The sequence below is a fragment of the Ambystoma mexicanum genome, chromosome 7p (assembly GCF_040938575.1).
Source record: "Ambystoma mexicanum isolate Mex_15411 chromosome 7p, UKY_AmexF1_1, whole genome shotgun sequence".
Taxonomy (NCBI): domain Eukaryota; kingdom Metazoa; phylum Chordata; class Amphibia; order Caudata; family Ambystomatidae; genus Ambystoma; species Ambystoma mexicanum.
The window spans coordinates 103,283,483-103,355,571 of record NC_090939.1 but is presented as its reverse complement, the minus strand read 5'-3'; positions in this window follow the sequence as shown (position 1 = coordinate 103,355,571).

Below are 72,089 nucleotides of genomic sequence, written 5' to 3'. Positions count from 1 at the left end.
TCCTCACCAAATTTAGGAGCATTTTTAATCCACAAAAGCATGTGGATGTGTGGTGCCCCTCTGGCTTGATATTCTTTTCTCCTATTTTCTCCAAAAGAAGTGTTCCACTTCTCCAAGGGGAGGAAGTGCGTTATTGCAAATGAAGTGCAGCAATGCAAGGAAGTGATGATGAAAGTAGTGTGAAACATTCACTGATCGATAGAGCACAGCTCTCCTGGTGTTTTCATGTCTACACTGGTTTTGTTTTTGTTTCCTATGCGTAGTAAAGTGTGCAAGTCTTCCCATGCATACTCAGCACAACTTAAAGTGACAAACCATGTGGGTGGCTCAAGGTTCCATAGTATACACCGTACATCTGTGTGCCGTCGGAACCAGTACACCTTCGTACCACGCATGTTTACCAAGAGATTTCTAATACTTGACTGTAAAATTTCATCCTTCTCTTGCACTTTTTGAAGTAGCTGTGTAGCACACAGGTTTTGAAAATGGGAACCTGGTTTTAATGTGTGGGCAACTCCATAACATAACATTGCCAGTTCACTTTCAAAAAGCTTGTGGAATATGTACTCCACGTTCTGTCTAAATCTAGGGTCTTCAGAATACATTTGTAAACAGCGGTATTCTGATGCTGTTATTTGTGCGCCTCTTTCCACCTTTTCCAGTCAGGAAGAGTAGAGGAAAGGCTTGTGTTGCCACACTTTCTTTCCCATATACTGATTGGCGCTCCTTTGGCTTGACGCAGCATTTGATATATTTCTAGTGCATCGTCTATGGTGTCTTTGGAGTGCAGTGGTCTAAAATATTGGAGGCTGCACTAGGATCTTGAGGTTCAAATTGGCCAGTTGCTGTGTAGTCCTTCATTATTTTGGTTGTTTCTCTCAGGTTTTCTTAAATGTTTATTTCCTTGTAGTATTCATTGTTTTCTTTAAGGTATTGCAACACTTCCCTAACTTTGGTTAAGTCCATTAGTTGCTGGCAATTTTTTTGTCTTTTGTAGGCACACCATTTACCAGGATAATAAAAAATTCTTGTTTTGTCCTTTGCACTCGTATAGTGTCTACATTTCTTTGAGATCTAATGGTAAATAAACGACTTTTCCATGAATGCCTCTCAGTAGTCCGGTGGGAGGCAATTTTGCAGTTTTCGGTTGAAGCCGTATTATTGCTTCAAATGGGTGCACTGTTTGGATTATAATGGTTTCATACAAATTAAGCTGCCGCAGTGCGTTTGGCAGTGGAAATAGTTCCAAATTATTACTAATTGCCCATGAAGGCCTTTGGTTATTGTCAAGTTTCGCAGTGCAGTATGGGCATAGTATGGAAGTGTTCATAATTTCATATTTGTTTTCAGCTATAAGGTACAGAGCTAATTGAAACCATTGGGATTCCTCATTGCCTTCTATTTTCAACATTATATCTATAGTTTTGGTGCTCTTTCTAATAGAAAGTTCTACGACAACACACACACACTTGGTTTGGCATTTCACAGGTTGTGCTTTTGAACATTTGTATTTCTTTTCTGTATGTGTGATATAAAAAGTTGATAGCTGCAATGTTGTCAGTACTGTTGTCTGAAAATGCTAGAGTTTGTAAGTGCTCTTCAGTTCCACAATATTTCTTTTGGATGCGCTCTATTTCATCTCGCACTTGTTTGGCTGTACCATGTAGGAGAATATCATTTAAATGTTGGAGTGCTAAAGCTGGACTTTTTGCATAGTACAGTTTGTAAACTAGATTTCTGACTGTTGAATGGTGGGTTGCTAACATTTTGATATGGAAGGTGCTTTTGCAAGCAAGTACAGAAATACAGGCTTGTAATGTCCTCGTATTCCAGTGTAGTTGCGCACTGTACAGGAGTTTGTAGTATTTTTATTTTGTCGTTGCTTTTGACATACTGATTGAGGAATTGCTGCAAAGATTTGATTAAGCATTGGCAAACGTTACACATTGATGTGCAAGGCCATTTGTAGGAGAGATGTGTTGCTTTGGTGGAATGGAGAGTGACATCCAAGTTTGATGGGGATATTTCTGAAAGCAGTGTTTCCTCTTCCATTATGGTATTGAGCAGCTTTTCATACCCTCGTCCACTCCAACGTAAGGCAATTTGGTTTGTTCTTGTTTGTATGCTTCTTCATTGAAGTATGGCTCTGTGTTGGTGGTGTGACTCCACTCACCTGTACAGATGTGGCCAAAGGTCTCTATGCCGACATTCCGTTTGTTTCGAATTAGTGCTTGCAATTTACCAATTAGTTTAATTCTGTTTAAAATTACTATAAACAATTTCTGTTTCATGCTCATTGCACTGTCCACAAGAGCTTGTAGGATGACTTTTCTGCGGTAGGTTTTGAGGGTTGAGCGTGATTTCTGCCCTCTATTTATAAGGTTCTGAAGGACTGTGCGGTGGAATTTTTTTTGTAACATTACATTTTTAGAATGCTTGCTTGTGCTTACATTACCATTTCTACATGCTCTCTTAGCAGTAATGTGCGTTGCACTGTACGTAGTGGTTTTCTTTCCATTCTCACACTTTGATAGATCAACTATGCTGTTTGTACTGGTAGATGCATCGTTTTCCTTAATGACTGAATAACCTCTTATCCTTCAATTTTCTGTTCACATTCAGCTTACAGTGGATGGCTACTTTATGTTTTTAGGTTGCGTTGCTTTCTAAGAAGTTGCAGTTTGGTAGGCATTGTGTAGTAGATGTTGGCGAAGAAAGGGAAGTGTGGGTGTGCAAAATTTGAAATGTATATGTGTGCAATGTGCATGATTGGGTTAATAGGAGGGTAGGTATTTACCTGGAAGTGTGTCACTGTGCAGTGTCTAACTTTCGGTTGGGGACAGTATCTTACTATGTGGGGATTAGTCTAATGGTGGCGACAAACACGGAGCATCTGTAGAGGTGTCATGAGTAACAATGAAGTACATACTGGTGGATGGCCGCAGATCTATATGCTACAATACAATAATAGTATTCTCTTCTAGTAAGACATACTACAGCATGATGGTATTGTACTTACTTTGTTGCTTGTTGAGAGTAGGCTTATTGCAGGCTGTATTTTAAAGCGCACACTACAGTGGTTTTCCGGAGACAGGTGGGTAATGCACCAGTAGAAGATGGTAACAAAATATGTTCGCTAATGGCATAGTGCGTACATTTCTGCAATACATTCTTGAAAACTATAGGGGGATGTCTTGGCAGGAAGAGGAAGTGTGTGTGTGTATAAATGGAAGGATTCCGATATGAATGCGCATTTGGGAGCATAAGCATGTTTGTTAAGGGGGTACGCGGGTTATTTGGGAGTGTATTGTATGACTTGTTATGAAACACGTGTGTTTATTAGTGTAGGCCTTATTACTTTCAAAATGCAGTACTTCGTATTGTGTAAGGATGAGAAAAAGGTGTGGAAAGATGTACAAAGTGCAAAGCAGAATGTTTGTGTGTGCATGTACTTCTCTGCATATGTATGCTTGCTATGTGAGTGCAGGCATTGCTTTTGGGCTTTACTTTCCTTATGCATATTTATGAATGTGACTGTTGTAAATGCACAAGTACTTTTTTATTGGTTGTTAACTACTGTTGCTATCTATCACATGGGCAGGAAACTGCAGTTATGCTTGCAATGTATGCACTTGGCTTAGTTTGGTGGGAAAGGCTGCATGATCATTTTGTGTGCGATTTTTTACAAATTTGATAGAGGTGCGTTAATCGGGGAAAGCCTTGTAAAATTGGCAGAACAAAATAACAGAGTAACCGTTTCCACGGACCAATGGCTGTTATGGGGAAATGGCAACTTTGCCACCACCTACCACTGTAGGAGCCATTTAATGGTAGATGATTGGAGAAACGGTACGAATTTGGAGTACGTTATGGAGATTCACTGCTAGGTACCCTGTTGGTAGGAAGTTATAACAGTTGTCACTGTACTGTACAAAGAATAGTAACACCTACTAGGCGTGGTGATGGGTAGTGGTGCTGATTTATGTGGGCGCTGCACTCGTAGGTCGTTTCACTGTACTTTCCCATGCAGGTGCTTGATTACAGGACATTTGACCTCTGCGTGTTTAACAGTTGGAATGGACTATTCAATAGATGCAATAGCATTACATGTACAATTCTTGGATGTAATTGGTGGATGCATATGTAACCGTTCAACAGTAGCCAATCAGGGAGTGCTGGTAAACGAGAACAGGAAAGGGAAGGAGGACTGACCCTACTTTCCTGGGGCGCGGCCCTCGCGGTAGTTGGCCAAACCACACGTGCTACATGCTGCCCTTCTTAATGTGCTTGTCATGGAAATGGGACTATGGATTATCGATTCCAGTGTGTGTATGCTTTTCTGTTCCATGCTTGGATGTTCTTCTGTGCCCATGAGAACATTAGTGCTTCTAGTGTGATGTTTGTCAGTGGCGTTGATATTTTTTTTCCCCCCTATTGAAATTAACCATATATTGCACTATGTACAATGAACGCTGCAAACACTTGTGTAGTAATGTAAGGAGGAAAAGCAGAGAGCAATCCGTAACAAGGTGTTCCTTTACACGTCGCTTTAGCAAAATTAGAAAAAAACACTTTCACAACTTCCACCAAGACGCGCAATTTCAATGACACTTCAAATGTGTTTGTGCAGCCCCCCAAAAAGGGCAATATGTTCGTGAAAGTCGCGACATTTGGCAGTGCGCACGTGCTACATCCAGGTATTTTCAGGGTGGCTGCAATGGAAATGGGACTGTGCAGGAGTTGGGATTGGTCAATATGATTTTCTGGGTGTGGTGTGTAGCAACAGATTGTGCCAGAACGTGTGTTTGCAAAAAGGAGTTGAGATCACTACGGGTATGGTTGTGCAATTCAATAGGCGGACTATATGGCTTTTGGGCGACTACTGGATACATTGGTTACAAGTTTACTGCACTGGCAGCACACATTGGGTTCCATAATGTCACTGTACACTGGTACGGAATACGTGGGATGAAGTGGCTCCATATGGGTCTTCTTTTTGCCAGTTTGGTGATGCTCCCTCATCCAGACATTATTATTGTTAATTGTGGAGGGAACAGTTTAGGGCATGTTAGCGGCATCTCACGGCAGTTTGCAATGAAGGAGACATTTCGGCAACTCATGGAAATGTTTCCAAATTCACACATCATTTTTTCTGGCATTGGCCAGATGTGGCTGCATTCTTCCTCGTGTGGGCCAGAAATGGAGACAGTGCAGCGCAATGTGAACAAGGTTGTTTGTGCTTTTTTGCTCGAAATTGGCATGTTCTCCTTCCACAATGAAAAAACATTACGTTTTGTAGTACCAGCATTTTTCTTTCAGATGGAGTTCATCTGACTGATGCTGGCAATGAGCTGTTTCTGCGTAATATCCAAAATGCAGTGCGGCGCTTCCTGCACGTGTAACACGCATTTTCCCTGTGGTTGTTCACCCCTTCCAGCGTTGCAAACACAAACAGCACAAAAAGGCTCTTTCAAGAGCCTCCACTTCGTTTTGCAAATGAGTACAATGCTTTTGCCAGAGTCCCTCCGCCGATTGTTGCCATCTCTGTACGCGGCGGTCATAGGCTGCGCCACCGCCTGCATCCTTTCTTTCAACTTCTATTTTTACACAGTGCAAGGTGGCTCTGATAAGAGCCTTTTTGCCCCCCCCAGCCCCTTCTGGTTCTGTAGCATTTTTCCTGTTATATGACACGCCACAAAAGCCAGCACTGGAACAGAGATTTAACAAAGGGTACCAATCACAGAGGTAAGAAATAGTACATGGAGAGTAGAAGATGTGGGGTGCACCTCACTTGGGTAGGGGGCACTCTTTGTCATGCTCCCGGACCAAAGCCTCAATATGTCATGATGCCTACCCCCGGAGCACCTGGCCAGGCCCAGCACCCCCGGGAGCAGGCATCATGCCCCCGGGTAAAAGCTCAGCGGCCCCTTATAGGGGCTCTTTGGACTCTGTCCTGGCGCCATTGGCGCCAGGCTCATAAAGGAAGGTGTTTTGTGCACTTACCTGATGCAGACCATGCTGCAAGATTCAGGCCTCCCTGAGACCTGAAAGGGACTATTTTTTCATTGGGACTATTTTGCCACTCAGGCGTGGCCAGGGAAGGATACTTACCTGGAACTAATTTGGGGGCTATTTAAGCCACGCCCAGACAGTAGCTCACGCTTCGCGTTGTTCTGCATCCAAGCAGCTGAACGCTCACCGTGTCTGCTCCTGCATCTGGTCTCCAGCCACGCCCGCCTCGATCCTGGAACACCTGTAAGGAAAGAAGAGAAAGGTGAAAACCAAGAATTTTATCAAACTTCTTACCTGCATCCGGAACCTTCACGCCAGCGTTCCTGAGAAAAGACTTTCATTTAAAAGCACTGCGTTGCTCGCTGCAGCGCCGCGCTTCACTCACCTGTCCTCGGGAGTTCTTCTGGCTCCACCGCGACTGTCTGCACCGGTCGCCACATCTCTGCGCCTAGGGGAGAGAAGAAGAGACAAAAGGTGAGCAGAAGGAACATATGAGCAAAGCCACATTTTCCGCCCTAACACTTACCGGTCTTCTGTTGGTGGACCATTCCTCATTTCAGGTCGGCGCCGCTTCCTTGGCAGGTACCGCACCCCGGCCCCTATGGGGAAAGGACAAAAGACATTACTGGAGGAATATAAACACATTAAGAGGGATCGCTCCCATCGCTAACTCACTTGAGTTTACCATCGGCAATTCAATCCCTCAACGCATCGCCTTCATTCTGCACCTGAAATAAAGGACAGATCACAGGTTAGGAAGGCAACAGAAAAGGAGGCTCTACACTTGAACTTTTGTAATCTTCATACTAACGGCGTTCCGCTCGGAAAAGTCAAGTGGATTTTGCCAGCGCCATTCTGAAAACCAGTGAAGTAACTGGACAAACATGCGCCCCTGCACCAGAAGCAGGATGGAGAGTTCATCCTTTCAAACCATAAGGTGAGCTTCAACCGGGGATTTCGGAGGAAGTTAGAGAAGAACGAAGGGGGGAAGGGGGGAGCAAGCACACTATTCTGCAGACTGTTAATCCCCTTTCCCATCTGCAGAAGGATATTCCTACGGGCCAGACAAGCAAGATTTGAGGGTCCTGTTCAGTCGGTGTTTCGAGTTCTGCGCATCACGCTCGAAGTGGCCACAGCAACCCAGACTAGACCAGCGCCTCCGTGGGAGTCAGGTGAGCGTTATAGAACGCAAAGCCTTCCTACAAATTCCCACCCAGGCGCTATGGAAACTTCTGAGACTGATCAGTTGGCCCAACTACTGGGGGAATTACGGGCCGAAGTACACGCCGCTCGTCAAGAGACTAATGCTCTCAGGAGGGAAGTGATTGTATCAAAGGAAAGAACTGATGACCTGGCTAGACAGTTTTTGCAAGGTCAAGCTGGACACACTCCTCTACCCGGTTCCGGGGGAACCCCGCTCCTGTGGTTCCCAGTAACCCTGTGCAGATTAATCTACCTGGAAACATGCCGCTGGCCCCACCCTACTGCTTTGCTGGGGACCCCAAACGATTCGCGGTATTCATGAATCAGTGTCGTTTGCACTTCCTATGCAGACCTGGGGCCTTCCCCAACGACCAGACCAAGGTAGCCTTTGTATTGTCATATCTCAGCGGCTGTGCTGCCGACTGGTCAGTTCCACTGGTTACTCAAGATGACCCGATTCTCCGTGATCTTCAAGGATTTAGAGCAAGCATGGAAAGGTTATTTGCTCGACACTCTCAGGGGCAGGCTCTGGATGACGAACTCCTATGCCTGCGACAGGGCAATCAGGACCTCCTATCCTACATTGCAACCTTTAATAGACTAATTGTGGGAACTGGGTGGCCAGAGGATAAAAGAATAATGTTATTTTATCGAGGTCTACGCGGAGAACTTAAAGATGTCCTGGCCCAAGTTGTAAATCCGCCCCAAGAACGCACAGAATATATAGACTTAGTGATCCAATTGGATCACAGACTTCAAAACAGAAAAGCAGATCGGTCCAAGTTTGAGACCCGGGTGTTGGTCAAGACCCACGCTAACCCCAAGGGTGCTGATGTCTGAGCCTATGCAAATCGGAGGGGTTAAAGGACCTTTCACTCAAAAAGAACATGAAAGAAGACGGCAGATGCAATTATGTCTTTATTGTGGGTCCTCTGTACACTTTCTACGAGATTGCCCGGCAAAACCGCCCAAGAAGGTGGTAGGAGCCGCTGATAAAAACCATGAAGACTGTTTCGGGAAACAACCACGCCCGACAAGCATAGGGGTCTGCTTGCCGAGCTTCAAAACAAACTCTCAGACCTCGCATTTTATTGTGCCAATGGTCCTCGTAGATCCGGAACAGCCTAAGCGGTTGCATGCAATAAAGGCATACATCGATAGTGGGGCTATAGGAAATTATGTGGATCGGGAATTGGTCTCTAGGATTAACCTCCCTCTGCGTCCTGAAACCAGCAAAGATGTCATCACCACAGTCGATGGAACCGAAATTGCCTCTGGACCGGTAACAGATTCCACTGCTGAGGTGACACTTATAGGTCCGGACGGCCATCGGGAGGCAGTTGTGTTTGATGTAATCAAGGCTCCAGTTTCAGGTTATTCTCGGAATCCCTTGGTTAGAGACACATAATCCTCGAATTGATTGGCGAGCGAAGAGAATAACCTTCCCAGATTGTGCACAAACCTGCTACCCAGAAAATCTGAAGATTAGTCTAGCGTCTGTAACCTCTGTCTCCATGCAACTACCTCCGGAATACCAAGACTTTCAGGACGTCTTCCAAAAGGAACAGGCCAACACGTTACCTCCCCACAGATCGTACGATTGCCAAATCGATCTGGTGCCCGGTGCACAACCCCCTTGTAGCAGGATTTATGCCCTTACTGAACCTGAGAATCTGCATTTGAGACAATATTTAGATCAATACCTAGCCAATGGTTTCATTCGCCCGTCAAAGTCTCCGGCATCCTCGGCTTTGTTCTTCGTGCCCAAAAAAAGAAGGCGACCTTAGAACTTGTATCGACTACCGCGCATTGAACCAGATAACTGTTAAAAACCGTTACCCTCTGCCTCTGATCCCTGAACTCCTTGACCAGGTGAAGGACGCTTGCGTATACACCAAGTTAGATCTCTGGGGGGGCTTATCATCTGGTGCAAGTAAAAGGCGGCGACGAATGGAAAACTGCCTTCCGTACAAAATATGGATTATTCGAATACCAGGTGATGCCTTTCGGGTTGTGCAACACGCCTGCTGCCTTCCAATTCTTCATGAACGATGTCCTTCGGGACCTCATCGATGTTTGTGTTGTCGTACATATCGATGACATTCTTGTGTACTCCTCTTCGGAATCTGATCACAGAAAGCATGTCAGGGCCGTCCTTGAGAAATTGCACCAGCACAAACTGTTTGCAAAGCTGGAAAAGTGCGTTTTCCATACCACCGAGGTTGAGTTTCTTGGATTCATCCTGACACCTAAAGGGGTCCGAATGGACTCACGAAAAGTGGATGCCATCCTCAAATGGCCATCACCTAGTTCGGTGAAAGGTGTCCAAAGCATGGTTGGTTTTGCTAATTTTTATCGCAGATTTATCCCGGAATTTTCACATGTGGTACAACCCATCACTGCACTCTTGCGAAAAAATAAATGCTTCGAATGGACCGAGGAAGCCGAACAGGCCTTTCAGGAATTGAAAGCTAAATTCACGTCTGCACCTATTTTGAAGCACCCGCGTCCCGATCTCCCATATATAGTCGAAACCGACGCGTCCAGCTTAGCCATGGGAGCTGTCCTGTCTCAGAGAGACCCTGAAACCAACCAACTGCACCCCGTAGCATTTTGGTCCAGAAAGTTCTCGCCGCCTGAGGTAAATTATGCAATCACCGACAAGGAATTATTAGCCATTAAGTCCGCCTTTAAGGCTTGGCGGCATTATCTTCTTGGCGCCAGGCATACCATCACCGTGATCACTGATCACCGAAACTTACAATATTTAAAAACTGCCAAGGCTCAATCGTCATGTCAGCTCCGATGGGCTTTGTTCTTTGCGGAGTTCGATTTTGTAATCACTTACCGCCCCGGCTGTAAGAATGGCAAAGCGGACGCGCTATCTCGAATAGGAATGGGAGAAATAGACACAAACTCAGAACCTGTGCCGATAATTCCCGAACAAAGAATTTTGGGGATAACCTCTTTACAAACCCTTGAAGACATTCAAGCACGGGTAAAACAACTCCTGGACTCTACTGCCTTGCAGGATTGGATCCAAAGGGGGTCTTACTATTCGGTCAACGATGGCCTACCTTACTTCCAAGGACGCTTATTTCTGCCAGAAAAGGAATTGCAAGAACTGGTTATTTCCCGTCATCATGATACCCTGATGGAAGGACATCCTGGCATTGCCAAAACTGAGGAAAAAATTAAACGAAAATTCTGGTGGCCTTCCTGGCGAAAGGATATTAAATCTTTCGTGATGTCCTGTGGAGTTTGCGCCCAAAACAAAGGCCAAAAGACAAAGCCCGCCGGTCTTCTTCAGCCTTTAGACATTCCACCAGCACCTTGGCACACCTTGTCACTAGATTTTATCACGGACCTGCCCCCTTGTAATGGATACAATACTATTCTGGTTGTGGTGGATTTATTTTCCAAGATGGCTCATTTTATTCCGTTGAAAGGATTACCTTCAGCTTCTATCCTAGCCAAGGAATTCCTCAAAAATATCATCCGTTTGCATGGATTCCCGTCCATACTAGTCTCTGACCGGGGAAGCCAGTTTATTTCTCATTTTTGGAGAAAGTGTTGTCAACTGGCACAAATCTACGTAAGACTCAACCAGCCACCACCCACAGACCGATGGTCAGACGGAGAGAACGAACCAGACCCTTGAACAATACCTACGATGTATGTTGCATCAATCGGAGGGTAATTGGAAGGATATTTTATGGGTGGCCGAATATGCATACAATAACTCGGTACACTCTGGAACTGGACAAAGCCCCTTTTATACCTTATATGGACATCACCCTCGTACTTCAGACCTGGACTCACCTCTGAGCCTTGAAATGCCCGCAGTGGACCATTTGCATTCCACGATAACTCAAGCCTTCAAGGATGCAACTGCACATTTGCAACAAGCGAAAGGGAAATACAAAAAGAATGCAGATCTGCATCGGAGTGAGGCGCCTCCATACCAAATAGGGGATCAAGTATGGTTGGCTACCAAACACTTATTGCTCAAGGGACCTCGAACTTTTAATCCAAGGTATTTGGGCCCTTACTCGATCAAAGCTATAATTAACCCAGTGGCAGTCAAGCTCGATCTACCAGCTAACATGCGGATTCACCCCGTTTTTCATGTGTCACTTTTGAAACCAGTGCAACCAGGAACCAGATTAATAAAGCCACCAGAACCAATCCAGATAGATGGGGAGCCTGAATTCGAGGTGAAGAACATTTTGGATTCTAAGATCTCAAAATCAAAACTTTTCTATCTAATTGATTGGAAAGGGTACGGGCCTCAGGAAAGGTCTTGGGAACCCAGCGACCACGTACATGCACCTCGGCTGGTAAAAAGGTTCCATCGGAATTTCCCAAACAAACCGAAACCTCCAGAGGGAACGACCTTGGGAGGGGCCGGGGGGGGGGGGAGTGATTGGGGGGGGTGCTGTCATGATGCCTACCCCTGGAGCGCCAGGCCAGGCCCAACACCCCCGGGAGCAGGCATCATGCCTCCGGGTAAAAGCCCAGCGGCCCCTTATAGGGGCTCTTTGGACTCTGTCCTGGCGCCATAGGCGCCAGGCTCATAAAGGAAGGTGTTTTGTGCACTTACCTGATGCAGACCATGCTGCAAGATTCAGGCCTCCCTGAGACCTGAAAGGGACTATTTTTTCATTGGGACTATTTTGCCACTCGGGCGTGGCCAGGGAAGGATACTTACCTGGAACTACTTTGGGGGCTATTTAAGCCACGCCCAGACAGTAGCTCACGCTTTGCGTTGTTCTGCATCCAAGCAGCTGAACGCTCACCATGTCTGCTCCTGCATCTGGTCTCCAGCCACGCCCGCCTCAATCCTGGAACACCTGTAAGGAAAGAAGAGAAGAAAAAGGTGAAAACCAAGAATTTTATCAAACTTCTTACCTGCATCCGGAACCTTGGAACCTTCACGCCAGCGTTCCTGAGAAAAGACTCATTTAAAAGCACCGCGTTGCTCGCTGCAGCGCCGCGCTTCACTCACCTGTCCTCGGCAGTTCTTCTGGCTCCACCGCGACTTTCTGCACACATCTTCGCCACATCTCTGCGCCTAGGGGAGAGAAGGAGAGACAAAAGGTGAGCAGAAGGAACATATGAGGAAAGCCTAATTTTCCTCCATAACACTTACCGGTCTTCTGTTGGTGGACCATTCCTCATTTCGGTTCGGCGCCGCTTCGTTGGCAGGTACCGCACCCCGGCCCCTATGGGGAAAGGACAAAAGACATTACTGGAGGAATATAAAGACATTAAGAGGGATCTCTCCCATCGCTAACTCACTTGAGTTTACCATCGGCAATTCAATCCCTCAACGCATCGCCTTCATTCTGCACCTGAAATAAAGGACAGATCACAGGTTAGGAAGGCAACAGAAAAGGAGGCTCTACACTTGAACTTTTGTAATCTTTATACTTACGGCGTTCCTCTCGGAAAAGTCAAGTGGATTTTGCCAGCGCCATTCTGAAAACCAGTGAAGTAACTGGACAAACACCGGCCCCTGCACCAGAAGCAGGATGGAGAGTTCATCCTTTCAAACCATAAGGTGAGCTTCAACCGGGGATTTCGGAGGAAGTTAGAGAAGAACGAAGGGGGAAAGGGGGGAGCAAGCACACTATTCTGCAGACTATTAATCCCCTTTCTCATCTGCAGAAGGATATTCCTACGGGCCAGACAAGCAAGATTTGAGGGTCCTGTTCAGTCGGTGTTCCGAGTTCTGCGCATCACGCTCGAAGAGGCCACAGCAACCCAGACTAGACCAGCGCCTCCGTGGGAGTCAGGCGAGCGTTATACAATAGCACTTTGACAATGTTCCCCACTACACAGTACTGCGTCGCAGTATATGCACAATACAGTGACCTTTGAAAGGTACGGTTCTGTTGCAGTGCATATGTCCTCCAAGGCTTCTTGTGGGACGCAGTGGCCTACTGGAATGTCCCTAGTGGTGGTAGGAGCAGATGCGGAGGATGCTGTAGAGGAAAATAACCTACTGCCTCCTTGGAAGGGGACAACCCTCCGAATAGCTGCCTGATGGGTCACATTCAAGTGCCGCCGCATGGAGGTGGTGCCGTAGATGTACAAGCCAGGTTTTCCGCGACTGAGTACTATGTTGCATTGTACCTGGTTTGCACAAGATTTTGGCACATCTCCAATGGTCCTAAATAGTTTCCACACCCATGACTCACGCTGGCTGCAGGAAATGGGGATTCCTTCCCCTTTATTCTCATTTACTTTTTGATGGCCCTCCACATTACGGCGCCTGTTACCTTGCTCAGGACCTTCAGCAGGCGGTGTTGGTGGTGAGGGTGCACCTCAGAAGTAGTAGCAGCAGCTCTGGTGGCCATTACTTGGAGAGGTACTTTGCAGCCACACAGTTGGTGACAAAGCAATTTCTGCACGAACCAATGTGGACCGCTGCGCTTCTCTAGAAAGCGAAACAGGGATTGCAGCGCACTTGTGGGTTCACCCTTTTATAGGAGTGTGGTGGAGCACATGCCACCGCAAAGTGGGCCTAAGTGTTCACCTACAGTTCCTACATGTAGAAGAAAGAGTGTAGGATCTCTGTAAGGGTGCACTGTCACTCTAACACTCCATACATTGCAGAAAATTGTCCTCTTTCGATGTGCACGGATCCGGCTTGTGTGTGCCAAATAAGGGACCATGCGCATTGTTGTTCTGTTACCATGGTGACGTCGCCATTGTTCTCCATTTGAACGCCTGTCTGCGGGACGTACATTGGCAGTGATACTTTGTGGCCACGTGCATAGCTCTCCTACGGATACTCTTGCCATCCCCGGACTACTTAAATGTACGGCACACGTGCATTGAACATTTGCACATAAGCTTGGTGTGAGCACGATACAGTAGGTGGAATGTTTACGTGCAAAGGTACTCGCAGGACGTGGATGCGCGCTTCCACCTACAACAACTACATCACACGTTTCTTTGCATATCATGACCAGGGACGGTGTTACCAGGCGTCACAGAACGAGATGTGCATGTGCGCAGTTGTGGGACCAAGAAACGTATGGTCCTGCAACTATTTACAGGTGGTTCTGTGCATGCAAACATGCAGCCCGTGCTGGCGTCCTACGGATGCATTCATTGTAATTGCACATATGCCAGCCAGGTGCAGCTGTCGTACGACTCCTCCATTTTCCTCACTTGCAATCATGCCCACTAGTGCTGTGCCCTTCACACTTACAATGGCCTTCTTAACACAAAGGACAATCCGCACACATTAAATTATCAATGTTTATTAGCAGACATTCATAGCCACTATTCAGAAAGGGAAGGTGGTACCAGAAACAGATACATATACATATACTGGGGATTTTGCCATTTCAACAAGCTACTGGCGAGGGGAAGATGGGGTTGAGGTCTCATCGAAGTGTCTATCATGACACGCATTTTGCGGGGATGGGGAGGCTGAGAAATGGGGAAGGCTGGCATGTGCAAGTCGGGCATAAGTGATATCTTATTTCCCCCATATGTTCTTTTACAAACATTTTCAAGGCAGCAAATTGGAGTTGCATTTCATCCATTTTGGCATCCAAACGGTGTACTTTTATATGTCCAGCGTTTACTTCAGTTTCGGTGGCTCTATGTTGCTGTGCAAAAGGTGCCGCTTCTGCTGTATTCCCGTAGGTTCTGTTAAAAGGCAACAAATGTGGTTAATTTACATGAAGCACTACATTGCAATTATCTTACTCTTGCCACCGCGTCCCCTACCTATGCTCACTCATTTCGTCATGCAGGAAATTCTCCTCCAGCCATTCTAGGGTGCTTGCCCTTGCAGTAACTCTTTCCCTTTTTACAGTTCGGCGGTAGCAATGGGGCTATTGTCCTCACTCATTTCTTCATGGGGAAAATTCTCCTCCAGTCATTATAGGGTGGTAGCCATTGCTGCGCACAGACAGAAATCATCAAGCTTTCCTACCATTGTACACTACCGGGACTGTGCAATTACAACAAACTTTCGTGTAGTCACCATGTTGCAGTGACGTTCTGATCTCGGTAGTGGATGTCTCAACCTCTGCCTCTTCGTCCTTTCTTCGATTGTGAATCAGGTGGGCGGTTATGCTGATGAAGGCAAACATCACTTCTGTTGTTGGTACTTTCCATTATGCTACATACTCTATGTCTTTGCGCTCTTTGTTGCGAAAGTAAAGACTTTGTACAGCTACTGCATTTTCCCTTCCCATTCACGCACTTCCTGCTGTTTGTATATGTTTTTGGTATTTGCTGCATGTTACCACTTTTTATGACCACCCCTCCCTTTCTCGGCACATTGGACTCCACCGGATGTCCGCAAACAGACACAGTGTTCCCAACCACTGTGGCTATTAGTATAGTGCCACCGGCTTCAGTATGCTGCACAGTACATCTATACAAACTAAGCTTATCTTGTTAAAAATTAATGGAATATAGTGAAAGAAACATTATTAAAGGGACGCCATTGTTCGGTTGCGCTATTAAAACCCCATCACCTTTCCTAAAAAAACTATGATAAAACGTTATGGTTAAAGCGCCCTAATAAAAACCTATCAAATTCACTAACCAGAACGTCCCTTTAACAATGCTTTTTGTTAGTGAATTTGATAGGTTTTTAGTAGGACGCTTTAACCATAACTAAATTGTTCCTCACATTCATTTATCATTGATAAGTCTTTCAGAAAGTCTTCCCTTTTGGGTGCTTCTGTGGATTTCCATCATTTCAGAATGCATTGTTTTGCCACTATACATGCAATGTTAAACAGTCGTCTGGTGGTTTCGGCCACCTTACCAATATCCTCAAACAGGTTTTTCAGTGGGGAGGTTGTAACCGGGATCATGGTAATTTCTTCTAGGATTTCCACCACCTCTCCCCAGAATTTAGCTACGGGGGGAGGGGGGGGCAAGCCCAGTACATATGATATGCATCTGCCTTGGGGCATCACACTTGAGGCATTTACCAGTGCAGCCGTCCACAAACTTAGCTAGTTTGGCGGGGGTGTAGTGGAGTTGGTTGAGCACCTTAAATTGAATTAGTCTCAAACCAGAATTCATAGAGACATTCTTAGCGAGTTTGCAACATTGCAACCAGCTAGTTTCACCCAGTTCTACTCCCAAGTCCCGCTCCCAGGCATCTTTGATGTTATTACGCGTTTTGGAGTGTGACTGGACCAAGTTGTGTAATAGGGAGACTCCTTTCCTTTGTCCACCCATTACCGTCATTGCACTTATACATTAGTGAGTGGGGGGATTCTGATGGCAATGTAGGCCATTTGGCGGCATTGGATTGTTTTTTTCGATCAGGTTTTGGGCCTACCATGCAAGTGTAATGTACTCTTGGGGGTCATCAAAACATGGGCCTCCCAGCCACTTCAATGTGCAAATGCGCAGAAGGAAGCAATGCAAAAGCAATATTTTTGGATCAGAGTGGTTTCTGGATGTCATTGAAAGTCTTTCACAGTTTTTGCATTTCTATGCCAAAGTCAGAGTAGAGCACGATCTTGTTCCCACTGTAGGTTATGGTGGCCTTCCTGCGAGCCTCTCCCACAATGATATTGTTGTAGCCTGATAATGATCATTTGTGTTAGGTATGTAGGTGACTGCCCTTGAGACAGCGTACAAAGTGCCCTGCCCACTTGTAGACCCCTACAGAGCACTGCTTTTTCTGAATAGTGTGGAGAGCAGTTTCTCCAGAAAGTACTCAATATCGCTCTCCTCAGTTGCTTACAGAAGGCCTAATCACAATCCTCCAAATCACACAGCTGATCAGCAAAGGCAGAAATGACCTCATGCAGTCGAGATATTGATTTCCTGTGGTCTTCGAGCAAATATACTCTTTTCGCTACTTCCGGTGTCCTTTCCTGTAGCTTCTCCATATTTTGATGGATTTGTGCCATGAGAGAGGCACAGCAGTACATCGACAAATTTAACGGAGTAATATTCTGGCATGCTATTTCAAGTGCGCATTAATCTGGGATCACAGCATATCCCATATATTGCATTTTAACATCTGCAGAAATGACATGCATTCATTTCTGTTGGGGCAACAGTGTTAATTTAACAGATCATGAAAAAAGGCAGAGAGGGTAAGTAGTATGGAAAGAGGAGAGAGTGGGACAGTGTTGTGACAAGATCTAAAGAAAATACTGACACACCATCAGTGGGAACGCCAGTGTTAGGAACCCTTAGGAATTCCCAGAGGGGGTGGGGGGCGCAGATAAACAAGGCTACGGCCTTTAGGCAGTCCCTGAGACATAATACATAGTAGGGGTTCCATGACAATAGTTCCAGATCGCTGTAGATAGGGGAATGAGGGAAGCCTGGGCTAGGGTGGATGGAGCCCACGTTGACGTTAAAGGAGATATATAAATCAGGGACCCCCTTAGTCTGTCCATCCTAAGCATTCTCGACTCATCCACTCGGAAACACTAACAAACACACGGAATTGATACGCTGGTCAGTATTGGTGAAGCCATCTGTGACAATTGGTGTTATTGTGGGATTGTTTAGGCCCAGATACAGAGGCCACCCACAAGGGGGGGGGGGGACCAGAGGTAGACACATCCCCTAGGAAAAGATGGATGACCATTCAGAAGCAGGGGAGACCTGTATATTCAGCTACTGAACCACTCAATAGAGAAATATAGGGAGTAGGACTAGAATTTTTCAACCTGGACCCCCTGTCAAAAGTGCTAGACGACTCATGGAAATCCCCCAGATACGACAAGACCCCCATGGAAGCCAACGACCCGGAGGACTCCACAACCCTGACCCAGGAACCAATAGGTAACTTAGTGGAAGAGATTGGAGATGTCTGGAAAAAATCAAGACAACTATAAATGGCAGAAGATAATGGACGTGGACTGATTGGCAACCCCAGCGTTGAAACTTTGAAGAAACATCAGTCTAAGGGCAAAGATAGAGAAGATTTAAAATCCCCACTCAAACCTCAGGAGGAACAGGAAGGAGATCCAGACCCCAGAGCGAGGCATCCACCACCATGGAGGACTTATTGGGAGTCCTACTAGAAGCTTTGTTGGAAATGAGTGGCAACACCAAGAGACTGACGATAATAAAGGAGGCAATATCGAGAGGCATGGACAGCTGTGGTACCACCTACAAGTTATACAAAAACTAACAAACGGGGAAGACACTACAGACTTTTTTGTTAATTCAAATGAGTAGCCGAGATCACCAGGTGGCACTGAAAACTTTGGGCCCATTAAACACAGCACCTATTTCCAAGATTTGAACCAGGATTGTTCTGGGTTCATAGTACCCCATACCAAGACCTAAAATGGGGAATCCTGGAAAGAATGGGACATGATCAGGAGCACCATTGGCTAATATTCTGGCATCTACGGTTATGACAGGGGGAAGACTCAAATACAATTATGATACGAGTGGGGGATATGTTGAATGAGTGGCTATGGTAGGCACAGGAATATTAATATTAAGGCAATTTAATCAAATATGCATCTCCCTAACTCCAAAAACGAGTCCATCAGCTCCACAAGCCCCCACTCAAAGAGGATATTCAGAACACCAATGCTTACCAACAAGCAATGTACTCTGGAGATCCTTGTCCTATCGGACCTAGGACACTCAGGGAAGCTAAAACTAAGACCCGACACCAGTTGTGAGAAGACTCGGTCCTGTACCCGGCACCCCAAGAGGACAATAGAGCGCCCCATCCGAGAAGACAGGTTTTCACCACAACCATTTGCTCGACCAGAAATGGGCATTTGTTGTTCATCTTGTGGGAAACCAGAGCATATCGCCCATGTCCGCCATGAACAAAGAAAGGGATAACCAAAGGAAATGGCGCTTTAAATTCCGGAACTCAAGAAATCAGAACCGCCGGATCTCAAATCCAAAAAGGAACCGGTTGTTTTAGAGTACCTCCCAGATCTGTTTCAAGAATACACAGAGCCTCCATGCACATCGTCCTGGACCATGTACTCCATGGGAGAAACGGACAAAAAATTCCACCTTCTCGACTCTGGGTGTTAGCGCACAACGATTCGTGCCAACGTAATGTCACAAGAAGTAGTTCCTGGACACCCATTTCAGACAATGGGCGTTCATGGAGTCACAGATCACTACCCCCCAGGCTCAACTGTTCATTAATCTGTTGGGACAAACCAACTGCCTACCGTAATAAAAGTCCCGGCCTACCGGAAGAAATATTATTTGCAATAGATTTATCCCTTTATTTTTAAATTTGCTTTTGGAAGTAATTGTCACATGATGAGCATGTTATGTACACATTACATGACCCGGTTACATCCTCTCAGAAATAGCACTATGGTACACTACAGCATGTGAGTGACATCTCAATCAAACCAAAACATAACAGTTTAAACTACTAGCCAGGGCTTGCATACCTGGTGGGATCTATATGTTGTTCATTTCGGAGTGAGGTGTCGCACTCAGTGCAGCAATCTAAATAATCAAGTTGCTATAGTCTTACAGAGGTTCTGGGATCATGGTAATTTTGTAAACTTATTCACAATCTAAATATCAGTAGGATTACTTTCAGGGTGGTTTATCGTCCGATGGGTGAAACATTGTTATAGTGAGCATTTTACAGGCCTCAAAAGCACTAGCTCAATTGTCGTCATGCACTTGCATTGACCCAAGCCACGCTTTAGTTTCATCTTCACAACAAATTCTAAACTCATTGCGCCATTTCACGTACTGTGGACCTTTAAGTTTCCATGATATGGCTAAGCGTCTTTTTGCAAGTATACATGCAAGGTCCATGAATTTGGTAGTTTTTGCGCAGTATGGAGTATATGCCCAGAAAACATTCAAGCAGGTTCCAGTGATATTTGTTAATTCCAGCTGTTGTACAAGCCTGTTCAATTCGGCCCAAGAAACCCTGTGGTTTCGTGCATCTCCAGAACATGTGTATTAGGTCAGCACCTTCCCGTTCACACCAGGGGCAGGCTGACGTAGCGATTGCATTAAATTTAGACACTCTGCTGGGTGTCATATGTGCGGTGAAGCACATTAATTTGAAGCCGTCTAAATCTAGCATTCCGGGAGACGTTCTTAGCAAATTTTTGCTCTTGTTCCCATTGTTTATCAGTGATCTCCGAATCAACATCAGTCTACAAGCGCACCTTCAGCTTAGTGTCTTTAATGCTAGTCTCGTTCAACAAACATTCATACAGTCTGGACACAGGTATCTAGATTATAAATTAGGACCAGAAACGTGGTCTCCTCCGGTTCGGCGAGGCACACATTCCACTAACATCGAGCCACCTTTGCCACCTTCATGTATCTCAGAAAGGGACCTTTAGGAAGTCCCTCCTGCTGTAACAAACTTTCCAAGTCCCTGAATGTTCCATTATCATACATATCTCCCCAGGTGGATATGCCCAGACCCTCCCATTACCTTGCAGCACTTAATTTGCCCATGATTGTGCACACACCAGCAACAATCAGAACATTAGGCGAGTAAGGGTGTCATAGCCCAAGTAATTTTGATGCTCTGGTCCAGATATGTCTGCCCAATCGTACAATCAGGGACTGGGGACTAATGCAACATTCCCGGAGCCACACAATCTCTTAAAGCCAGGCAGGTCTCACCAATGAATGGAGTAGCTCAGATTCAGATGTGAAATCATCCGACAACCATTTTGCAACAAATCTTAATTGGGCAGCCAGATAATAGAGTTCCATTCTTGGTAACTGTACCCCAACATGTTTGTAAGGTAGGCACAACACGCTAAGTGCCAATTTGTGTCGCCTCAAGCCCCACATAATGTCTCTAAGAAGTGTAACTAGAGATCGGAAAAATGTTGCCCCCTATGTAATTATGGACATTCATAAAAGCATATAGTAACCTGTGAAGAATAATCATCGTGACTATGCAGAGAGACTGGCAACCTAGACCTAAAGGCCATGGATTTCTTGATACCTTCCACCACCCTTAGTGTGTTGTACGTATGTGTGTCTTTAGGTGTGTGCACAATGCGGATTCCCAGATATTTAAAATAGTGCGTCTCTCATTTCATTCCCAGGTCGGGTGGAGTCCCTTCATCCTTCCCGCGAAGTCCTGCCAAAGGAAAAAGACAGGACTTATGTTTGCTGAACGAAATCCCAGATAAGACTGCAAACTCGTCTAGCACATCCAGAACAATAGATCAATTGTGTTGTGATTCGCATAGATAAAGTAGAAAGTCATCAGCATACAGTGATATGAGATGTGTGGATCCTCCGATTCTGATGCCTGCCTCCAGATATTTTCATCTTAAATATGCAGCCAAAGGCTCCAGGGCGAGTATGTATAACATTGGTGAGATGGCCACCCCTAGCGAGTTCCTCTTTGTATGCACCATGATTCTGATATCTGCCTGCCGGATTTCACTCTAGCCATTGGGGAAGTATAAAGTAGTGTTACCCAGCGAATGAAGTTTTCCCCCAACCCAAAACCCTGCAGTGCAGCAATCATCCACTCCCAGTGAACAGAGTCGAAGGCTTTGATGGCATCAAGGGATGCCACCACATAAAGCTAATTTCAGGGATTTGTTTGGTCAATGATGTGTTGTAGTCTGCAAAGGTTCAGGGTGTCATTACAGCCAGGTACAACCTGGTTTGATCTATATGTATATTAGCGAGTTAATTATTTTTACGTAAGCACGCAGCCAGTATGGTCATAAGCATTTTCACATCATAATTTAGCATAGTTAGGGGTGCCAAAAGTCGCATCTTTCTGTTGGTTTCCCGGGGTTGGGGATCGGTATCACCAATGTTTCCCTCATAATGACCGGTAGCATGCCCTTATCGTATGCCTCTTCAAGGACTCAACAGTGCTGGGGTCAGGATGGTTCAGTACTTTATACATTTTGCTGGGAAATCATTGCTCCCCAGCATTTTATTGGCGGATAGGGAGATTATTGCTTTTCCTAGATCTTCCATGATAATGGGTTTATCTAGAGAGGTCTTCTGGCGTGCAGTGAGCTTCGGGAGTCGGATCAGCAAAAGTGCTGCAGCTATGCTATCTGTGGGTATATGGGTGTCATGTTTATATAGTTAGGTGTAAGAAGCAGTGAATATGTCATTGATTGCTATCTGGGACCGCCACAGAGCTCTCTCTGCATTCATCAAATAATAATGTGATCAGAGTTCTAGCTTGTTCTCGTTTGCACAACCATGCCAAAACCTTCCCTGATTTGTACCCCTCCACATGTGCTCGAGCTATTCGTGTGGCATAGTCAAATTTGGACATTCTCTCCCATGCCCGCAGGCATTGAGACCGGATCTCAGTTAGTATCTTAGTCCGGGATATATTGAACGTGCTTATTTTATTCTCCTCTAATTCTTCCTATAGCTTCTTACAGATGCTCCCCAAGCTAGCAATAATTACCCCCCCTAATCACTACTTTCATGGTTTCCCAGACAGTACCCCAACTATCGACACTCCCGACGTCATCCTTCAGAAAGTTAACCAGGGATTCCTGCAACTCTTCTCTAAAAAGGTCATCCCTCAAATGCTCTGCGGGCATAGGCCATGTCGGTATAGGGAGCCTAGGACCTTGGTTCTCCCATGTGACCTTGGTTCTCCCATGTGACCACCAGGGGGAGTAATCGAACATTGTGCAGTCCATATACTCTACACTGATGAACTCTGCCAGTTGCCCCGTCCTGACAAAGAAGTAGTCTATATCCTGGTGTGCAACTTGTGGGGGGATGAGTAAAATGAGTATCCTATGGTATCTGGGTGCAGTTCCCTCCACACATCCACCAGGTCTAATTCAGACAGCATTGTGTTCAGGGAGCTAGTGGCTGGAGAGGGGCCGCCTTGAGGGGGAAGGTTCTGTCGAATGTTGCATCCCTTACACAATTAAAATCACCTCCCCATGTAAAGAAGACATCACATCTTGAAGCGATGCGGCTACACAATGTACGGATATCGGTCGGTATCATCTGATTCGGGAAGTAAGAATTCACAATGCACATTTCCCTTTGATTAAGATGACCTAGCAAAATCAAGTATCTCCCTTCTCTATCTTTCCATTTCTAACAATTGGAAAAATAATTTCCCCTTCAATTCATATGAAAAGTCCTCTAACAAACTTATAGTATGTATCGCCGTAACCAGTCCCTCCCCAGCGATTTACGACTGCTTCTTGATCTTCCGCTGTTAAGTGGGTCTCTTGAAATAAGGATATAGATATCTTCCGTCGGTGTAAATTGTATTTCACCCTGTTTCTACACATGTAGTACCCCAATCCCCTTACATTCCAAGTCAGTACTTTAATGTGTGTCATGATCGAGTTGTAATTGGCACTGTCTCATTGGTTCCTGCGTGGCATCCCTAGTGCTTAGGCATGTCAGTCACAGATAACCCGCTCTTGTCATAAAGATCACCCCGTCATGCCCGTAACCAATATGCACAGTGTAGTTGTGTGAAACACACAATCGTGTCTCCACTGCATCCCCTCCCTCCCAGTAGCAGTACTTGGCAAACCTCTGGGCATAAACCAAACAAGAATCAAACAGAGCCCCAAACCTGTGGACCAAACAGTGCACAAGAAAATTGCATTGTTCAGGTATACCTGTATCCCCAAGGTCTACCATGGCCGCTGGGCGCTAGATAAAGGAAGCAGCAAAAGACTGGCACCAGGTATCTGTGACATGGATGTCACAAATCCATGCAGTGGGCAGCTGGGTTGTCTTCCCCTTCATTATGCGGCTCCATGAGTCCTGGCGCACATATGAGATATGTAGACATCCAAAGTCATTCCTCAAGCGCCTCCTCCTCGTCAGCCATGCCGTTGTGGTCCATCCACATGTTGACCGCCTCCGGACTCTCAAAAAACAACACCTTCAATCTGGCTGGGTAAATGAGCATGTATTCTATTTGTCTGGCAGAGCCTGTCCTTGGTGGGAATCAACACATTTCTTCTCCTTTGTGCAAATGGAGTGTAGTCAGGGTACATTGCTATTTTAGAGAATTCCCTCGCGCCACCTTCCCTGGAGTATTGTAATGTTACTGGTCTGTCTTTATAACTCAAAATCCTAGCAATTCCTGGTCTAGGATGTGATCCTGATGGGAGCATCTTCTGGAGTGAGTGGTGGGGCCTTTCAATTACAAAGCCATGAGATAATTTCCCTGGGCCAACTGCTTGTGGGATCAGGATTTCAATGTACGCAGTTGGGTCAGATCCCTCAGTCCCTTCTGGCAGGCCAAGTACTCATATGTTGTTTCTGTGCGACCTGCCCTCTGCATCCTCAGCGCTCAGATCCAAAATGGCGTTCTTCGCCTCAAGTATTTTCATTCTAGTTTCCAGGGAAGCCATCGAAAGTAGCCATATCCCGCAAGTGTGCCTCGTTAGTCGAGACTTCAGCCAGGGATCTTACATCCTGCCTTACTACCCGCACATCAACCTTTACTTCGTTAATCCTATTTTCAAGGGAGGAGTGCAAGGTGGCAATAGCAGACAGGCTTTTGTCTTCTCAAGTTTCTGCCTGTGCAGCCGCTCCATTCGGCTGTGCCGTTATTCCAGCTCTTGTAGGGTCTTGCAGCTTTCCCAAACCCGCAAAGGAATCCATAATTGTTCCTTTGTTCTTTTGCTTTGTATGTGGCATATAGATCGTGTACAGAGTTGCGCCTTCGCCAGTATACAGAACAGCAGTAGCTAGCAAGATGAGTGGGTGCTGTTTTACAGAGCAACACCTACGCCCTTACTAACAATTAGGCTCCAAGCATTAGTAATATGAATGGAGTGTGGCACACATTGGCACAGCTCAGGCAGTAAGCACAAACAGGGAGTTAAGTGAATGTGATCATGGAGCGAGTTGAGGGGTTGGGGCGAGCCGCAGTATTCTACGCACATGGGCAGAGTAATAATTTTGGAAGCCTGATGGTAGCAGCAGGGGAAAAGATTCAGGTGGAGTGTGTGTTGCAGAGGGCATGCAGTGGGGACGAGGGGGACATTTCAGCAGCTGTCCGTTGAATGGTAGTTTGGGTGCCCCTCCTCCTCTGATAAGCCAGGATATAATATATTTAGCATTGCCCCTGGAAAGCACAACTCTTATTGCCAGTGCTTTATCACTAGAGTGCCAGAAAGCATCAGCACTCCAGCCGTGTCCGGGAGGCCTTTATATAGTGTTGCCAATATTTTGTATCCAGTCGGAGCCCCCACTCAAAGGCTCCCTGGGGTAAAGAGGAGGCCCAGCGCGAGTGCCAAGCAGCCGGGTGCGTCCTCACAGAGAGGGTTCGCCAAGTGCGCCAACAGTTACGCATGCAGCAGCGCTGGGTCTGGAATAGCCGTGCCGGCACCCGGGGTGGCTCCGGGTCTGAGTCGGCAGCACGCTGCACGCGGTTCAGCTCAACACTCCCTCTGCCTCACCTCCCGTCAGCAGCTATAGGGAGCCCCCCCAACCCCGGGCCGGTTCATCTCTCGTGCGCCGTAGCGCAGACCAAGTTCAGAATAAAAGCGTCTCCCCAACTATTCAACCAGGCCCACTAGACGTTTGCTGCATCCACTGATGCCATTTTCAGCCCCATACGGGTGCTATGAAACTTAACTCGTTCTCCAGCCTCAGTGCCGCAAACAGCTTCAAAACAAGCCTGGTCAGGGTGGCTGCAAGTTCTAGACAGCAAGGAGTCAAGGATTTAAGAGGGTTGTACCAGTAATGCACTGCAGGCAGGATTAGTAGGATCAAGGGGAGAGCACACGCCAGGCACGTCCTCATTGCATGGACCCTGGCCACACTCCAGTAGATTTATCCCTATCCAATTAATGGCGGAGAATCCTCCATCTCAGAGACAGCGAAAACCCAGAATACGTACAGACCCAGGTAGTCCAGGGAAGGAGAGGATAGAAGGATAATTGTCTTGCCCATTAAACCTTTTACCCTCCAAATTCATATTGGAAAATCAAAATCTATTCACACCCTTCCTAACTCAGTTTGTTAACACCTCTTTTAGAGATCAACAGGTCCCCGCAGACATTGAGAAAGTATCCATCATGCCAATTCCCAAGAAATTGAACCTGGACAACACTGACAAACTCAGGCCAATAACAGCCAGCCAGTTTCTCCTAAAACCTTGGAAAAGGCTGCTATGCTACAACTTCAGGCATTTACAGAAAACAACAATTTACACAACCAGCAATCTGGCTTTCGACCTGCTTATAGCACGGAGAGCGCATTAGTAGTTCTTCAAACCCACATGCTTGACATTGTTGAAAGCGGGAAAGCTGGTATGTTGATCCTGTTGGATCTATCGGCGGCATTCGATCTTGATCACAAACGCCTTCTGGAGCATTTAAACATCAGGGGAATTGCTCGGAGTCAAGTCATTCCTTTCCAATCAAGAATCACTTATACAAGGGGGCTCAGCCACATCCCTGGCCTCTTCAATCAAATTTGGCATTCCCCCAAGGTGCCTCAATATCGCCACTCCTTTTCAATCTGTATATGCATTCGCTCTGCACCCTGTTAGAATAGTTAGGGATCTTTTGTTTAAAAATCAAATTTTATTAATATTTTGCGTTATAACATTGCATAGCATATTTAAACATGAGTCTCCATAACACGTTCCCCCTCCTATCCCTCCCCCCCAGCCTCCCCCAGTTCGAGCACTCGCGCATAGTCCACCTGACGAGTTCATGGAGAGCATAACAGTGTTTATTCATTTGTCTCTTTGCACGCTGGAGTTTTGGGCCAAACATGTAGGCAACTTTCAAGTGGTCCGGTCGGCAGCGTCCTTTCCCGTCCGGGGGGGTGGGGGGGCCGGTGTGATTCTGCCCCATTAGGCCACCCGACCATATTTTTTCAAAGAAGGGGAGCCATAGTTCTTCAATGTTTGACTTGGACTCATCTATCAAATGGGTGAGAAACTCCATGTTGTAAATGGCCCTTACCTTCGTGACCCATATCTTTTCTCCCGGCATAGCAGGGATTTTCCATTTCTGTGCCAAACAGCACCTAGCCGCCACCAACATAACCTGTAGCATGTGGCCCCGAGTTCCCTCATGATCATCTCCTACATCAATTCCAAAAAGGAGGAGCCAGGGGCACAGAGAACTCTCGACTCCATCCACCCCTTTGATCCAGGATAGTACCTCTCCCCAATATGTCTGGAGCACCGGGTACCTCCACCACATATGAATGTAGTCACCCTTTACCTTCTTACGTAATGTTGGTCATACCCCGCCCTCATCTTGGCAATTCTCTGCAGAGGGGCGGGGGGTAATGCCACCTGTGTACGACCTTGAGGGCCTGGTGCCGGAATTGCAGCGAGGCCGTGGAGCGGATGGCACGCCTGCACATTTTGGACCACATTTCATCATCTATCTCCACACCTAGGTCCCTTCCCCATTGCAAACGTGCCGGTGGCGGGTCCCTTGGGACAGAAATTAGAAAGAGTTTATAGAGGCGCGATATCACCCCCCTGCAGCCCTGAGTGGAAAGGAGAAGTCTTTCAAAGTCGGTTAGATCCCTCCTGAGGGTGTCACCCCACGATGGTTCGGTGAGGACCCCCTTAAGATGAGTTATCGGAATGGTGACAGGGTGCCTATTCCCAGTGCCTCCTCTAAATCTGTCAAAGGTAGGAATGAGCCCCCCCCCCAACCAAAGGTGGGCAGTCCTGCTTAGACCGGCTTCAAACCATTTTTGAAACGCAGCTGGCTCTGCTATTTTGTCTATAAAGGGGGGGCCCAGATGCAGCTCACTGGGGAGGGCCAAGTTGTGAGCCAACGATAGTAACCTCCCTACTTCCATAGGGACCATAACACTTTCAAGACTGAGTGGTTCAGGACTCTCCTGGGAATGTTTTTTCTTGGACCCAGAGCCATTCCTCTACTGTGACATGTGCGAGGACCTTATTGTCCATGGCCACCCATTGCTTTTCAGTGCTTGGGGTGAAATGATCGACCAGCACCCTCAATTGGGCGGCCCTATAATATTTCTCCACGCCCCGGTATCCCACCCCGCCGTCTTCCTTTGGCCTGGTTAGTACCTCATAGGAGACCCTGTGTTTTTTGCTAGACCAGAGAAAGTTCAGGAAGACTCGTTTTATATCTGAAGAATGTCTTGGGGACCTGTACGGGAAGCGTTTGGAAGAGGAATAGAAACTTGGCTAGAATCACCATATTTATCAGATTAAGGCGCGCCATCCAGGAGAGGCCCGATCTTGCCCATCTGTCTAAGTCCTTTTTAATTGCTGCCCTGGGAGGGAGGGGGGGGGGCATGGGAATAGTTCATCAAGGCAGCATGTCACTTGGACCCCTAAGTATCTGAACCCATCTTCCTGTAGTCTAAAGGGGAGCCCTCTCACATAGTTTATCTCTGGGTCTCGCAGACCTCCCCCCATGAATGCTACAGATTTTCCAATGTTGACCTTGTATCCTGATAAGTCCCCGAAGCGCTTCAAGCCCTGGGGGATCATGGGGACTGTCTGGGTTGGCTTTGTGATATAGAGTAACACATCATCAGCAAATAGGCAGATCTTACAAGTTGTGTCCCCTATCTGTACCCCTCTGCTGGCCTCGTCGCCGCGGACGGAGATTGCCCAAGGTTCCATCACCAATGCGTAGATCAAGGGAGACAGTGGGCATCCCTGCCTCGTACCTCACTCCAGAGGGAACTTCCTCGATTCTGTCCCATTCGCAACCACCCTGGCCGAGGGAGAGGAATATAGTGCCGACATCCAACCCAACCACCTCGGCCCCATCCCCAGAGCTGAGAAAACCTCCCCCATAAAGGCCCAACTTACCCTGTCGAAGGCTTTCTCTGCGTCGAGGGCCAGCAAGAGTGCGCCCTCTTCCCGAACTGCCCTTGAGCTGAGCATGTGAAGGGTTTTCCACATATTGTCAGAGCCCTGTCTATTTAGTATGAACCCCGCCTGGTCGGGGTATATTAAGCGGGAGAGGCAACCCTCTAATCTGGTCCCCAGGATTCTGGTAAAGATCTTGGCATCTAGATTCAAGAGCGAGATCGGTCTATACGACCCACACTCTGCCCGGTCCTTGCCCGGCTTGGGTATTACAGTAATTAGGGCCTGTAAGAACGTCGGTGGAATTGAGAACTGATATTTAATTTGGTTGAATAATTTGGCCAGGGGCTTCAACAATATTGGTTGGCATTGTTTATAGAAGTCTGCCGTGTAACCGTCTTCCCCTGGGGCCTTCCCCGCCTTCAGTCTTTTAATGGCTCCCTCCACCTCTTCCTCAGATATATCCCCCTCCAGGGCCTCGCGCTCGGGGTCAGCCAGTCGGGGCAGGGGGTGTTCGGCCAGGTAGGTCCGAATATCCTCCAGCGACTCGCCCTCCTGTCTGGAATAGAGTTCGCTATAAAAATCGGCGAACCCCTCTGATATTTCCTCCTGCTTTTTGCGCACCCTACCCTCTTTGTCCCTGAGAAGGCCCACCCCTCTCTCTACTCTGCACCCACGAGCCCTATGCGCCAGGAGGGTCCCGACCCTGTCACCCCGTTCATAATATCTGTTTGGTATATCTCACTTTCTTGATGACTTCCCCTATAAGGACCATGTGCAGCGCCTGTCTCTTGCCTTGCATTTCCACTAGAAGAGCCTCTCGATCCTCCCCCGGCTGGCCTAGCCTCGCTCTCAAGGCACCCAATTCCGTTCGGATCTTATTTTCAATTAGGCCCCTTTCGCGCTTACGCCTTGAGCCCTCGGCTATCAGAGGCCCCTAAAGGTGGTCTTCGCTGCCTCCCACACCGTGGCCATGTTGGTCTCCCCTTTATCATTTAACTCAAAGTAGGCTGACATTTCCTTTCTCATGAATTCCCGAAATTACGGGTCTGAGGAACGTGTTGTTGCATCGCCATCGCGATGATGTCTGGGAGCTGGGCAGAGACCAGTTTGCTATTACTAGTTCATGGTCTGACCGCGTTATTGCCTCCACCCTCGGTTGCTCGACCTCCCCTCTCCCTTCTTCAGAAATTAGCAAGAGATCAATTCTTGTGTAGGTGTAGTGTGGGGGTGAAAAGAAGGTGTATCGACCCTGGGTCGGGTGTGCTCTGCGCCATACGTTAACCCAGTAGTGTTCCCTCAGGAGGGTCTGCAGAGTTAGGTTATCTTTGGAGGCTCCCTTGGGCGCTCCCCCTTTCGCCCCCCCCTCCCCAAGTATCGTGGTCCCCTCTGCCCATTCGTCCATTAACCTGAAGATTTGGGTGAGGAATCGTATCTGGCCCAAGTTGGGTGCATAGAGGGTGGCCAGGGTGATAGTTCCCTCTCGTAGGTACCCTTGACGCCCAGGATCCGTCCCCCGAAACCACTCTTGGTTTCTATTTCTGTAAGGCAAAGCGTCTTGCCCAGAAGAATACCCACCCCCTCCTTCTTGGTACTTCTATGGGAGGACCAATAATTATAGCCAATTTCCTTCCCCTTTATCGATTCCTTCCCTTGTTTGTAATGCGTTTCCTGTAGGAAGACGACTGTTAATCTTTGTTTACGAAACATGTTGCTCGTAAGGGATCTCTTATTCTGGGAGTTTAAGCCCTTAACATTCCGAGTGCCTATTTTCCCCTCAATCATTGTCATTCTTCATCTTGCGCTCTTTAAATCCCTTCATATAATTCCTATATAGAACCCGTTGTGGAACAAAAAGCCATGGCTCGAACTGTTACTCCCCTTTTCCCCTAATCCCCTCAAAGAACTTTCCCCTCCTTCGCCCCCCTCCCTTCCCCATGTTTGTAAGGCGTACGTCGTCGCCACCCCAGCCGGGATTGGAACCGGCAACGAACCACCAGGGCTGCTACCCTGGCCCCAGGAAAAACTTTTGCGTAGGACGTTCCTTTGCGCCCTAAAGTCAGGAGTGTTACCCCCTCTCCGCTAGCGTCGGGGTTCCAATAAAGGCCCCACGCCCCCGTACTCTTCTCCTTGTCCACCTCGTGTGGACCTCCCCACCCAACCATGAGACCACATTTCGATTATCTCTCAGCGTGGGCCCACTGGTGCCCATCCCCACACAAGGGCGAAGCACTGAAAATCATTCAACATAACACTTTGCAGGCTTCTCGTCAAATAACTTTGCAACTTTAACTCATGTCCTTTGAACTAATGGACAAACCCCAAACCATGGTGAAAACAAAAGATAACCAACACTTTCCCCTGGTCGTTGAGATCCCCTGGAAGTTGTCTACTGAACCTCAATATGAGAATTAAGTCTTTTTGACACTACCCATGCATTCATGTAGGCCCCCGCAATCAGCTGGGGGAGGTCTCATTTTTTGGAACTTCCGAGAGCCCTGGACTTTAAGCTTCCCTTGATTAAGATCCGGGTCCTGGGGGGCACGTCCAGGATCTCTGTCCCCTGCATTTTGGTCTCTAGATGTTCCCACCATGTCCCCTGTAAGGTCATCTGTGGCTCTCTGAATGTCGTCCTCCGTTACTAACTGGTACCTCTGGCCCTGCCATTCGAACGCTAGGTAGAATGGATGCCCCCAGCGGTACCGGACCCCTTTCTCCTGTGGCCATCTGGTGATGGATCTGCATTTCTTTCTCATCTGGAGTGTGAGGGCCGAGAGATCCTGATAGATTGTCACCCTGGAGGTCCCATACTGAACATCTCTCAGGGTCTTTGCCCTTTCCAAAAGCCTGGCTTTGTCTCGATAATAGTGAAATCTTGCCAGCACTGAACGCAGGCCCCTTCCGCCGCCGCCAGGCTCGGTGGACCCCGTCAAGCAGGAGTGTCTCTCCGGAGTCCGACTCCAGAATGATCCTGGTAATGTCTTGGACTTTCCCCTCCAGGCCCACTTGGGTTTCCCCGTCTGTTTCTGCCAGGCCGAAAATCCTTAAATTGTTTCTCCTTTCGGGATTTTCCATATCGTCGATCTTGAAATGGAGATCCTCCTTGCAGCGCTGCAGCTCCTTAAACCTTATATCCATCTGTGTTTCAAGGAGGTCCGTTGATGCCTGGTTATTCTCTACCCCCTCCATCCGGTCTTCCAGTGTGGAGACCTTAGCAGTGAGGATTGTCTGAATGTTACTTTGGATAGTGTTCATATCTGGAGCTGGCGTGGAGGGGGGTCGGGTTTCCATCTCCAATTGCCCTGGCGTAAACTGATATTTCGCAAGGGTCTCTTTCCAGCTCATGAGACTCCACCAGCCCTGGGTCGCTGCGATATTGTAGCGTTTCTGCTGGGGTCCTCCTGGCACCCTGGGTCATCAACGCTGTTATTTATGCAGGGTTGATATTTGGGCCCCCCCCCCCCCCGTGTTCAGGGTATGTGTGACCCCTCGGGTCCTTTTTTTGCAAGTCAATACTCTGGTCTCCCCAAGTCGGCCTCCACTGGTGTACCACTTCCAGATCTCCGTTGTGGGGGGGATTCCAGCGCCTTCTTCAGTACACCATTCGGGGACCAGGCGGTTCCTTACTAGAGTCAGAGTCTGACGGTGAGGACTCTCCTCTTCGGTGCAACCCGCTCTGTGTTTCCTCCCTGTGTCCCCTCTCCGTAACCCCTCAGTGTGATGGGGAGGGGCAGTGTTATCAAATGACCTCCTGTGATGTCCTCAGGGCTGAATACATCTTGCAGTGCAGTATTAATGTATATCCCAAGTTTAGATATATGGCAGGGTGATGGTGGTACAGCTCCTTGTTTTGGAGAGCCTGGTGTGGCCTCTTAGAGTGGGGTGGCAGATTTGGTCTCACCTTGTCACTGGGGCGCATTCACCCGCATGGTCAGCACCAGGGTATTCAGATGAGTGGAGAGGGGGGGCCCGGGCGCGCTCCTGCGTCGGGCCGGGTCTGTTGAGGCTGTGAGGGTGAAGGGGGGGCCCTCCAGGGACCGCGATGGCACCACGGCCCCATAGCCTCTGCTGGTGCCCCTCTCCCAGGTATCCTGGATGAGCCCCCACCGTTGGTGCTCTGTGCCGGCGTTTGCTTTCGTAGGGCTGGGACGTTGTCTGCAGGGAAAGGGGCCTGGGCGCGCTCCCGTGTCGGCCCGGCTTATGTCTCAGCCAGTGATGATGGGGGGAGCGAGAAGGACACGGCCCCCGGCGCTCCCCAGATGAAGGGCCGGAGGTGCGTTGCGGCTCACGCCAAGTTCTCCTCAAGCAGTCTCCCTCTGTCGAGCCTCGAAGCAGCGCTGCACTTCGGAGATGGGGGAGGGGCGGGGAGAGGATATACCGCCAAGATCCAAGGTCGGTGGATCCCTGGGGGGCGGGGGCAGGGGGGACCACCGCAGCACCTCGGGGGGGCCCCTCAGGTGTTCACCGGTGTAGCTCGATGGAGGTGCGCCAGCCCCTCCCCCCATGGTGCAGCGGGCCGCGCAGCGGTCCCCGCTAGATGTCTTCCTCTGTGTAGCTCGGTAGAGGGCCGGGACTCGCAGGGACCTTTCTCCGCAGCGGGGGCACCCTCAGAGGCCGCTCCAACACCTGCAAACTCTCCTGTGTCTCCTCTCTCAGTCCCTCATTAGTTAGCGGGAGTCACTGTCAAGCGGGACGCTTATGTCTGCAGGTTTCCAGGGGCCATGTGGGGAGCATATAGTTTAGGCAGCCATCTTGCCCGCGCCCCCTGGTGGCCTGTTAGGGATCTTTTTTACCAACTACGCCAATGATATGCAGCTAGTCATCAAGCTAAGTGGTGATTACCAGCTAAAACACTAGAGACCATCTACAATGCCATTGAGAGTTTGATATCTTCGAATTGGCTTTGCTTGAATGGTAATAAGACTGAGCTACTGATCTTTGGCTCCTCTCAGGCTCGCACCAAATTAGATCCCACATACGCCAACTTTATGTTGCATGGCAATAAAATCCTGACTCAATCTAAAGTGAAGACCCTAGGGGTGGTCCTAGAAGCCTCCCTGAATTCAGACACCCAGGCACAAAACCTCAGTAAGATATGCAACTACCACCTAATGCTTCTTCGGACCATACAGCCTTTCATTAACAAAAAGAACTCAGTGACGATTGCCCGTGCTATGATTTTATAGAGACTAGACTATTGCAACACATTGTTGTGCGGAGCATCAAACACCAACCTTCAGATCTGTCAGACCATCCAAAATGACGCTGTTCATATTGTCATGAACATGCCTAGAAGAGCTAATATCTCCGATGTCAAGAGAGAGCTACATTGGTTAGCAATGCAGCAAAGTATTGAATTCAAAATGGGTTTAATAATCCATCATATCCTATGTGGAAAAGCACCGGAGTACCTTAAAGAAATGATTACTCTATAAACCAGCCAGAGTTTTGCGATCTTCCACCCTTTCTTTACCACAGGAAATAAGAATTAAAAAAGCCAGAGGCCTAGGTAGGTCTTTCCAGGCATTTGCCCCCTCCTTCTGGAATTCTTTAACGCCGTCCCTAAAAGAAACCTCTTGTTTGAGCCAATTCAGAAAATCCTTGAAGACCCACCTCTTCAGATACATTTCTTTGATGCCACTAAGGGCACATTAGTTGCGTTTGTCCCTTGTCCCGTCACTGTGTTGTTGCTTCCGGGTTTGTGTAAGCGCCCCGATGCTTTCAGGTTTTCAGCGCTATAGAAGTGAATAAATAATAATAAGGGCATTGGAGACAGGGAGGAGGTATGAGACGTCAAGCAGGGACATCCATCAACCTGTGGTAGGCGGCCTACCAGGGCACTACAAGAGGCGATCCTATCACAGAGGAAGGGGGCAGGAGTTCATGGGGACCCTAGTTCGGAATACCCAGAGTGCCTGACTTAGAGTATTGGTACTGCGGTCGCTTCAGCAATACATGCCAGCCTCTTTTCTAGCCAGAATTCTGTCTTATCTTTTTCAGAACAGATAAAAGAACCTCCTTTGTTGCGACCAGTACAATCCATGCCAGGATCGGATGCCAACCTTGTATCCCCAACTTGCCAGAGGTATGCGACGCATCTTCAAAGACACAAGATATATACCAGATATATTTACCAAGATATATCAGTGCCTCCTCCAGGCAAACTTTCACCTACATCCTTTGTCGTTCCCTCGCCAGACCTATGGACTCTACATATGGTCTCTGCTATATCCCTCCTCTTCCTATCCCATTCATGGTGGCACCCGGTGGGAGGCCCTCCTGGCCTCCTTCCACTCCTCCAAGGTCATCATTAAGGTTTACTTGAATGGCACCATCCTGGTCCAAGGCCCTCAAGCCATCCTTCTCCTCTTTGATAGACCCTTCCCGCGTCTCATCAATTTCCTTTCTTCTCCTGCTGTCCCCTCAATAGCTTCCTTGCCTCCCCCTGCTGTCTCCTCCTTGGCTACGTTGCCCTCTCTTCCTTTCTCTTCTGCCCCCCTCAGGCTGCTTGTACACCTCTGCAGGGCGTACCTCTGATTTGTACCCCTCCTGGAAGTCTTTCAAGGACAGCAACCTTCTCCATATTGCTACTCTCAACTCTCGCTCAGCTGTCAAACACTCCTCTGACATCTTCCGCCTCCTGGAGGAACTTGGCCTCAATGAACTCGGTCTCACCAAGACATGGTTCACAGCCAGCTTTGACACTCTCCGCCCTAATGGCTACAAGATCCTCTATGCGCCCAGATCCAACCATTCAGGGGGGTGTAGCCCTGGTCTTCCCTGAGTGGATTCCTGCCGCTGTCATTCCTATGCAGGCCTACTCCTCTTTCGAATGCCCCGTCAGCAGGCTCCCCTCTCTCCTGGCCATTCCCTTACTGTGACTACCATCTATCGGCCGCCCGGTCAGATCTCCTCCTTCCTCTCTGAGTGGGCGGACCTCTCCTCTTCCCTCCTGGTCTCAACCACCCAATTCCTCCTTCTTGGAGACTTCAACATCCACCTGGATGCGTCCTGTGCTTCCAGTGGACTCTTTCGACACCTTTGCGACTGTCTCTCACTCTTTATTCTCTCCTCTGGCCCGACTCACTCTGCAGCGCACACTCTGGATGTTCCCATCTCTTCAGACCTTCCCCTTTCGATCCCTCTCACCACTCCTCTCTCCAGGAGTGATCACTTTCTCCTTTCCTCCCATCTCACCCTCTCTACCCCTCAGGCCAAGCCAACTCCAGCACCGCGACCTACCTTCTCGGTTATCGGACCCATGAAGCGTGTGTCAGTTGAGGCTTTCGCCGCCACTTTCTCACCGCCCCACCCCCATTGGCTGACTCACACCCTGACACAGCCCTTTCCATGCTCCACTCTGATATAACTGATGCTCTCAATGTTCTTGCCCCTGTCATGAGGATCCGCTTGAAGCCCAAAGCCAAGTGAAACCCTTAGTACAACTCAGACCTCGTCACCCTTAAACGCAACTGCAGGGTGGCTGAGAGGAAATGGCGGTCTTCCGGTACGTCCTCTGAAAAACTGGCCTGCCGCCTGCCTGCTCCAAAGGCAATAACGGCTCGCTGTCTGCACCAAGAGAGCCCACATCCAAGCCTGTGTCTCCGCAGAATCCAACAACTCGGCCGAACTCTTTAAAATATACAAGGAGCTGGCCAATCCTGCTGCAGTCTCTACCTCACCTGTCCCCTCCCAGGCTCTCTGCACGGCCCTGGCTTCTCATTTCATCTCAAAAACTCAGGACATCCTGTCCTCTCTCTCTTCCTCTCCCCTTGTGCCCTCTACTCCCTGCTCTTCCTCTGGCCCTTCTTCGGCCACCTCCCCTCCCTCTTTCTCTGCCTTTCCCCTATTCTCCTCAGACAAGGTTTCTAGACAAGTATGATCTACGAAAGTCTCGTCAAAACCGGTTCACCCCTGTTCCTCCAAAACCATCAAGGACCACATGGACACCCTGGCTCCTGCTCTGGCTGATTTCTGCAACCAATCCTTTGCCACTGGAGTCCTCCCCTCCCCCTGAAGCACTACCTTGTGTACCCTTTTCTTAAGAAACCCTCTGCCGACCCTCCTGCCCGACTATCGTCCAATCTCCATCACTCCTTTCCTGGGCAAACTCCTGGAATAGCTGGCCATCTCCCAGTTTAATCTTCACTCTGAATCTGTTGGTTGTCTCCATGACCATCAGTCGGGCTTCAGAGCTGCCAGAAGCATGGAAACTGCTCTCCTGAACATCTGTGAAGACCTGCTCTCCAACCTCGATTCCAACACCCCCTCTGTCCTCATCTTACTTGATCTCTCTTCTGCCTTTGACACGGTCCACCATGCCATCCTGCTAAACCGTCTGCATGATAACCTGGGTATGACCGATCAGGCCCTGGCTTTGGCGGACCTCCTTCCTCTCCGATTGACCCTCCCAGGTCCAACTTGGGTTCTTCCTCTCCTCCATCTCCCACTCCCCCTGTGGTGCTCACCAAGAGTCTAACCTCTCTCCCTGGCTGTTCAACCAATACCTGGCACTCCTTGCCCACCGCATTGCCGCTCTCTGTCCCAATTTCAGTGCTATGAGGATGACACTCAGCTCATTTTCAGGCTCCCTTCAGCCACCTCTTCTTCTCTCATCTCCGTCCGTCCACCATCCAGGAGTGGTGTGCCGCCAATGATTTCTGCCTTAATGCCAGTAAGACCGAGATTCTCCTCATCGGCACACCTGCTCCCTCCTTTCCTGTAACTCTCTTGGCCCTCTTCGTGCTCCCACCTGTGAGGCTAAAAACCTTTCCTTCTCTCCTCACATCTGACATCTCTAAGAAGTCACACTACCAGCTGCAACTACTCAGGTATTCTTCCTTTCGTCTCCTTCCCCCAGAAGCTCACTGTCTACAGAGCGCTGGTTCTCTCTAGGCTGGACTACTGCAACAGCCTCTTTCTAAATCTGCCTGCCTCTACTCTCCACCCTCTGCAACTCATCCAAAACACGACTGAGACTTGCCCTTGGCCACAAGCCCAGGGATCGTATCTCTCCAGGACTGAAATCTATGCGCTGGCTCCCAGTGGCGGCGAGGATTAAATTCAAAACCCTCCGCATTTTCCAAAAGGCCTTCTGGGGCCTGGGACCTCAATACCTTCAACTCTATCTTCCTAAATATCTTCCTTCTCAAGCTCTTCGCTCATCCGCCTCCAACTCCCTCAGGGTTAGTCGCTTCTCCAAGCAGCGAGTTGGTGGTAGATCTTTCTTCTGCAAGGGCCTCCTTTGGAACAGCCTCCCTGCCTCTCTGAAACTTGAGGAGAACCATCTCTCCGGAAGCACCTCAAGACCTTCCCCTTTGCTTCTGCTTTCCCTCCTCCTCTCCCCTGCTGATCTCCTGGCTGAATCTGAAACTGCACTGGTTACCTGGATACCCTCCGATCTTGGGCCCAGGTCCCATCTCCGCCAGTTGTACACCTGCACTGCCCTCCTGGCAACCCTTGGCACTCTGGGACTGTTTCTGTATCCCTACAGCCCCTACCAGCACTGGACACCTGATCTCTGCACTGGCGCGTTCTCAATGCCACCTGGCCTAGTAGGATCGCTGTCTCTGTCTTCCCTCCGTTTTCCCCTCCCTTTCCTCGTTGCGCCTTGAAACACTTGTGTATAGGCGTGTTATAAATGCCATAACATATCATAAGATACAGGAAGCAAATCAGCAAGCACCGAATGGTGATGCACCATAGACGCAAAAGAAGCTGTAAAAATGGGTCATGGGGGGGAGGGGGAGGCTTAGGTCGACTGTTAAGTATGCCGATTGTGCTGCTCTCATATATAACAGTTAAAGTTAGATTGAATAGGAAGGGCAAAATGGGTAATAATGGTAAACAAATAATGGACTAAAGCAAGACTGTGTGCTGGCACCCACACTGCTCAACCTATGACTGGTTGATTTCAGTGACACTTTCAAAAAAACAATTTGCTCTCCTTCCCCCATACTTTTGATAGACTGCATTTCCTGTTGGGTTACAGATACTACTAACTGACCTCAGCGTGCATGCTGAAGAGCTTGACTTAATAACCTCTGCAGCATTACACTTTAAAAGTGAAGATGCTCTTTGGGGGGACACAAAAAACTAAAACAAAGAAAAGATTGAATGACATACCCAAAAGGTCCAGTCAGAACTCCAGTTGCTCACACATGGCTGCTCAGTTCTCTCTACGATAGGGCTGTCATTATCTTCTTCTGATCTGGACTTACTGATATCATCAGAATCAGTTTCAGTTCCCTCCTGCAGACAAGAAAATCAGTTTATAGCAATTCACTAAGGGATAGGTGGGAAGGAAGTGAATTTAGGATTGCTGTTCTGACACTTTCTGAATACCTAGTTGTGCTCATTAACCACAAACATTATGCCACAAGGCCGCAACTACTTGTTATATTAGTAGTTTGCATTCTCCATTTCTATGGCCTCTTGGCAATGATGGCGGTCTTGTATGGGGACGATATTTTAAGAATGATATACTGTGGGGAAGGCATGGTATCACAAGTATGACACTGACACTGGATACAATTTGTAAAACCTTTATGGAAAATGTTGGGTTCATAGAAAGTCCTAATTTGCCCTATAACTAAAATGGGAGTAGTCTCGACCATCAAACAAACAAAAACAGTCCTAGTGGCGTCCGTTCAAATAAAAATGACCTATACTAACAAAACCTAATGCCTACCCTAATAATAAAGATACTTAAACCAGCTCTCCTCCTCATGTTACACCTCATGGATTAAGGCTGTCCCTATAGGCAGGATTACGCACTCTGGCTCGGTTTCGACTATTCTAAGCAGTTCCCAAACCGTGGATTAAGGCCCGCCTGGCCAAGTCTTTTTCTTGACTTTCCAAAATTGTATTTCCAATGTAAAGTTCACAAAGGTCCCCTCTGCTGGGCTCAGACCCCTCATGTCACAGTTCAATACAAACTTGCAAGGGGGCTCCCTTCCCCTAGTTTATTTTACTTCGGGTCTCCCTCGCTCAGGCTCGGACCCCTTTCAAAGACTTTTGGATGTGCGTGGCGTTAATTTCTGAGACAACCGCATGATCACTTCGACTCAAAGTTCACAGTGGTTTTCACTCAACTAGCTTTCGCTGTCCGTTTGCTTTTTAACTTCAAATAATGTACCTTTCACAGATACTTTCGAATGGATTACTTCCTTTTGCCAGACTACTCCATTACTAAGTATTGCTGATCTCACGGGTGCTTTTTACTTCAAAGTTCATTCACAGGTCTGCCTTTCTTTGAGTCTGAGCCACGTGCTTGCAGCCTTCACTTGTGATATAATGTTGAACTTGTGATATAATGTTGCTACTTCTTTCGCTTTAACACACACAGGTCTCTCAGGTCGCTTGCCAACTCACAGGCTGTGTCCGCTTCTTTCTTGGTTTGCCATTTCAATTCACGAGTCAAGGTTAGTACCACAGGCTTGGTCTCGCCTCCCCAACTCTGCCGTTCACCCACAAGGGTTGCTGGCATCCTTGGAATACAATGCAATCTTCACTTATGGGATCTGGCCTTCTCCACTTGTATTTCGCTGTCGGTCGGAGGAAACTACCTTGAATGGGGAACCCTTGGGGCATTTGGCTCGCTGCTCTCGTCCCTAGGTCCGTTGCTCTGCTCCAGTAGATGTGCCCTTCTGCTCGTGTTCGTGTTCCGCCTTGCTCAGAGTGTTTCTTTAGGTGTTGCCTTTTATTCGTGTGAGGAGAGCTAACTGGTATCAGGTGTATGTACTCATAAAGTACCTGGCTTTGCCTGACCCAGTTAATGGGACATGTCCAGTACGAAGTGAGAGTGTTAGCCTGGTTACTCCCAGTCCCCCCTCTTCCTTGGCAAAGTGTTTGTGTATAAAGGGGGCGAGGGCAGTTGGGACTTCGGATAATCCTATAAAATAGGATGGAGTAGATGAACAAAAAAGGGGGGTAATACCACAGCTCACCATCGGCTGCCTCACCCCCACTCCCTGAAGTCACCTCACTGAGGTGATCTTCCCGCACAGGTTCACCCCCAGAAACTGGATCCAAAAGTGAAGGCCACCTGGATCACAAGTCCCTGAGGACTAGCAAGTGAGACACCCTTTGGTTTCTCACAATACTTTGTGAGGTTTTCTAGGGAGGGTGTTTGGTAGCAAGGAGAGAAGCTGCGGCATGGCATGCTGAACTTTGTTCAGTGTGTGCATGGGAGAGATAAACAAGTTACTTACCCATAGTAACGTTCTTTCGATTGGATGTTCCTCCCACGTATTCCTCATTTTATGATAGCGGCTTCGGAAAATAAAATGTTTTTTCTCAGCAGAGGGCACTGTGCGTTGACACGGTCAACCCGATGTCCCTCGACCGCCTCAGTCTCAGTTGACGTCATTGTCGGGTACATATACCACGCGAAGCGTCCATTGGCTTCAGTTCTGTTTTTACTCAACCCGTATGCAGAATTACCACCCTTTAATTTATCAGACTCTAAAAGAGCATACAGTTTACTGTCTGGAAATTCTACAGGGGTAGGTTGGGAGGGTCGTTGAGGAATACGTGGGAGGAACAACCAATTGAAAGAACGTTATCCGGGGTAAGTAACTTGCTCTTCAATGGACCGGACATATTCCTCATCTTATGATAGACTCCCAAAGCAGTTGGAGAAGGATTTATGCATTTTTGAATTGTATTACTTGTTAAGGATAGAGCATAGAAATATCTAAACAATGTTTTGCAAACGTATGAATTGTCGACCAGGTGGCTGCTTCACAGATATCTTTTATCGGAACTCCCCTTTCAAGGGCAGAGGAAGTTGCCATGCCCACAGTGGAATGAGCCCGTAAGCCCTTAAGCCTTCTGGGGGATTTTTCCAATTAGCCTGTAACATTCTGAAATAGTATTATCCATCTCGATGTAGTTTGTTTGCTAACCGATAAACCAATTTTATGTCCTGTGCATCCAATAAACAATTGGTCATGTCGCAATACAGAAACTTCCAGCTCTCTTAGGATCGAGCCTACGAAGATTTTCTTCTTCCTTGCTAGGGTGAGGTGGTGGAAAGAAAGTCAGAAGCACAATCTTCTGTGCTAAATGGCAATCAGAAACAATTTTCGGTAGGAAGGATGGTTTGACCTTTTGACCTTTAGAACAACCTTATAAAAAAATGGTAAACAGAGGTTTACAGGTAAGGCCTGCAACTCACTCACCTTGCGGGCTGAAGTTATGGCCAACAACAAAAATGTTTTGAATGTTAGTAACCTTAATGAACACTAATGCAGGTTCGTATCCCGGAAGGGTCAAACTCAGCTTTTCATCCTTCCGAGGTCGATAAATGAGGACCACACACCGCGAGTAATAATAAGCAGCGCTCAGATACCTGAGGGTTTGTAGCGCTAAATAAATGCAAATTATTATTATCATAGTCATCATCAGGACATTCCTTCCCCACACAGAGGGCACAAAGGCCTTAAGCACCAGTCTGATTGCCCTTAGCTACAAAAGGTTGATGTGGTGTTTGGACTCCGATGGAGACCAACAACCACTGATTATCAAATCCTTGTCATGGGCTGCCCACCCCATGAGTGAGGCGTTCGTTACTACCGTTATCCTCAGCCATGGTTGACAAAAAGGCTCTCCCTTCAGAATGTTGTCCTTGCAGGCCCACCACAGGAGATCCTGTGCGAGATCTGACCTCCTGCCTGAGCATTGAGACAGCTGTTTCCTGAGAGCCCATTGAAGGATTCTCACCCTCAGGGAGCCTCTGGCACCAGGAAAATGCAGGATGCCATGAGGCTGAACAACCTCAAAAAGTCGAAGGCCAGAAGGCACTGGGCATTCTGGAATTTGGTAATCATCTGTAGTATGTGTTGAGCCCTCACCTCTGGTGGCAACGCTTTTCCCAGGGATGCATCCAGGACTGCTCCAATGAACTGGAGTCTTTGAAATGGTATCACGTGGGACTTCTTGTAATTGAGGGAGAAGCCCAGTCCGTGAAGGGGGTGGCACCTTACACAGATGTTCCAGGGCTTGTTCGGGTGAACGTGGCCTGATCAACCAATCGTCCAGGTAGGGGTAGACGTGAATCCTTTCTCTCCCGAGACTCGCTAGCGCAACCACCATTAACTTGGTGAAACCCCTCGGGTGGAGGTCAGCCCGAATGGCAGAACTTGAAACTGATAATGAGAACCACCAACGACGAACCTCCGTTGCTTCCTGTCCTTGGGATGGATTGGCACTTGAACTTGTCCTTCCTGAGGAACTTTAAGGATCTCAAGTCCAAGATAGGTCTCAGTCCTCCATCCTTCTTGGGGTTTAGGAAATAGGGAGAATACCATCCTTTGTTCCTCTCCATCACAGTTACTGGTTCTATAGCACCTTTTTCTAGCAGGGTCAAGACGTCAAGAAATAGGAATGGGTCTGGAACATTTAGCTAAATGGCACCCCAGTGGATGATCCCTAGGTCTCTGTATGACGGGGAGGCAGTACACTTGGGCTGTTTCTAGTGCCCACGCATCCAAAGTAATACCTCACCATTCTTTCAGATGCTGCGACAGTCTGCCTCCCAACGGGGAGTCGTGAGTCAAGACCTTAGAGAGGTGTTGAGGCGGGTAAGCAGCAGCTGATGGTAAAGACATTGCTGCTTGGGCGGGCTTTGTACCTCTCCCGCCACAACGGAATCTTTTTTGACCAGCATGTCCTCTCGGCTTTTCCAACTGAGGAGTAGTAGCGAAAGGACTTACCGCTCTAAGATGATCTGCTGGGGTGAAAAGGCTGTGGCTGCCCGATAACAGCACCTAGGGACTTGGCTGCCGCCTTTGAGGTCTGCAGCTTCTCAAGGCTTTCGCCAGCCTTGTTAGCAAATAAGTGAAAGCCTTCAAAGGGCATGTTGAAGAGTCTAGATTGTACATCAGGTGCAAACCCTGACTTCCTCAACCACGCAAATCTGTGTATGGCAATGCTTGCCGCCAGGGCCCTGCTGATGCGGTCAGCAGTGTCCAGACCTGATTGATGACTCACATATGGCCGCCTTACTACCCCTTATCGGGTTCAAGAAGCCGTCTCTTTCCTCACCTTCAGGGATGTGATCAGCCACCATCACCATGCTGTCCCAGGGTGAATGTAAATTTTGCCAATGCACAGGTCAAGTTAGCAGATTTCAAGTCCATGCTACCCGCAGAAAATACCTTTTTGACCAGGAATCAGCCAATTCATCATCCCTATCTGGAGGGACAGTAGGGTACGCAGCTTGCTTAGAGGCAGATGTAGCTGCCTGAACCACTACGCTTTCAGGTGTTGGATGTTTATACAGGTAGCTTGGGTCGCTACTGCATGGCCTGTATTTTCTGGTGAAAGTTCTATTTACTGCAGGTGTAGACTCTAGAATTGCCCAGTTCGTCATTACCTTTCTCTGTAATGCTACATGAAAAGACAGTATTGGGTCATTTAGTGGACTCTTGTCCAATAAATATCGGTGAGATCATCCTGCTCAAATGGTGGAGCAGGTCTAGTCCAACCTAAAAAGTCTAGAACCTTAGTCATCAGACTTCTGTAGGATGCATCAGCTGGATCCGGTTTCCCAAAATCTAATTCAGGAGAGGTGTCGACCACACTAGCTGTTTGTAAAGAATCATGCATTTCCCTGATCTTGATTTCCTCTGGGATAAAACAGTCTGGAACATTAGGGATATTCCCCTGTGAATTAAGAGGATCTAATTGAAGGTCAAAAGGTGCAGTCTCATCTGATGGTCCATATCCCTCAAACAGAGGATGGAGACTTGAAAGTCCTTTTTTGGTAAGGGTTTATAGATATTTTCCCGTTCCATAGGTTTTTGAGGTAAAGTCTTCGACACCTCGAATTCTGACATCAATATTTACAACTTGGCTACTATCGACGACAAGGGTGTCGACGCACAAGGCGTCAATGGAATCGAGGATTTAGACTTCGACATGTGCATCGAGGGACTCGACCCAACAAAGTTTTAGATGATTTCTATCTCGTCGAGTACTCGCCGGTTTACGACCCATGCTCGAGGGCACGCAGGTTTTTGACTTGGCCTAATGCTGATCTTCGACTGAAGCATGGCCACTTCCTTTCTGCTTTAAGGAGGACGGGGCCTCATTCTCGAAGATTTTAAGCATTTCCTTCTGGAAATTTTACTACGCATCCTTTGTCGAGGATTTAGTTGGGCAAGTTATGCTTCTTTCCTGAGAAGAGTCTGAGAAAGAAGAAGAGGGTGATCTACGACGCCTTTTCTTCACATTTTAGTGGATAAGGAGGAGTGCCTGGAGGGAGATTGTTTCTTGGATCTTTTTTTATGGGGAGTTTAATCTCGCGACTCATGGGAAGACCCAATTTTCAAAGGCGTGGAAGGGGATTTTGGTGATGATGACTATGATAAAAGTCTTTTGGTGTTAAATGGATGTTCTTGTCAGGCGCCAGGACAGTGTCCATCAAGGTCCCCTGTGCATGCAAACTCTGCATGCCTGTGCCCCTGACTTCATGACCATGACAGCACTCCCCCTCAAGGCCCCTCGCAAGAGTGGTTCTCCTCCAGGTCCTGGTTTGGTGGGATTATTGCGATGGAACTGTCTGATTAAACACGGAGCATGGACGTGTTCACTGGGTTCCCAAGTTCGGTCTTGAGGTCCGTAACCTTTCCAGTCAATTAGGTAATACAATTTTGATCGAACCACCTTGGAGTCCAGGATGGATTTGACTTTATATTCTGGTTATCAGTCTATTGCTTCGGGCTCTGGCAGAGAACTAAGCTGTGTATTGGATTTCATTGGTTTGAGGAGAGAGACATGAAATACGGGGTGAATTTTCATGTGCGATGGTAACTCCAATTTCATGGTGACAGGATTGATTATGGACTTTATAGTATAGGGGTCCAGGTATCTTGGCCGGAAAGCTCATCGCCCTTTCAGGGGAATATATTTGGATGCTAACCACACCTTTTCTCCAATACGGTAGGCGGGAGCTTCCTTCCGATGTCGATCAGCAAACAGTTTTCGTCTTTCCTTAGCCTTGGTCAGATGCTCCGTCGCCTCCTTAAGAACCTGAGTGATGGTTTTATGCAAGATTTTTATGGCTGGTATTTCCAGGGTATCCGGTGGATCAAATACTGATGTCCTAGGATGTCTTCCGTGCACAGTGTAGAGTGGAGTTTGCCCTGTGCTTGTGTGAACTGAGTTGTATGCATACTCAGCTATCCAGAGTATATCTTTCCATAAATCCTCGACTGTTGCAACATACACCCAAGATATTGCTCTAAAGTTTGGTTGGTTCGTTCAGTTTGCCCATCAGTTTGAGGGTGATGGCTTGTGGACAACAGGAGATCGATTTTGGCAATCGTACAACACTTTCTCTAAAAGGCAGACACAAATTGAGTTCCGCGATCAGATAGTAATATTGATGGAAATCCATGCAATCGAACGATTTGCTCTAGGAACACAGAAGCGAGAGTTGACACAGTTGGGAGTCCCCTCAGAGGGATGAAATGGGCCATTTTGGAGAATAAATCCACAACGACTAATATGGTGTTGTATCCATTGCAGGGTGGAAGATCCGTGATGAAGACCATCGACAAGGTATGCCAAGGTGCTGGCGGTACTGTTGGGGGATGTAGTAAGACAGCAGGGTTCTGTTTCTGAGACTTGTGTTGTGCACAGACACTGCAGGTTTCAATCAATTGGGCAATGTTTTTTCGCCAGGTTGGCCACCAGTAGTTTTGTTTTACCTTAGCCTGAGTTTTGGCTATTCCTGGGTGTCCTTCCACTAATGAATTGTGGTCATTTGTGATGATTTGCTTTTGCAGTTCTTGGTCTTGGACATGTAATCGTCCTTGGAAATACAGTAGATTGGCTTTGATGGTGTACTGGTCACCTTTTAACAGCCATTCCTGTTGTGTTGATTGAGCCATTGGGGATTGCAAACTATTTCTTTGGTCATCCACACACGTGGTGGCAGCTATTCTGGTTTGAATCCTTTCCTCAGGAATTATAGCCACGGGGTTGGATGCTGTAAAAGCCTCTTTCTTTAATCATACGTGACAGAGTGTCTGCTTTCCCTATGCGTACTCCAGGTCTATAAGTGATAGTAAAATTGTATTCCGCCAAAAAAAAGAGCCCAACGTAGTTAACGCAAGGATTGCGCTTTGGCGGTTTTCAAGTATTGCAAGTTACGGTGGTCCGTAATGACAGTGACCGTATGTCTCACCCCAAGAAGATAATGTCTGAGCCTTGAATGCTGCTTTAATCGCCAGTAATTCCTTATCTGTGATGGCGTAGTTCAACTCGGGGCCTGAAAATTTGCGGGACCAGAATGCAACAGGGTGTAGTTGTCCTGTTTCATGGTCTCGTTGTGACAATACTGCTCCCATGGCTATTTTTGAAGCATCGGTCTCAAGTATGTAAGGTAGGTCTGGTTGTGGGTGTCGAAGGACTGGTGCTGTAGTGAATGCTAGTTTCAACTTCTGGAAGGCTTCTTCAGCTTCTATCAACCAATGGAACATTTGATTTTTCTTTAACAAGGAGGTAATTGGATGTACAATTTGTGAAAACCCAGGTATAAACCGATGATAAAATTTGGCAAATCCGAGCACGCTTTGCACTCCTTTCGTGGATATTGGTGAGGGTCATTGGAGGATTGCATCCACCTTTCATGTATCCATATATACGCCTTGTGGTGTGAGCATGAAACCGAGAAACTCAACCTCGGATACATGGAAAAAACATTTTTTCAACTTGGCATACAACTGGTGTTGTCGAAGCTTCTCCAAGACTGCCCGGACATGGCCTACATGTTCTTCCATGGAATTTGAGTAGATAAGGATGTCGTCAATCTAAACAGGAGCGCAAACGTCCAGTAGTTCACGGAGTACATCATTCATAAAGAATTGGAACGCCGCAGGGGTATTGCATAGCCCGAAGGGCATAACCTGGTATTCAAAGAGGCCGTACTTCGTGCGGAAGGCCGTTTTCCACTCGTCTCACTGTTTTACTCTTACAATATGTATGCTCCTCTTAAATCCAGTTTTGTATAGATTTGAGCATGTTTCACTTGGTCCAGGAGCTCTGGTATAAGTGGTAAAGGATATCGATTTTTTACTGTGATCTGATTGATGGCTCTATAGTCGATGCAAGTTCTTAAGTCCCCCCCTCCTTTTTAGGCACGAAGAATAAGTGCGAGGAGTCAGGTGACTTGGACGGGCGAATGAAACCGTTCGCTAGGTACTGATCCAGGTAAGTTCTAAGATGCTGATTTTCCTGTTCTGTCAGAGTGTAAATTCGGCTGCAAGGATTCTGGGCTCCGGTACAAGATCTATTTGACAATCGTAGGGTCTGTGCGGGGGCAGAATGTTGGCTTGCTCTTATTTTAAGACATCCTGATAATCTTGGTATTCAAGCGGTAAGGAGCTGATGAGAGCCAACACAATTCCTTTCTTCGGTTTCAGGTTGGTGTCATCTTATTTGTAACATGTGTCAGCACAATCATGTGGAAATATCAGAACTTGTTTTTGCCAGTCAATCCTAGGATTGTGGGTCTCCAGCCAGGGCATTCCCAATATCATCTGGAACGGAGGAGCACCGATGAGATCGAAAGTAGTGTCCTCTTGATGCCCGTCCTGACAGAGATGTTAGGGAGAATTCTCTTCTAAGGCTTATTTCCCTTACCTATAGAGTCCCCCAGCAGCTTTGCTGGATTTGAAGGGTTTATTTTTTTCTCTTGCTAAGAGAGACCCTTTTTTCCCCACTCTTAGACAGATTGCTAGTGTGCGTTTTAGGCTTTTAGGCTATCTTGTGCGTTTACGGACCTATGGGGGTTTTCTCACCCTCATAGATATCTTTTTAGCATGTGTGTTACACAGCACCCTCGGTGCAGTGACACAGGGGTGTTATAGTGACCCCCAAACATAGACTCCATACCCTGGGACTGACTACTGTCTCCCAGGGCATCTAAAGTCCTCACAGACTTTACTAGTTAATAATAATGAACTAAACCAGTACAACCCATCTTACTATGGAAGTACTGGAAAGGGTTAATAGTTTTTCCCCGGTGTTCATTTTCGAGAGGGTACCGTACAGACCCTCTCTCCAAAGTTTCTGGCTGGTTGTAGTGGTTACTACCGTAAATATTTGACCACAAACATTTTCCAATGGGATTTTCCCATTGTTCGAGGCTACCACTTTTACTGACAGCCTCTGCCCTAATAGGCTGGGGCGTTATCCTGCCAGGATAGCCATCCAACTGTGTGAGTGACAGCTAGGCTGTATGAATGGGGGGCTTGCTGCATAAAAGCATGGTCCTGAGGACTGGAGGACAAGACGTCGCCACTGGAACTAAGAAACCAAAGAGGAGAGAAGCTGAAGACATCTGCAACGACTGAACCAGGTGGGGCCAACCAGTTCGCCAATCGCCTTCCAGGACCTGCCTTGGTCGAATCGCAAGTGCCAAGCACTAGGAGACCAGATAGCCAGGCACCAGTCCAACACGACCGCGATTTAAAGGAGCGTACCTTTTATCCGTCTTGGCATCACCGCGGCTGGTTTCATCCCTGGGCAGTGCAATAACAGTGCAGTAACACAAACCTTCCTCCACGACGAGAGCCTCTCTTCCTCTGCTGGATCTCCCGAACTGCAGGAACTGCCAGGAACTACTTCCACCGCAGGAGCCTCTTCCACTTTTAAGGTACATTGTTCCGCCAGGCCTCCCGTTTAGTTGGGTACTGCTAAAGGTGTTTTAAATCCTTTACTTACCTTCTGGGTTGGCCGCCCCTTTTGTCTAACATTATCTTTTTGTATCTGCAACCACCTTTTCAACTCGTTAACCAAAGACTTGACTGCAGCTACTAGAACAGTTTGATATTGGGCACTTGCCTTGTACCACTGACTCTGGCACAGGCCTCTTGACTCTGGCTAAATCTGTTACAACTGCCTTCTCTAGATTGTTTTTCATCAAGAAATGTGTTGGTGCACCTAAAACTCTTATAACCATCTTTCCTTTCCCTTTATATATTGCTGAAGTGCCATTTTGCTCGGTTATCGACAAAGTGCTGTTGATGCTAAAGTGCTGCCTTGCTTAACCTGTTCAATCTAACTGGGAAGTGTTGCTGGTGTGTTTGGAAGTCTAAACCTGTATAACTTGCTCTTTCCCTCCCTCTGAAGAAATTGTTAGAGTGCCATTTCTGCACTGTGCCGGTTTGCTCAGTTTTCACTCTTGCTCAAACTTGTCTACAATTTAAAAAGGGAGAGGTGTATACTTTTCCAGACTGTTTTAACTTACTTTAATAATAGTGATCTGTGTGTGAGCATCAGTGTGTGTAAAATAAATATATATAAAATATATATATTCTTTTTGATACAAAGCTTTGGTCCGGGTTTCCTTGTTCCATCGTATTGTAGCCCTATTGTGTAAACCCTGAATACTGCTCATCTCCCTCTTGAGATAAGTCTGACTGCTTAGCCACAGCTACCAACTAAATCTTTGCGGTACAGACTGATACCAAAGGGGATTTATTGCCTATACCTGTAGTCTTAATCTTCTGTGGTGCTCCCTAAGGGAACTGCACAGGATTCTGCCTAACAACAGAAGCTTGACTTTCTCGGTGTATTGCGTCACCGGGCCGGATGATAGCTGAGAACCATCCACAGCAGTGATGTTTTCAGATTTCTGTTCTGTCGGAGAAGGCATAGTCGGAGAGCCAAATCTTGATCAATGTAGTTACCCACAGCACCACAGTCAATATATGCCTCCAAGACATGTATTTTTGATGGTTGCTTGTGATTCATCAAAGGCACTGGAAGGACTAGATGTGAGGTCTGTATGGATTCCTTTTTCATGGTCGACAAGCAGATCCCTACACTTGCCGGGCATTAGCGTTTTCCCAGAGTTCTGTTCTTCTTCTTCATTAGTTTTGTCTGTTGCCCCAACTTCTTGGGTGGTTTTACCGGGCAGTCACGGAGGAAAAGACCTGCTTGTCTACAATAAGCAAAGCTGTTGTGGTCTCCTTTTTTCCCCTTTCTGCTTTAGTAAGGGGACTTTGTAATCCACCAATTTGCATTGGCTCAGAAGGTTCATGTGGTTTAGTCTGATTCTCACAAAGTGGTACGTAAACTGACCGTCCCTCTGATCTAGCTTGATCCATTTTCCGATTCTGCAACCTATGATCGAGTTGCACCGTCCATGTAGTCTGCACACCTCTCAGGGGGATTCACCACTTGCGCCAACACATCCTTAAGTTCTCCGCGTAACCCTTGGTAAAAAGGAGTGCAGTCCTCGTCTCTTCTGGCAAGTTGGTCTGGGCTACGAGACAATTGAAGGTTGCAATTTAGGTTAATAGATCTTGACTCCCTTGTCTGAGTGACAACAACTCGTTGTCCAGAGCTTGTCCATGAGTATGACGGGCAAACAATTTTCAATCTCATGTTGGTATAGGTATAGGCCAGTCCGCCACACTACCTCCTTAATACGAGAGTACAAACGCCACTTTGGCTTGGTCATTAGGAAAGGCTCCTGGTCTGCACAACAAATGAAGGCGACATTGGTTCATAAATACAGCAAACTTGTTTGGGTCGCCGATTAAGCGTTCGGGAGGGGCTAGAGGCACTGCTCCTGGAAGAACCACCTGAACCGGTGTTGTTGGGGTATGGAAGAATGAGAAGAATGGGTCACTCCAGGCAGTGGAACCTGTCCTGCTTGTACTTGTAGCATTTGTCTTGCCAATTCGTCAGTTCCTTCTCGAGTTACAATAAGATCCCTCCATAATGCATTAGTTTCCTGTCTTGAAGCATGTACTTCAGCCCATAATTCCCCTAGTAAGAGGGCTAACTGATCTGTTTCTGAAGTTTCCATAACCCCCAGGCAGAGATTATTAGAGGCTTTGCGTTCTGTTACGCTCACCTGGTCTCTGCGGAGGTGTTGGGGCACGGTTGCAGCCCTCCCTGAACTTGAATCACCTCCTTCAGGCCTCTCCCTCAGAAAAACTGAGCGGTGGTACATGGCGATACTGCTCCTGTGAATTATGGAAGATAAGCTCTCCGTCCTGCTACTTCTGGCTGGGGCGAGTCGAATGGCATCTAGTTCCTTCACTGATCCCTGATGAGGATTGGTCCAGTCAAGCTGCGACTATGCTTCTCCTTATGATTGGTAAGTCTTTCTTGAGCTCTTGTGATGCTGTTCGTTCTCTTTAATTTCTGTATATGTTTCTCCTATTTGTGCCCGCAATAATGTCTCTTCCGTTTTCTTCCCTTAGATGGAAATGCGGCCTCAATGCAGCTGTGAGAAGCGAGACGCGGCCGGATGGAAGATGGATGCAACTGCAATGTTCGACAGCAGTTAAGTGATGGTTTATGGGAAAGCGCGAAGAACGGCGAAGCGTAACCTTAAACGGACTGTTTTTTCGATGTCTAACCTGGTCTTCTGTTTTTCCTTGCAGGCACTGCTGTTGACGATGGAGCGTGTCGTGCTGTGGTGCCAAGATGAAGATATCGGCGTTCCGGAAAGTGTAACGATGAATACTTGGTTCGCCGAAGAGATGTACAGGTGAGAACAGCTTCCCCCAGATGGTAAGTATGCTGGCAGGAAGCAGGATGTCCAGGAAGCAGGATCTTCAAAGGTAAGTCTGACCTCCGGCGACGGTGAGCGTTACGCTGCTTGCAAGTGCAGAATAACGCGAAAAAGCTGTCTTGAGGATCGGGGCAGCTTATATAGCTGAGATCGTGGGCACGCCCATTAAGGCCATCTTACCAGCCACACCCTGCCACTCCTAGAGTGTGAGCATGTGCAAAGGCAATCCATTAGCAGCCACACCCAAGAATACACTTGGGGCTGCTTAATGGATGGAATGTTCAAGGTTAATGCATCCTGCTTAATTAATGGAATGTTTCAGGTTAATGCATCTGAAGTGCTATGTCCATAATAAAAGTATTTTGGTATTAAATGGATGTTCTGGTTTACTTTTGTTCATGAGCCCAGTGCCAAAGGCGCCGGGACAGTGTCCACCCAGGTCTCCTGTGCATGTGACCCCTGCATGCCTGTGCCCCTGACTTCATGACCATGACAGTCTCTGAATACTCTGAAGCCAGACTGATGGTCATGGAGACAACCACAGATTCTGTGTGGAGGATAAGCTGAGAGACAGCCAACTTCGAGGAGTTTTTTCTCAGGAAGGCAGTGATGGAGATTGGTTGGTAGTTTGCTGCAATGGAAGGGTTGACAGAAGGTTTTTTGAGCAGAGGGTGCACAAGAGTGCTTGAAAGAAGTGGGGAAAGCGTGGTGGCGAAGGTGAAGTTACAGAGGTCTGCCAAGGCTGGAGCGAGTGTGTCAATGTTGTCCTTTATAGTTTTGGAAGGGCATGGGGCCACCTGTTTGGAAGAGGCTTTCATAGAGTGGACTTCTTTAGAGATCTCCTCAGGTGTGTCCGGGGAGAGGGAGGAGAGAAGAGGGGGAAGGGGAAGAGGCCGGCTGAGGGGAGCCCAAGAGATGATGTTGCTAGAATGGGTGCAGAGGGAAGAGTTGTCAGAATGTCCTGTGTTTTGGTGGTGAAGTCAGCAGCCAGATCCGAGCAGAGGGCCTGGGTGGGTGCAGTAGGGGCTGCCGCTGCAGTAGGGTTGGCCAGTTCCTTGCAGACTTTGAAAAGTTCGGCCATGTTAGATGCCGCCGAGATGCAAGATTGAACATGGACTCTTTTTGGATCATACGAAAAGTTGGCATTGCCTTTGAAGAAGGCTGCAGGCCAGTTTGTCAGAGGGTACATCTGAGGATCTCCATTTCCGTTCTGCTGCTCTGCACTTGCGTTTTAGGGCATCCAGATCGGAGTCGTACCAAGAGTCTTTATTTTTTATTTTTACAGGCTTCAGTCGGACCCTCATGACAGGGGCAAGAATGTTGTGTTGCAGATGGAAAGGTGAAGGTTAGTGAGGGCTTTTGTCAGGGTGGCAGTCAGCCGCAGGAGTAGAAGGAGAAGAGTAGGCTGAGGCAAAAGCAGCCACCAACACTCTTTTCATGGGTCGGAAGAAATTGCAGGCGGTCGGCGGTGCATTGTGCGCCAGTGCTAAAGGAGAAGAGAGCTTCAGGTGTGAAGAGAGAAGAGAGTGATCTGTCCGAGTGAGTGAGGTAGTGAGAGGGATAGAGAGAGATGTCTGTGGAGATGAGAGCATCCAAGGTATGGCTTGCAGTGTGAGTCAGACCAGAGGGTAGAATGGAGAGAGAAAGTGTCACATAGGTTGCAGAAAGGTCCTGAAAAGCATCCAATAAAACGGCGATCACCCGGGACATGGGATCAAGTGCCTCTAATACCCCAAAGAAACAGCAAAGGCCGAGAGTGGCACTGCACCCGGGTATAAACCGCGCCTGATCGGCCAATACTAGATCAGGCAACTTCGCAAAGACTTTGGCAAACATTTTATTGTTGACATTTCTTAAAGAAATTGGTAGATACGAAGCACAGTAGTCGGGTGGTTTCCCCGGTTTATGTATTAAGACAATGTTCGCCTCGCGCAGCGTCAGGGGCAACATTCCCTTCACCAGCATCTCCTGATACACTCGGGGAAGCAGTGGGACAAGAATAGAGGTATAGGCCTTGTAAAAGTCACCTGATAGGCCGTCAGGTCCCAGTGATTTTGACCCAGAGAGTTCCCCAATTGCTGTGAGAATTTCATCCAGGGAGATCACCGTATTGAGCAGCTCGCAGAGGGCTGCCTCCACCCAGTATAGTTCCGCTCTCTCAAGATGTGTGCAGAGCCTCCGGGTCACCTGAATATCGGGATTCATACAGACGCTCGTAGAAGGTCTGGAACACCACTGCAATCTCCTCCTCTGAATGTGCCAGCCTACCCTGGGAGTCCCAAACGCATTCCACCTGTGGAGGACGTTGGTCTGCAGCTATTAGATGTGCCAATAATGCCCCTGGCTTCTGCCCCTCGCCGTATTGGCGTACCTGCAGACCCCAGGCCAGGAACCTAACCTCTCGAGGCACATTGGCTCTAAACCTGTCCATCTCCCCACGTAGCCACGTCAGGGCCTGGGTGCCCCTCCAGATGGTTAATTTGGGACTCCCCTATCGTAAGCTCCTGCCTTATACCCAGAGGATCCCATTCTCCTTGGACATGAAGATCCCCCTGACATAGCATTTGAGGCTTTTCCAAAGTACTTGTGTGGTAGAAACAGAGCCCTCGTTGTCCTTAAGATAGTGCTGGATCTCTTCCTGTAGCTCCTGAAGAAAGACAGAGTCTTGGAGTGCCCAGGCCTTGAACCTCCAGGCGTGAGCTCCTCCCCCTCGCCCACCCAACCCGCATTCCATGAGCACCAGGGAGTGATGTGATATGATATGGCATTTATAACCCGCCTATACACACACAAGTGTTTAGGAGTGGTCCAGCAGGGTACGCAGTAGAATATAACAGTCACCCCACTGAAAGCCCCCAACCCGGGACACCCCCAGGTAATCCAGCCGGGAGCTAGATCCATGAACCCAGGTGTGATACTTGTAGACCCGTGACTCGCAGTGTTGGTGTCTCCATACTCCAAAACTCCCCCCTCCCTCTGCCCCTCTTCTTCCTTTAAACCTAAAACGCCCCCACGTCCCCCTGGCTTGACCCTACCCAACCATCCTCCCCCACAGGCATCCCCCAACTCGCCCATTGCATCCCCCCCTCACCTAAACCATGAGTCAAACCCAGTGCAGAGCTCGGGGCGCTAGTGCCCGGCCAAGGTCGCGGGGTTCCATCGCCCAAACTACAACTGCGAAACAAAGGCAAATTAGATCACATATCTAGGGTGTTAACTATTATGTGCATAGCTCCCCCATTTTGTGAATGACATGAGTTTCCTAAACCTGGGTCCCCCCCGGACCACTCTAGCGCGGTCTCTGTCGTCATCCCAAGGCCTCAGGTTATTTCATGGGGGGCGTGCATTGATCCAATCCAGGAAGGAGCTTGCCGCCTCCGGTGAGGTGAAGAACTGCATCTTTCCTTCTATTGGATCCAAAGCTTTGCTGGGAAGAGCATGGAGTAAAGGATATTAGAGTCTCGTAGACGTCTCTTAACCCCTGTGAATGATCATCACCAGGCCCCAACAGCCACAGAGAAGTCAGGAAAAATCGGGACCTTGTCCCAGTCATACTGTAGATCCCCCTTTGGCCTGGCCTGACTAAGGATTGTGTCCCGGTCCCTATAGTTCAGGAGGCGGGCAATGATGGGACTGGGGCGGCGCCCCCAGGACGGGGCGGGTTGCTTGTATGCGGTGGGCTCTCTCTACCACGAACATGGGGGGAGGGGGAAGAGCTTGGATTCCCCCAAAGAGTTCTCCACGAAGGGTCTCAACAAATTCCTCCATCTTGATTGTCCTGGCCCTCACTGATGCCCACCAGGAGTATGTTGTTGCAGCATGCTCTGCCCTCCAAGTCCTCATTTTGGCCAACATGACCCGAGGCTCTAGAGACACCCTGGCAACCAGGGAGGTCGAGCCATCCTCCAGACCAGACACTCTCTGCTCCACCTCGTCTAGGCAGTCGCAGTGCTCATCTAGGCCACCACCCTTGCCCACCAGCTCCTCCCTCGCCACCGCCGGGGCTGTGTCTGCTGTGCCGGACGAGTTCTCTGGGCTGCTGGTCACAGGGTGCTGCAGGGTTGCGGGGGGACTAATACACCCTCCTGGCAAACCAAGCATAAAGATTTATATGCCTAAGAAAGGAATATTTTCTGGATTTTCCGGATCCCCTCACAGAGCTCACAGAGACCGCCATCTCGGTCGGGCTCTCTAGCACCACTGAGTATTGCACAACTTCAGGGACCAGGAACACTGATGTCACACATCAAGACTGGAAGCGAACCTCAGGGGTGGATCCCACGAGCCAATCCCTACACCAGCAGCCAGAAGAGGTACACCCCTAGTTCCCTTACTCCAGAAAGGCTGGAAGGCAGAGCCAAGGCATGGCAGACCGAGAAAGGACGAAATAATCACTAGCCTCATTTCAAGGCAGCCATCCATCCACCCCCAAGAGTGGAGCCTGACAGGCCATCCCAGCAAACACACCCGAATCCCCTTGCATAAGAGGTTGGCAGGCGACGAGAAGGACCTATAAAAGGACACAGTCTGTGTCAGAAGGATTGTGGGGATAGGAGGAAGAGCTCATTCAGAACTGCTTCGAGACGTCAACAGAATGAGCCAGAGAAGGAGCTAGTGCCGGCAACAGGACATCTGAGGAGAGTCCCTAGAGCCAGGGAGATTAGGAAACAGGCGCTAGAAGAGAAACTCAGAAGGCTAGAGTAAGAGGAAGACAGGAAGCAGCAGGCGAAGTCCAGGAAGATGGGAAAAGGTAGAGCTTGGAGGTAGGGAATTAAGGGAGTCAGCGTGCAACAAGAAGAGACCATAGGGGTTGTGGACAGAAAGGGTTAGGAGGTCGGGGGAATGACAAAGGGCTCAGAGAGAAAATCAGAGGGGGAGAAGGGATATTTGGAAGGGATAGGAGTGAACTCTAAGAAAAAAGGGTAGAATTAAGAAGGGGATAGACAAACATTGAGAAAAAGAGTTGATTTGGAGAATACAAAGCAGATATTTTTAAAAAAATGTACTGGCAGAGTTTACTAGCTCGCATTTTCTTGATAAGCAAATAAGCTAGCAATTTTGTAAAGTTATTTTCACTGTCACCAGAAATTATTCAACATCAAGACATAAAACAGGCAGCAGTACAGCATTTTTGTTTTCTTCTAAAATAAGACATTAATAAGCTAAATGTCTGTAAAATGTAACTTTTAGCTTCATCAAAGGATACACAATTCACTAAAATAAAAAGACTGAGAACAGTTTTCAGTACAAGGGTCTGTGCTGGATGCAGTCAGTGTTGGACCGATCAGTGATCCTATATCCCCACTCCTCTCTCCTGGAGAGATCACTTTCTCCTTTCCTCCCATTCCTCTCGCTCTACCCCTCAGGCCAAGCCAACTCCAGCACTCACCTACCTTTCTCGGTCATCCGACCCATGAATTGTGTGTCAGTTGAGGCTTTCGCTGCCACTTTCTCTCCCCCTCCTCCTCCTCCTCCTCCTCCTCTGGCTGACTCACATCCTGAAAGTTTTTTCCATGCTCCACTCTTCTATCTCGGATACTCTTGATGTTCTTGCCCCTGTCATGAGTATCCGATTGAAGACCAAAGCCAAGTGCAACTCCTGCTATGAGACTGACCTTGTCACCCTTAAACGCAAGTGCAGGGTGGCTGAGAGGAAATGGCTAGCTTCTTGCACATTCTCTGACAAACTAGCCGGCCGCCTGCTTCAAAGGCAATTCCGGCTCTCTGTCCGCACTAAGAGAGCCCACATCCAAGCCTGCGTCACTGCAAGATCTAACAACTTGCCCAAGCTCTTTAAAATCTGCAAAGAGCTGGCCAATCCTGCTACAGTCTCTACCTCTCCTGTCCTCTCCCAGGCCCTCTGCAGGGTTCTGGCTTCTCATTTCATCTCTAAAACCCAGCACATCCTGTCCACCCTCTCGTCCTCTCCTACACATCCCTCTACTCTCTCCTCTACCTCCGCCCCCCCTGTGGCCACCTCTCCTCCCTCTTTCTCTTCCTTTCCTCTGCTCTACCCTGACAAGGTTTCTAGACAAGTCTGAACTATGAAAGTCTCTTCAAAACAGGTTCTTCCATGTTCTTCCAAAACCATCAAGGACCACATTGACACCCTCGCTCCTGCCTTGGCTGACTTCTGCAACCACTCCTTCGCCACTGGAGCCTTCCATTTCCTCCCTGAAGCACTCTCTTGTGCACCTTCTTCTCAAGAAACCCTCAGCCGACCCCTCCTGCCAGGCTAACCATCGCTCTCCATCACTCCTTTTCTGGGCAAACTCCTGGAAAAGCTGGCCATCGCCCAGCTTAATCTTCACTCTGAATCAGTTGGTTGTCTCCATGACCATCTCCATGACTGAAGTTGGGCTTCAGAGCAGCCAGAAGCACGGAAACAGCTCTCCTGAACATTCGTTAAGACCTGCTCTGTAACCTTGATTCTAATCTCCCCAGTGTCCTCATCTTACTCAATCTCTCTTCTGCCTTTGACACGGTTAACCATGCCATCCTGCTCAAACGTCTGTGATAACCAGGGTATCACCGATCATGCCCTAGCCTGGCTGACCTCATTCCTCTGATCGACCCTCCAAGGTCCAAATTGGGTCCTTCCTTTCCTTTATCTCACTCTCTACCTGTGGTGTTCCCCAGGGGTCTAACCTCTCTCCCTGGCTGTTCAACACTTAGGTCGTTTTCAGGCTCCCCTCTGCCACTTCTCCTTATCTCATCTCTGACTGTGTGTCTGCAATCCAGGAGTGCCACCAACAATCGCTACCTTCATGCAAGTAAGACAGAGAACCTCTTCATCGGCACACCTGCACCCTCCTTTCCTGTCACTCTCTGGCTGGCCTCCCTTGGCCCTCTTCCTGCTCCCACTTGTGAGTCCAAGAACCTCTGGGTCATCTTCGACTCCACACTCTTTTCTCCTCACATCTCTGACATCTCTAAGAAGACAAACTACAAACTGCACCTCCTCAGAGGTATTCTTCCTTTCCTCTTCTTCCCCCATGTGCTCACCATTTCTAGAGCTCTGGTTCTCTCTAGGCTGGACTACTGCAACAGCCTCTTTCTCAATCTGCCTGCTTCTACTCTCCGCAACTCATCCAGAACAGGACTGTGAGACTTGTCCTTGGCCTCAAGCCCAGGGATTGGATCTCTCCAGCACCGAAATCTCTGCATTGGCTCCTAGTGGCTTCAAGGATTAAGTTGAAGACCCTCTGCATTGTCCATAAGGCCTTCTGGGGCCTGGGTCCTGAATACCTGCAACTCTCTCTTCATAAATACATTCCTACTCGAGCTCTTCGCTCCTCCACCTCCAACTCCTTCAGTGTCAGTCACTTCTCCAAGCAACGAGTTGTTGTAGATCTCTTTCTTCAGCTGGGGCCTCCTCTAGAACAGCCTCCCTGCCACTCTGAAACGAGGATAACCATCTCCGGTTCCGGAAGCACCTCAAGACCTTCCTCTTTGCTTCTGCCTTCTCTCTTCCTCTGCCCTGCTGATTTCCCATCTGATACTGCACTGATCACCTGGCTACCCTCTGATTTCGGGCCCAGGTCCCTGCCTGCCCAGTTGCACACCAGCACTGCCTCCCGGAAACCCTTGTACTTGGGTCTGTATCTGTAACCACACAGTCCACCTAACTGCACTTTTGGACACCTGCTGTCTGCACTTACCTTTGCACCTGCCACCTGCTGGCCGCACTTCTTGTTATTGTTTTTATCCCATGTACAGCAGTCCCCACTCCCCTTTCCCCTGGCACTTTTCCCCTCCGCCCTCCCCTGCACTTGTGCAATCTCAATTTCACTTGGCCTAGTAAGATCGTTGTCTGTCCTCCCTGTGTTCCCCCTTCCTAGTCTTGTCACGCTTTGAAAAACATCTGTATAGGCGAGTTACAGTTGTCCGATCATATATACTTTATGCCTGCCCCATAATATGTTTAAAGAGAAGCTTAGAAACTTGCTGAATCTGAAAGTTCGCTGTTAAATGAAAGTCAGAGCTGTATATTGTTGCAGCAGGCAGGGTAATTGGCAACTTCCGGTATACAAGAAGGTCCTTACCTGTCATTATCAACTGATTCCAAAAAAAGTAATACATATCACTTTCAGAGGCGTGCAGCAGCAGTAATTGCCTGACAGCCAAAGACAGGTAGGCCAGACAGCAGCACTGACAGCCCAGCCAGCAAAGCATTGAATACAATATTTACCACTATGAGCACCCCATGCTGCCATCCGGGATGTGGGTACTTTTATTTGCATTTTTAGGGAAGAAGGGTGTGTGCGATTCACAGGCTCCTACTTCCCTAAAAAAATTAACTACAAACCTTCATACTAGCTATTGGGAATAACAATTTCCAGAACTTTCCTCCTCCACGGGAACCTTGTCGCCACCCTCGCTCTCGTCGTCCCCCTCGTCAGGACCTGTCCCGTGGGACCGGGCCTCTTCCAAATTCTCGGTCAGTTCCTCCTCGGAGGTTGTGTCTGTGTCCGTCACGGCTACCGCCCCCCCTCTTTTTCCACCGGGGTTTTCACAGGGGTCTTCTCCACAGGCTTAAAAGAGGATTCCCTCCGCAGAGGCAGGGAAACTCTGGGCCCCGAGGTCGCCTCCACTGGGATAGCCTCCACAGGCTTCGCCAGTGCCGCAGGACTCCCTCAATCAAGGCCTTGGCCCGGATCAAGGCCTTCACCACCTTGGGCCCGCTTGAAGCCTTCACCTTAGGGGTGGGTCGCCACGTTAGCTCCCCTTCGGCCTGATCCTTCCAGATGACCGGGGCCTCTCCAGAAGCTTAGCAGGGTTCTCCGATTTTCTCTTCCCCGAGCCAGAGCATTGACTCACGGTTGATGGAGTCGGTGAAGGTGCGCCCTGCTTGGCAGCCGAGGAGCCCGACCGTTCGGCGCTCCCGGTGCCCGCGGACTCGCAGTGCTTTGCCTTCTGTTGGGCCCCCGTCGCACCCTCACAGGACTTAGACCACTCGGACTTCTTATCACCTGCTGGGCTCTTGCCTTCCAGCCAGTTGGAGAGACGGGTCCGACGATCCCTCAAAAACTGATCCGACATGTTCATGCAAAATGCACAGTCCTTCCCCACGTGCGATTTGTACTTGTGGAGGCAGTAAAGGCATTTCGAATGCTCGTCCTCCTTGAACACATTTTGTAGGTTGCATCCAGGGCAGATCCTGAACAGTTTGCCGGGAGTCGAGCTTCCCTTCTCCTGGGCCATGTACTTCTCGTCCGCGAGGTAGGCCTCAGAAAACTTCTGGAATCCTCCAAGAAGCGTAACTCGATGAAAACTTCACCCTTGAGGGGCGTAGATAAATCCGAAACAGGTCCCTGTTGATCGGAAGTAGAAACGGAGCTTGAGGCTCGATTAGCCCGAAAAATGAGATAAATCTCTTTGAAAAAGCGCAAAACGCAGTAAAAGCTCGAGATCTAACACTTGAACATGCGGTAAAAATCTGAGGATGGCTGCCAGGGGCGGGGTTTAGGGAGAGGGCAGTCATTGGCTGGTGGCAGTATGACCCAGAGACCAGTGATTGTTTACTACTAAGAAAGAGATCAGAAACGAAACTGATAATGATACAGATTTTTTCTTTACCGAGGATTCCCAGCCTGACGACAGGGAATATTCATGAGCATGTGAATCCATGCCAGACCCCATGCTGGAGAAAGGCACCTGTGAGCAGAACTCGTAGTTTGCTGGTCCGGGAACAACAGTGCCAGTAGCGTACCGGCACCGTTGTTACCGGACCGGCAAACTTGTAATGAGGCCCGAGACTTAAAAGCAACTATGCAAAAGGTGTTTGCTGATCTTCTAGATTTGGATGCGGGGGAAGATTGAGTGTGCCGGAAACGCAAAGATCCGGGAGCAAGGTCCAGAGATGTCATCACGGCAATACAAAGGTATGGTCAGAAAGAGGCAATTCTACAGGTAGCAAGGAAATCAACTCCTACTAAGGTCAATGGCTCTGAAATCCAACTGTATCAGGATTTGTTGCAAGTAACTTTATTGAAGTGTAGACTTTTGGTTCCAGTAGTAAAAGTGTTAAAACAGTTCGATACAGATGGACATTTCCTTTTGGACTTTTGTTTACATGGGAAGGACAACATCGATTCACTTTGTGTGAGGAAGGACTATGGATTTTAAAGATAGAAGAAGAAGGGACTCAACAAAAGGAAGCTTGCAAAGTCCATGAGATTGGAAGATTCAGAAGATGGGAAACGACTAAATAATCTAGTGATAAAGCATTGGAGAATTTGTTTGGGGGGGGGGCACGAGGGGAGTCAGCTATCAATGGAATAATCATAGTATATATACTCAGATGGGCCGTAAGAAAGTTACAAGTCCTAACTCTGAACGCTAGGGGTTTAAATTAAATAGGAGTGACTCAGCATTCCTTACAGAGCTCTGCAGCACCTTGTCTGCCAAACGCGGCCCGCGAGCGCCGCGTGAGATAAATATCAATAGGACATTCATTGCAGCGAGGCCCGTTACAGAGCACTGATTACAGCCCCCATGTTGAGGAGCAGTTTGGGACCATAACACAAGACAGTTGCCCATACAAGTGCCTGTGACCAATCATTCCCATAGCACTCTACGAACTTCCATCTCATACAGCCCCCCGTCCTGATGAAGGCCGTGTCAGATACGAGGCTGAATGAACATTTTGTTATCTGTTGTGTTGTCCTTATTAGAAATGTTCAGTTGCTCCCTTTATAAAACACTGTCCATCAGATTATGGCAGTGAAGGATTTATTCCTTGTTTTGATACACAAGCAATTGGATCAATTGTTGTTTATGCTTCTGTTTATTCACCCTGTATGATTTTGATGGAAAAATGTATGTTTGTTTTGACCTATGCAATTTATTTAATTACTAAAATCAAGCAGTTGCCCCTTTTTGGGTACTAAAAATTGAGTGGTGTGTGTAATTGGTTTGGGTATAGGACCTAAGGAGAGTGCACAAGTAACCCCTTTTGTTTGACCTATTCAAGTGTATCCTTGTTTCGTAAGTAGCCTTCTTGGGCAGAATAGGGTCCTCACCAGGAGCCCGGATTTATAAAAGTGACACTCCAGGCGACAAGAAAGATGTAAACAAATTGAATAATATGTGGATAACCAAATAATTTCAATCAAACGACAAGGAGAAAAAAGGGAGGGGTCTTAATAGCTCTGAATTGGATGCGGTATACGATTACAACAGTGTATGCTCCAAACTCGGGGCAAGATGGGTTTTTGCAAGGGGTCAACGGCAAACTAGAACGGTTTGCAGAAGGACAAATTATATTTACGGGCAATTTCAATATGGCCTGGAATCCTCAGGTTGATATGAGCAGGTGTGGACTGATATCGCGACGACCCCCACTCACAAAATTTGCAAATGACCATGGACAACCTATCACTATTAGATGCATGGAAAGAAACGGAGCAGGAAGGCAAAGGGTATACGTTTTACTCATCTGTCCATCAGACATTTTTGAGGATAGGTTATGTGTGGGTTTCAGCTTCACTATTAGGAAGAATACAATAGATGGATACGGGCCAAACAGGCCTATCCAATCATGCACCATTAAAGTTAACAATTTTTCAGGAATGTGAAGGGTCAGAGTTATGGCGGTGGACATTTCCAGAACATATTATAAACGATCAGATACTGTGTGCAGAAATTCGGGGTAAAATTAAGGAATATTTTGAACTAAAAGGGACTCAGGGTAGACCGGAAATATAAGTATGGGATGCTTTCAAAGCAACCATGAGGGGAGAACAGATTGCAAAAAAGGGGGTACAAATACAGAAAAAAATATAGGTGTCTCTGAGGACAATTAGATTTGCTACAGACAGCCGAGAAGGCTCTGTTGTATTTAAGACAGAGTTATTATATCAAGGCCAATAAGGCTTACCGCTTTCTGGGACGCCAAGTCCGAATGAAGAAAGAAGTAGAAATATTTGTACAATCGATTTCGGGTGAGGTAAAATTAGCTCCTCCCCTAGTGATATAATCGACGCACTTACAGAGTACTACTCTGTGCTATATTCATCAGATTGCCCAGACCCCCAAGTAAAAACAAATAATTTGGGACAATGGCGGTTAAATTAGACGCAAGTGACAGGGAAGAGTTAGAGGGCGAGAGTACACTCGAAGTACGAGAGGCGATAAAGACCCTACCTCTGAACAAAGCTCTGGGCCCGCTGGATTCCCAGCAATTTTCTATAGGACCTACATAGAGGAATTGACCCCTTTGCTGACTTTACTGTTTAATTCTTTGAGGGGGGAGGGTATCATTACACCTTGAATGGAAGAGGCAAAGGTGGTGCTTTTACCAAAGCCTAGAAAGTTTAAGACTCAATGTGGATCTTACAGACCCATAGCTCTCATTAACCTCATTAGTGCCAAGGATGAGGTAACTCGTCCTTGGAATTCCCTCCCTGTTGCCAAGGACGAGATACCTCGTCCTTTCAGGCACTCTGTTTTGTGCGATCCCTGCAAAGCCCGGGGGTTGGATTACCTTCAGTTTCACGTCAGCGTGCGTGACGCACGTCGCCATGAAATTGAAAGTAATTTCACCGCGGCAGCCATTTTCGGCTGCCGCGGTGAAAATAGAAGGTGAGTGTTCACCTTACTCTGCCTCGATCTCCAGCTGTATTTCAAGCCGGAGATCGAGGCAGGTATCGTTGGAAAGGGGAGATTCTCCCCTTTCCAACGATACCTTGTGTGACAGCATTGCTGCCCACGGATCGGGCGCAGAGCTCGATCCGCGGGCAGCAATGCCCACTAGACCACCAGGGATCTGTTTTGGGAGTGAGGGAGGGGGGCTGCTTACTAGGTAAGCAGCCTCCTCTCCCCCAAGCCCCCAAAGCATGGCGCCACGGCTGTGGAGACCTCTGGGGGGAGTGATCATCTGCCCCCAGTGGTGAAAATAAAAAAAAAAAATATATATATATATATTTTTATTATTTTTTTTCGAAGGGGGGTGGGAGGGGGTTTGGGGCCCTGGGGCCCACTAGACCACCATGGATTGTAGAGAAAATGGTGTAATTGGAAAGGGGAGATTCTCCCCTTTCCAAAGACACAATTTTTGAAGCATTGCTGTTCAAGGATCAGCGCAGTGCGCTCGATCCGTGACCAGCAATGCCCACTGGACTACCAGGGATACGTTTGAAGTGGGGGGGGGCCTGCTTACAGTAAGCAGCCCTCTCCCCCCCCAGAGCATGGGGGCACATGGCTGATCATCTGCCCCCAGGGAAGGGGGCAAAAATAAAAAATAAGGAACTTTTGGGTGGGAGTGTGGAGGCCACTAGCCACCAGGGATTTATTTTACAGAAAAGGGGGGTGGGCCTCTCCCCCTCACCCCAAGGGGAAATGGGGGCACCCCTTGTAGCTCTCCCTGGGGGGCAGATATTTGCTCCTAGGAAGGGGCATCTGACCCAGGGAGGGCTGCATGAGATGCCCCCCCTGCATTTGGTGTGGGGGGTAGAGGGTCACCCCCATTACATTAGAAAATTACCTGGCGGTTTAGGGTGCCCTCAGCCCACCCTAAAGTGTAGTATACCATTTTCCATTTTTTTCTTTGTTTACAAAACTTGCCTTGGCGCAGAGGGGCACATTGGTGTGCCAATCTGGCGCTGGGGTGCCCAAACCTTACTGCCCCACCCACTGGGGGGCCTGTCCCAACATTTTTGGGGGCCCTCTCCCCCTCATACCAAATAGGAGGCGGGGGCACCTCATGCAGGCCTCCCTGGGCTTCCTACAAACGGCTGCGTGAGGTACAATCCCCCTCCATTTGGGGTGGGGAGGAGAGGGCCCCCAAAAATGGTGGGACAGGCCCCCCCCAGTGGGTGGGGCAGTAAGGTTTGGGCACCCCGGGCCCTGACTGGCACACCAATGTGCCCCTCTGCGCCAAGGGGAGTTGGGTTACCAAAGGAAAAAAGGGAAAATGGTGGAACGCATTTTAGGGGGGCTGTGGAGCACCCCAAAGGGACAGGACATTTTCTAATGGGATGGGGACGTTGACCTCCCCAACCGCAATGGAGTGGGTGCCATGTCATGCAGCCCTCCCTGGGACCAGATATCTGCTCCTAGGAAGGGACGCCCGAGGGCAGGGAGGAGTGCAGGACAGCCCCACCCTTATCTTCCCCCAGGGAGGGCTACATTTTGCTGGTGTGACTGTAGGTAACACATGTTTTTTGTTTTGTTTACAGCTTTTTCTCCCCGAGCAGCTGCAACGTTATGAGAGTACTGTTTTTTATTATTCTATGGTTAGGGCCCACTGTCAGTGGGGTGGGTGAGACTGGGGTTGGTGGTGTGGGTGGGAATGGCCCGTCTGGGCAGATCACCTCCAACTGTCCTGGAGTTGCGGCTGGGCTGCATTACAGCTTTTCCCTTTGATGAGGTATTGGCACACTGCCGAGACTCCTTGGTGGGGAGAAGCTGTAACGCAGGGCAGCCAGGATCCAGCAAAGTCGGCGGTAATATCCCTGGCCTTGGGCACCCTTCTCCCATGTGGGTCTTTGCCGGGGGTTCTGGGTAATAGATTCTGGGCAGATTTGCATAAGTCAGACCTCTGTGGATTCCCACGGGTGTCCTCTTTTGGGAAATACATGGGGTTCCCCGTTTCCCTTGCTGGGTTCGACACCCTAGGCCCAAATCTGTAGGTTGCCCACATGAACAAAATGGGCAGTGGCGAAAGGCTTGGGGTTACCAGTGGGTTACCCTTTTCCTTTTGCGCCCCCAGTAGGTGTACCCACACATGTGAGGTACCGTTTTCATCGGGACACGTGTGGGGACGCAGGAAGGTAGGCCATGTGTTGTTGGCGGTGTGTTTGGCCGAGATATCTCATGTAAAAAAAAGTTACAAGGCTTTGAATAGCCACATACCGAAATCACCAAAAAAGGCCTTGGCACGGGGGGGAAATATCCATGGCAGTTAAAGGGTTAATATAGATGCTAAGCTCTACACCAAAATATTAGCAACCAGACTGGGAAGGCTAATTTCGCTGATTCACCCCGATCAATCTGGGTTTGTTATGGGCAGGCAAACGTTTGACAATGCTAGACTGGTAAGCCATTTGATTGAGAAAATAAAACAGCAGGATTGTCAGACAGAGTTCTCATGCTCGATGCCGAAAAGGCGTTCGTTTGAGTTGAATGGTCTTTTTTATTCTCAACAATGGAGGCTACAGGTTTTGGCCCGCAGTTTCTGCAAATGGTAAGCAGGAAATACAAATCTCCAATTCTACGACTAGCTATTAATGGAGATCTCTCCCAAGAGGTCAGGTTACCCTGGGGACCAAACAAGGGTGCCCGTTATAGCCAATATTATATGCGCTTTACCTTGAGCCATTGCTGTCCAGCATTAGGAATGAGGAACAAATTAAAAAAGGTATTCATTTGGGGGTGAAGACCATAAAGTAATGACCTTCACTGACGACCTATTGTTGACGGCGACCGACATGCCCTCTTCTTTATCAGCCCTAGCACTTGCATTGACGCAATTTGGGGAGGTGGCGGGCCTAAAAATTAAAATACAACAATCAATAATGATGACATTTCAAAAAGGGAAATTAATAGGAAACAGGGAAGGCTATGAAGACCAATTTGTATTAAGGGAACAGGGTATGAGCTATTTGGGCATACAACAGATTCGCTTGAGTCAATGTACTGGGCAAACTATCTGCCCCTTTTTGTATCAAGTAATATAGACTGAAGGTAGATCCAGTGCGCAGATCCTGAGGCTTTATTGATCATAGAGCAGCTGATCATAAAACAGCCGACACGTGTTTCGACCTATCTGGTCGTTATCAAGGCTGTATGTTAGTGTACACAGTATTATAGTATGACAATATAAACATATGTGTTAGAAAAATACCATCAGTTACAGAAAGAAATCGAACATGATGCAAAACAAAGTAAATTGCACATTGCATTAGGAACAAAAAACAATACATCCAAAGTTGAGGGAAAATAACATACCAATGTATGGTAGTTGATTGAAGAGAGTAAGGGCAATGTTAAAAACAGAAAAACAAAAACCATTATATAGTAAATCATGCTTGGGCAATGTTAAAAACAGAAAAACAAAAACCATTATATAGTAAGTCATGCTTGGTGGCAACTGTTGTGCCAATGAATATAAGGTAAACAAAGTTCAGACTGTGCATGTGGGAGATTGTGGCATACCGTATGTCCAGAGTAGAGAAGGATCACATTGGATTAATTGCCAATAGTGTGGTGGTGAGGGATATTCACCTACAAGCAAAGAAATAAACCCTATGGTGAGTAAAAGGGTGTTAGGAGTAAAAGATAATAGATATGGTAAAACGACTTACCATCAAGTCATAAGTAGTTAAGTAAATAGGTGATGTAACAAATCTGAAAAAAGGGATAAGTCAAAATAAGGGCTGGGTCTTGTCCGACAAAGGATATAGTACATCAATGAGACGAATAACAAAGAATAATGATGTACCTGTCAAAGCTTAAGTGCTATCCTCAGTGAAAGGGCCTGATCCCCATTTGCAGAAGAGTATGTGCGCTCAGTCCGTGGGATAGGTATGGAGCAGAATGTCAAATAAAACGCTTGCCGCGTTACTACGTGACGGCTGTGTTGCGCGTGTGACGTGACGCGCACGTTTTGCAGGTGACGTCACCCAGGTGGCACTGTATTGTGTAAACATACGTAAAATGATAAAGTCAATGTCGAAGATAAGTTATGATTGTGATTAATAAGGCTTGTTGCAGAACAAAATGTGTGATGTGGCATGTGTTTGGAAACACATGCCATATAATTGCATTCACCTATAGTATGGTGAAAAAAGGTAAAAGGGTGATCCTATATAAGCAGTAAGGCAAACTGAAACGTCAGTCCCTTGCTGAATAGCAAGCCATGGCATATGAATTTAGAATTAAACAGAAAACTCACCACAGTGCATTATGAAGTTTGAAGGGGTCAAAGATTAACAATAGCAATACTTAACCATAGGTGTAACAGGGGGGGGGGGGTTATTCATTAACACCAAAAATAACAGTTGTAGAGCTACAATGTGCACACCCTCATGACAGAGTGAAATGTCCTGAAGCACAAAGGCTAGTGTTTACATTTAGTGGTAAATTAAACCCATTATTCGAGATTGCACCATAATTGAAGATAGGATATTCAAAACTATAAGGAACACAATATAAATGGTTGTCATTAGGGTGATAGCTTCTTCCGGCAAGGCATCAATGAGTATATAAATATATAAATGATATTGGATCCTTGTATAATAGTATGACAGTTAGAAAAGCAGTCAATCAAGAGGTTTTTTAGAACAAATAAGACGCTACGAGAGGCAGCCAACTAATTACCAATAGCAAGCAAGTAAGATTCAGAGATCCACCCATACTCCATACACAAATACCCATTTCCATGCTAGGGGTACCAGGGGAGGCAGGAACAAACCTAGAGTCTGGTCGGACAGGAATCTTGACAAGAGCCAATGCCAGGAAGCAAGTGAACAGTTGAATGCTCCCAATTTAGTAGTGAACTTGTCACATCATACTCTGACCACTGACCAAATTAGGGTTCTTAACAAAGGACTGTCATTTGCTCCGACTAATTCAACAAACTGTTAAATTTCAAATAGACGTTTTCAAATGTATTAGAAAATTGAAATTAAAGAATTTTTTTGTGACTCAGGTGAAAACACACATTTCCAAACCACCAGTACCTGTTCTTAGTAAACATACTATGCGGGATATTGAGCACATTGAGACACTACTATCTCTTACAACAGATACGCCTCCTGATCGAGAGCAAATCATGCTCGACCTGGATGTACAAACCAGACATTTGGACATAACTGAACACGAAACCGAAGTATAAATTCATAACTGTTTTGCGTACTGATAACATAATTGACACCTTTCATATGGCCATGATTAAATTAAAGATTCATAAAATGGTGGATAGACGATTAAAAACAACTCATCATAAGAATCTAGATTTGCAGGAATTGCAAGCTTAGGAACTAGAGGAGGATCCCACTATTATGATCAAAGAAGCTGACAAAGGTGGTAACATTGTCATACTAACACAGATGATTACATTAAAATGGGAATGAAACATTTGGAGACGCCAGACTGTTATATTAAACTCACAAAAAAATCCAACAAAACAAATTGTACAGGATTTGCAATGTCTTATTGAACAATGATATATCTCTGGCTTTTTAACAGACAATGAGAAGCAATTTCTAACCATCACTGACCCCACAATGCCCACTCTATTTTTTGCCAAAAATTCATAAGCATTTCAAAGAGTTGCCGGAAGTTACGCCTATAATGAGTGGCATCGGATGGGTCACTGAGGCTATATCCCAATATCTTGATGAGGAATTTCAACCGTTTGTCGTTAAAATGAGTACCTATCTGTGAGACAGTACACAAGTACTGCAATTTTTACAAACTATAATATGGCAACCCACCTTTTGTTTAGCAACTTTGCATGTTACAGCTCTCTATTCTAACATTGATCATGATTTAGCTAGTCAAGCAATTGATTTCATTTTTCAGAATTCATCTGCGTCTTATCATATCCATATCCAAATGATCAAGTCATTTCTCAAATTTGCACTTGCTAATAATGTATGTCTTTTCAATAATGTTTATTACTTACACTCCAAAGGCGTTGCAATGGGTGCTAAATTCGCACTGTCTTTGGCAAACCTTTTTATGTCACATTTTGAAGAAACTCACATATTAGACAAACCGGAATTTCTCAATAAGCTGGTGTGTTGGAAAAGATATATTGATGGCATTTTAATAATCTGGCAAGGCACAAGTACTTCTGATGAATTCGTTGCTTATGCGAATAAGAATAAGTTTGGAATTACGCTGTCTGGTTGCTCTAGTCCTACTACAGTTACTTTCTTAGATCTGGAGATTTTTGTTGAACAGTACACTATTAACCAGAACTTTTAGCAAACCAACGGCAGTCAATCCCATATTACACGCCAAAAGTGGTCACCAAAGTGCCACTATTCACAACATCTCGAGTGGTGAGTTTTACAGAGCAAGAAGGAACGGCTCCAAAGACAGATTTTAGAACTGAAAGTAAACAGCTGATTAATCATTTAAAGAATGAGGTTATCCTGTCTCTTTACTGCACAAAGCATCCCGTAAATACTTATTAATTAATCAAGCCGAATTACTGGGCTCAAAACCTACCAGATATTCAATCCAGGCCTATTCCAATTATTACACAGTTTTCAAGGGATTCACCAACTTTGTTTAAATTGGTCTCCAAACATTGGCACCTTTTGCACTTGGACCCAGACCTAATGCCATTTATTGCCCCAAGACCTACATTTACCAAGGCGAATACTCTGCGTAATAGATTGAGTCCTGCTTTCTTTGACCCATCAAATGTTTCAAGACATCCAACATGGTTACAACAACCAGTGGGTTTTTTCAAATGTGGTAATTGCAATCAGTGCCAGTACGCTCACACTGTCAGGAATTTGCTGATCAAATTGGGACTAGACTTTTGATTAAGGATTTTATCCACTGTAAAACCAAATTTGTGGTGTATGCAATCATTTGTGTTTGCAATAAATTATATATTGG